This window comes from Panthera leo, chromosome D1 (assembly GCF_018350215.1).
Source record: "Panthera leo isolate Ple1 chromosome D1, P.leo_Ple1_pat1.1, whole genome shotgun sequence".
Classification (NCBI taxonomy): Eukaryota; Metazoa; Chordata; class Mammalia; order Carnivora; family Felidae; genus Panthera; species Panthera leo.
Genome location: NC_056688.1, coordinates 61595606 through 61649663, shown reverse-complemented (window position 1 = coordinate 61649663; position 54058 = coordinate 61595606). Strand labels below are relative to the sequence as shown.

General features: G+C 40.6%; 4 protein-coding genes across 4 annotated transcripts; 2 read left to right on the top strand and 2 right to left on the bottom strand.

Annotated features, from left to right (window-relative positions):
• Positions 1-6131: 6131 nt before the first annotated feature.
• On the top strand, positions 6132-29291 carry LOC122200086 (olfactory receptor 51I2-like). The gene is made up of 2 exons (XM_042905504.1): positions 6132-6254; positions 28316-29291. The coding sequence occupies exon 2, from the start codon at positions 28344-28346 to the stop codon at positions 29289-29291; it is 948 nt and encodes a 315-aa protein (XP_042761438.1). The 5' UTR covers positions 6132-6254; positions 28316-28343.
• LOC122200087 (olfactory receptor 51I1) lies at positions 17889-18927 on the top strand. Its single transcript, XM_042905506.1, has one exon. The coding sequence runs from the start codon at positions 17889-17891 to the stop codon at positions 18831-18833; it is 945 nt and encodes a 314-aa protein (XP_042761440.1). The 3' UTR covers positions 18834-18927.
• A 5099-nt stretch (positions 29292-34390) lies between the features above and the next one.
• On the bottom strand, positions 34391-35365 carry LOC122200752 (olfactory receptor 51Q1-like). Its single transcript, XM_042906475.1, has one exon. It carries the CDS (start codon positions 35363-35365, stop codon positions 34391-34393), a length of 975 nt encoding a protein of 324 aa, XP_042762409.1.
• A 5813-nt stretch (positions 35366-41178) lies between these two features.
• On the bottom strand, positions 41179-42138 carry LOC122200834 (olfactory receptor 51Q1). Its single transcript, XM_042906600.1, has one exon. The coding sequence runs from the start codon at positions 42124-42126 to the stop codon at positions 41179-41181; it is 948 nt and encodes a 315-aa protein (XP_042762534.1). The 5' UTR covers positions 42127-42138.
• Between the last annotated feature and the right edge of the window lie 11920 nt (positions 42139-54058).

Sequence of the window (54058 nt, the reverse complement as noted above, 5' to 3'; positions counted from 1 at the left end):
GTCCTTTTACTTTTTACTTTCTAGTCAAAGAGAGAATGCCTGTGAAGGTTTGCTACAGAGCTTCAAGAAGGCAAAGACAGGCTGAGAAGGAGTTGGGGGTGAACTGAGAGGCTCTGCTGATGACCAGCATTTGGAATCAAGGGCAGGAATAGAAAAAGATTAGACATGCTTGGCTATGCCAAACCGCTGTAAAATTTAGAACTAGCTGATTTGTCTACACTTTTAATCTCCCAGGTGACTTTTACAGACTTTGTCTCAGAATTCATATGACAAGTACAAACGTTGAACATCTGCACGCTCAGCAGTGGGTTTGATCCGTGTTGTAATTTGTGATCACCTTGCTTCCTGGATTTCTGAAATTTGCCTGTGCCCTGATCCTATTCTCCACCCTGAACTGCTATAATGTTAATGAATCGTAGGAACATGGATCCCAAGTTCACTGAATCTGCAACGTGAGCTCCCTGGAGAAACAGTGCATGACCCAGGGTTAACAAGTTAGTGGCAAAGCCGGAATGGGAACCCCATGTCCAGGGACTTTGCATCTGATCTGCTCACTCTAAGTTTTTTTTAATGTTTATTATGTATTCCTGACAGAGAGAGACAGAGAGAGAGAGAGAGAGAGAGAGAGAGAGTGAGAGAGCACAAGTGGGGGCAGAGAGACAGGGAGACAGAATCCGAATGAGGCCCCAGGCTCTGAGCTGTCAGTGCAGAGCCCAATTTGGGGCTTGAACTCGCAAACCGTGAGATCGTGACTTGAGCTGGAGTCAGGCACTTAACTGACTGAGCCACCCAGGGACCCCTGCTCTGCTCACTCTAATAAAAAGCTCCCTTCTGGTAGCTTCCTGCACTCTATTCTTCTTTATCTCCCCACCCCTTACCCAGTTTCACCCTTTCTTAGAAGAAACCTCAGAAGAGTCAGCTAGCTACCCACTACTGGGTTGCAGAACTCACCAGAAGCCAAACAGAGGAACATCACCAGGGGAACAACACACACACTCCTCTGTATCTGCTAGAGTGAATTCATGCCTGCTCTTTTTTATCTAATTCTAAGCCTCTGGAGAGAGCAAGTGAGGCTGGCTTTGTGTCTGAACATGCATCGGAAAGAATTTAGTCTCTGGAGAGCCTTAAAGACCAGTGAGAATAAAGCATGGGCTCCTGTATCTGAAAAAGAACTCAGCAATTATTCAGCCAGTCTAATTCTCTACCCAGGGCAAGACACTGTCTGGAAGGATGGGCAGGTGTGTTAGAGGGGAGTTCATTGTCTTCTAAGGGATCCCAGGATTTTGTAATGTTGACCAAGCCCAACAAGTAATGTATGAGCAGAACATAACCAATTTTGCTTCTCAGACCCCTTTAGTCGCATTGAATCAGGCTAGTTCTTTCTTCCATCGTGCATGAAAACTGAGTTTCCTAAGATTTCTGGTCCCCTGCAGCTGATAACACAGCCTCTGGTGAGCCCTGTGTGTACTGACAATGCCCACGGTCACATAATAGTCGAACTTTCCAGGGTTCAGAGTCACCCCATTTCTCTTCTCCCATCCCTCACTCGCTGACCATGGCTTTTGACTTGTTCTTCTGAAAGGAGAGAGAAGGGAAAGTGGATGGTTCATTATTTATGCGTGTTTCATTTAGCTGCTGTCATGTTTAGTAGGTGTGTGAAATGTTTAGACCTGACCCTTTCATTGTGTTTCATAGATTATCGTGGAACCTCTTTCCATAGTTTACTTCTCCTTCACTTGGTTTAAATTAATGTCTCTTTACTCTGTATGACTGCTTGTGTCTTCATCCAAATACTCATCACCCCTGTAGAGCCCTATGCTCTGGTGGACTGGAGCTAAGGCAACACCCTGACAGCTCTCTCTAGCACACAGCTCATCCAGAAAATGGTCAACCTGACCCTACTGCAACAAATCGTCTCCTCAGAACATCATTAGTCTGTCATGCAAACTGTAAGGATGTAAAAGAGTAGATGTAGAGGCAGGAGTCAGGAACCAGTCGGCCATGTTTTTCTTTCTCCAACTTTTGGGGGAACATATGCCTCCTGAGTAGAATCCTTGAGGTATCTCTGTATTGACCCAAGTTAAAATGGGATGTACTTCCCTATCCCTTTCCCTTGGGTGTGGTGTGGGGCTGAAGACTCATTAATTTCCAACAGATCTCTTCAGCAGTCATTATTCAAATAGTCTAATTCACAACTGTTTTTCGGCACTTTAATTAGGGCAGGATTTTTCATCTCACCCATATTACCATCTTGAGCTGGATGACCGTTTGTTTCAGTGTGATGTCCTCTGCATTGTGGGATATTTAGTGGCATCCCTGATCTTCACACAGCAGCTGCTTCACCCCTGAGTGTATGACACCTCACACTGAGGTATGATGCCCCTGAGGGAATAAATTACCCCAGTGGAGCACCACTGAATTCTGAGGAGTTTGAAATGTGGCTAACTGGTTCCCTGATAATTAATTCAAAATTTCCCCATGTGCTTTCATTTAGGATATAGAACCCACTGTGCTCATGTATTAGCCATTTTGGGATATGGAGAATTCATTTTAAATTTCTGCTCCATGTAAGTGTACAATCTCAAACTCCTGGCAGATTGGAGTTTCTTTCCTCAAAGGGCTATTTTCTGAGCTGTATTTGTGCAATTTGGGAGATGCTTATTTTCTTTATCACAACCCTCCCCTGAAAGGATTGCAGCTGAGTGTGGCCAACGCCTAGTTGTTCCTCTTTCCCACCATCTCTGCCTAATCCTAGACTTATGACATTCTTGAAAAAGACGTCTTAATGCAGCTGTTGCAGATTCTGAATCACTAACTACTCTCTTTCATGCTTTGTGCTTCTGTCATTGTGTTCACATCACTTCCTCTGCATGGAATTCTATCACCTAAACCCTTCCTGCTGAATCCCACAGCTCCAAGATTCCTTATAAGCTTTAGCTGCTCTGTGATTCTTTTCCTAATGTATTGACCTTTTTCATTAGAACCCTAGTTTCTTTTCATTTCTTCATTAGATTATCAGATACTGCTGAAATGTTTACAACCTAAACATATTTGCCCTCCCAGCCGTAATCATTGCTTTATCCCCAGTACGTAGACCAGTGTTTGGGTCTTGGTTGTCCTTTAGAATGAATGAATAACATTATTGTGAACTTCATAATCACAGAAAGCATGTCTTATAGGGTCTGGCATGGCTCTCTGTGTTATAGCAAGTTGGCAGCTGCTTTTGGGTTGGAGTGTGCCCACGGAGGAACTCTATTCATGGCATAGCTATAGATGTTTCCATAAATTAGCAGTTGTCCCATGTAGTCTCAGTTGGTATCATATCCATTTATCATCATTTACTCATTTTCAAAGTTTCTTTAAAACTCAGAAATTGAGCAGTATTTTCTGAGTTGAAATATAATATAGGCAGTGAAACCAGCTGTTTTCAGAATAGTACACAGGATTTGGAATATTTCACCCAAAGATTTCAAACCTTGCTCTGGCTAAGTGGATTTTTGCCAATTACTTCCTTTTCCTTTATTATACCTGGAATGTTTCTGGCATTGTCAATGAGGGGATTTACTCACAATTTTGTTAGGCTGTCACCACAAAACTCTCTTTAGGGTCTATGAAGAAGGAAGGAGTCTGGTTGTCATTTCCCTCTACTATATCTTGGGGGATCAATAATATTTGTTCAATAAAATGTGAAACAATAAATCAATTAGCCGAAGATCACTGTTATGTGTTTAGTCTATACCTGTACTTGAATACATCTTTCACAGTCTGGAATAGGAATTCTGCATCCATATCAGGTTCAATTGATATATAAAAAATTACCAAAATACCCTCAGCGTATTAAAATAACAAACAATCCTTATGTCATTAAGTTATGAACTCAATGTGGCAATGAAACACATCACAGATGTTCAACATCACTAATCATTAGGTTATTGCAAATCAAAACCACAGGAAAATATCACTTTACACCTACCAGATGCCTAGAATTAAAACGTCAAGAAATAGAAAGTATTGGTAATGATGTGGAGGAAAGGAAGCCTTGTGCACTGTAGGTGGAAATATAAATCAGTACAGCCACTGTGGAAAACAGCATGAAGTTCTTCCAAAAATCTAAAATAGAAATACCATATGATCCAGTAATTCCACTACTGTTTACGAAAAACAAAACAAAACAAACCCAAACATTTTTAAAGCTACATGCATTCCTATGTTATCTGCATTATTTAAAATAGCCTGTGGGGCACCTGTGGGGCTCAGTCAGTTGAGTGGCTGACTGTGTTTCAGTTTAGGTCATAATCTCACGGGTAATGAGATTGAGCCCCACATCAGGCTCCATGCTGACAGAACGGAGCCTGCTTGGGATTGTCTCTCTCCCTCTGTCTATCCCTCACCTGTGCGCATGCACATACTCTCTCTCTCACTTTGCATGCTCTGAAATTATCTTATTACTCTTTGTTGTCTGTCATCACCACTAAAAGAGAAACACCAGCATTATGATCCTTAACTAGCTTGTTCACAGTTGTGCCTACATTATTAATTAATTAATTAATTTACTTTTTTACATTATTTGAAATATTGTAGCATACCAGTAGGTACACAATAAGCATTTGCTGAATGAATGAACTCATGATCCCTGCTCTATTTCATGAAGATATTGTGAATGTGTTTCTTGTTTAAGCATCTGTGAAATTTTAGTGTCTGTTCTGTTCAGTTGTTTCTGATTATTTGTATAATATGTGCTTCAGTACTCCCACACTATGCCTTACTTTCTTATAAGGGTCCTTTCACATTGATGGCAAGGGATTCACTTGTATTTCCAAATATAACACAAGTCCTCCCAGAGAAGGATCCCAGTGTCCCAGAGGAGCACAGCGTCTCCACATCCTGGCCTGGGCTCAGAATGCAGTATTCAGTACTGAAATGTATGTATTAGTCATAATCTAACCCAGGAGACAAAACCAGCGTCCACGGACAGTACAGCCAGAATATAACCACATCACATAAAAATTTGTTAATCAAACATTAGAGAACCTATACACAAAAAAAGAATGTGAGGTGTCAATTCCAGAAGTCTTTTTTAACCCTAGTACTGGGGAATAAAAAGAGAGAATGAGAGTATGAATTCTGACCAGACTGGAGGAGGAGGGACACCCCCCCTCCCTTCCCCCAAGCTGAAACAGATTTTGAACATTGGGTGCTGTTTAGATATTGCTGGGGTCTCAAGAGTTCAGAGAAGAGGCCTGTGTGCCTGGGACTTACTCTTCTGAGATGATGCAGTGGGCCAGGGCAGGGGGTCTCTCTGGCTTGTTCTGAGGTAAGACTGGTTCTGAAAGTGTGGAAAACTACAAAATGGAACAAATAATCTCTTGGAATTAACCTGCAGTGTTTAACAGACAGGGTTAACCTACAATTAACACACGGGGGTGTGGCTGGGCTGCCGCCAGCAAGGACAGAATGCAAATCTTCCTACCCCAGCTTCCAGCTTCCAGCTTCCAGCTACCTTCCCCATGCCCTCTTTTGCAGATTTGGGAGCTGGCTGGCAAAGTGACGCAGCTCTTGACTGAATGGCCGCCAAGGATTTTTGTCCCTGACTTTTTATTGGGACCTTATCAGAAAGTTTGTGAGGGTCCATTCATGGTACCTAGCCTGGGCGGGTCTGGAATACCTTTCTCCTCCACCCCTGCCCCCCAACCCTGCTGCTTTTTCAGCCTCCCACTTGCAGCTGCAATCTGCCCCTCCAGCCCCCACCTGCCCTAGGCTCCCTTATCTCTCCCTAATATTAACCATTTCCCTTTTCAAAAGGCGAAATGTCATTTGCAGAGGTCCAGACACAGTATTACAAAGAATAATATAAAAGGTGGGCTTGAAACACAAAAACATTAACATAATAACCAGTACAATATAACAATGAGCAGAACCCTGGGAATTGTTTACACACATTTCAAAAGAGCTGAGAAACTGACCAGCAGAAGAATACAACCTAGAGATTTGCAACAGCAGGAGCCACAGCAATCCCCAGGCTGGGGAGTCAGAGGTGGTGGTTCTGGAGTTGCAGCCAAGGTGACCTTGCCCGGTAGAAGCTGGAGCAGACATGCAGACCCAGCTGGGCGACTCTGCTTCAAGGCGGGAGAGTGGAGTGAGTGACGTGCCCCCTGTCTGCCGGTACTCCCTACACCTGAGCCTATCTCCCTCCGAAGTCTGGGATATTCAGGTTATGACTGGTCCCCTGTGATGGGGGGAAGAGCTGCAGAAGGGTGAGTGGTGGATCTGAGGGTAAACATGCGTATCCTCAGTACCATAGAAGCATAGTTGATTCATTCACTGCGGTGTGATGGTACCACTAACACCGTAAGATCCGTGATCTCTCATGGACTTCCGGCGTCATAGCCAGCAACACTTTGTCATGCCTGGAAGAGGAAGGTAGTTGAATTTGTAGCGTTCTGAGGAGTGGAAATTCTGTACATTAAGATCTTTTCTCTCAAAGCCAGATAGCCAGATTTCTCTGGTAACTACTGCAAGATTGGCACACAATGAAACCAGCCAAACTTCTGAAAACCTTCCCTGTTCAAGTAGAATTCACGACTCTCTCTTTACTGCATTATTTATTTCGACCATGAAAGCAGCGATCCCACTGTGTTACAGCTGGCTCTGCCTGGTTCTGCAGCCTCCACTGCAGAGAACAGTCTGGGGAAGGAACCGGATGCCTCTAGGATGGGGCACAGAGATGGAGGATGGCTGGAGTGTGCCTTTATTAAACATAAGTGGCTGACCTTGGGACAAAACAAGCCGTGGCTGAAAAATTTGATTCGTGTCTTTAGCCATACGAAAGACGGCAGTTATCCAAATAGATAAATTTATCCCGTAACACATATGAGTACCGAGTTTATACAAAAGATGACCAGGGTTGGTTTCAGTGAGGACTTGAAATCATTTTGCAGTAAGTTGCATTTTCTTTTCTTTTTTTTTTTTAATTATGAAATTTATTGTCAAATTGGTTTCCATAGAAAGTTGCATCTTCATTGCAGTTTTAAACCTGGTGTGTGCTTTCAGGAGAATGGTCTATGTCTGGCTCCACTTGTTTTTTAATTTTATTATTTATATTATCACCATCAGGTAAACACCCTTTGCCTCAGTTTCCCCCATTCCCACCTTCCTCTCCTCTCTCCATCCAGGGGGGCAGGGACAGAGTCAAAGCTAGTGGGTGGGACTGGGGAGGGAGAGCTGTGTTGAGCCATCAGTTCCTTGAAGAGGCCTCATTTTATCACACCCTCCGCTTTGGGCACCTTTGTTCTCCAGTGCAGGATGCCTGGCTTCCAACTGCTTTCTCGGCCCCAGCTGGGTGGGGGGCAATGGTCAGGTGGGCCAGAGGTGGGCTAGGTTGACTCTTGGCTCTGATTGAACTTTCAGTCCCTCCCAGTGATCAGGAATTGGGTGGGTGTGTCAGGCCTGGTGCTGAGGTGTGGGGCTACCCCGGTGCCCCCTGCTGTATGATTTCTAAGGAGGGTGGGTGTGCTGGAGATCTCAAGTTGGAGTGGGCTCCTGCCCAAGTACTTAACAAAAATCCCCATCATTTTATCATGTAAAATTTCAAACACGGACAACTTGAAATAATTTTACAGTGAACATCAGTCTACCTGTCACAGATCATTGATATTTTATTCTGCTTGCTTTATCATATATCTACGGGCGTATCCATCCCACTATCATCCATCAGTCCATTTGTCTTACTGATGCATCTCACTTCACCCTAAATATTTCAGAGTTCAGATCATTAATTGAAGTTTAATATTTTATGTAGTTCTTTGATTTTGTTCAAGCACATAACGCACAGATCCTACGTTAGATACATTTTTGACAAATGCATTGATCTTCTTGTGAAATCTGTTTATGACATATTTCTAGGGAGTGCCTGAGGCATATTTGTCTGCGCTATTGAATGGATCACTTTTCCAGTATTTATCTTCTTTGCAAGAATAGGCACTGTTGCTCTGCATAACATCAGTTTTGAGATAATACCTGGAGGAGAATAATGCTCAAAAATGTGGTTTTTAATTTTTATGTTGGTTTTAGTTGAATTGAATGAAATTCATAATTTTTAGGCTCCATACGGTGTTGGAGTAAAGGAATGCTTACACAAGTATGTTTGTAAGTGCTGACATGCATTTGTACAAAAAATATGCAGTGCATTTAAACTCCATATGTGAATCTGTGAATAGATGTGGTGATAGTCTGAAGTCAGTGGATATTTTGCTGATCTCTCTCTCTCTGTTTTTCTTTTTCTTTTCCTTTTTCTTTTTCTTTCTTTTTTTTTTTTTTTGCTGATCTCTTAATGAGAATGTGGATATGTTTGAAGTGTATACTTTTGGATATGTGATCATGGGAATATATTTGCTTGTTTTGTCAAGCATTTATATGAGCCTTCAGCGATTTCTAAGATTTTGTCTATAATCTACATGAGCCTGTACAATCAGTGTAAGAAAACAGAGGTTGCGTGTGTGTTTGATGTGTCAAGATATGTGACTGGTGATTAAAGCATTGGGCAGTTGAGTGTATTTGTGTTTTTCTGTTTGTGTATGGATCAGAAATAGGCAGTACGAATGTTGGTAAAGAAATGGCTAAATGTGTCTAGGGTTGTGTCTGTGGGAGTCTCAGAGTGTCTATGACTATGTATGTTTTGCATACATATGTTTGCATCCCCTGATCAAGGAAAGGTTAATTAATATAGTAATGGATATGGATGATGACATCAGGGATGATGAGTCCAAGAATGGGATTCTCCTGGGAGCAATTCTCATATGGCCCGGCTCACTACTCATGGATACCACCTTCTCCATTGTTTCTGCTTTCTCCTCCTCCTACCACAAACAAACGAGCTTTGGGATTCTAGGGTAGTCGTAAATTTATGAGTCACAGGAGAGTGAGTTGATGCTGCTTTGCCAGCTGGACTCATAGGCCAGCACATCCAGCTACAGGGAAAAGAATCATCTGCCACCCAGTGAGTGTCCTTCCTTTAGATTGCCTATGTGGGCTCCTTATCTGGAAGTTGTCCCAAGCTTTAACACTCTTACTGCAACCTCAGACAGACTCCGATCCTCATATTTCCCCTGCAGACCTGAGCCAAATTTGTTGGCCTGCAAAGTCAAGGATCACAGCTTCTGATGCCAGGTCCCATCTGAACCAAAACCCTGATACCAAACCATATACCTTTAAGGCTAAGGAGCTCTAGATGCATGAGATCTAGATTTTGTCCATACTTTCATTGGCCTGAAATTTGAATTATTGTCTCATATACCTACCTTTTTGGTGTGCAGCTGGAGAAAAAAATCCCAGAACCAAATGAATTGAAGTCATTCAACCATGTAGTATTCAGGCTTAGCTGGGATTTTAGTATTGACTATGTCATGGGAATGTAATTGGTAGAGATATTACTGTGGGTCTGTTATTACTGATGTACTGATGTGAGTCTGTTATTACTGACGTACTGATGTTATTTGTGGCACGTGTGTGTATGTGCATGTGCGTGCATGCTTGCAAGTCTGTGTTCTGAGGGGGTATAAATATGAGAGAATATTTCACGCATATTGTATAATGTCAGTGAGCAGCTCTGCATCTACCTAAAGTCTGTGGTTGTGATTGTGTTATGTATGACTAAAAGAGTGCATTATAGTTTCTGTCTGTGTGATGCCTGAGACAGTCCTTATGAATATCTGAGTGCCTTAGTGTGTGTAGGAGTGTAAGCATGTATATTTAATGGTACTTTTGTGTGACCATGTGTGTGTTCATGCTCATCCACATCCTGTGCAAGAGTACCACCTTGTGTCTGTCTCTATCTTCCTGGCTTTTCTTTCTAGATTAGTCACATTTAGGAATCTTTACCTGACACCTTTATGGCCCAAACAATGACAAATGTTCGTTATGTGGTGGCAGAGCATGTTTTCTTTGGGGTACACATTTTAAGAGTTGCTTTCTAGACTGAGGAAAGTCTGGAGCATGGATGAAATATGCCCTTTTGGTTTACCTAAATTTGCATACCTGGATTCAAGGACAGTGGGCTATATCTCTCTTGTGAGAGACACCTTAGTATCTGCTGGTGCTCTGAAGAGTCTTTCCATTTCTTCAGTATGTGGAAGTAATCTTGAAGTGAAGATGCTAAAGAAAAAATCTGGATAGGCTGGATTTATGAAGACTTCTTAGAGACGTGGCCTTTAAACCTGGGTAAGGAAAAGAGAGAGGTCTGCAGGGGGAGTAGGGAAAAGAAATCCTACCAGTGAAAGGGTTCCTTTGGATTCTGATTTGGAGGAAAGAAAACAAAGGAGTAGACAAATTCCTTCTCATGGCCCCCATACTTTCAGGATTTTTGCTAATACCTGGGTGTTGTCCAGTTTCTAGGCACCATGTAATTTCACTATATTTACTAAGAGGACTAGAAAAAAAAGATGGAAACTCTAGAATTTCAAAAGAAAAAGGAGTTGTTAGAAGCAAATGAGGGAGTCATTAGCTTAAATTCAAAAGTGGAACTTTGTTTTATTTTTAAATTGTTAATATAGATTTTTCCAGGTTTTTAAAACTTTTTTTATATTAAGTATAATTTATTGTCAGATTGTTTTCCCATACAACACCCAGTGCTCATCCCAACAGGTGCCCTCCTGATTGCCCATCACCCACTTTCCCCTCTCCCACCCCCCATCAACCCTCAGTTTGTTCTCAGTATTTAAGTCTCTTATGGTTTGCCTCCCTCCCTCTCTGTAACTTTTTCCCCCCATCCCTTCCCCCATGGTTCTCTGTTAAGTTTCTCAGGATCCACATATGAGTGAAAGCATATGGCATCTGTCTTTCTCTGCCTGACTTATTTCCCTTAGCATAATACCCTCCAGTTCCATCCACGTTGCTACAAATGGCCAGATTTCATTCTTTCTCAATGCCAAGTAGTATTCCATTGTATATATAAACCACATCTTCTTTATCCATTCGTCAGTTGATGGACGTTTAGGCTCTCTCCATAATTTGGCTATTGTTGAAAGTGCTGCTATAAACATTGGGGTACAAGTACCCCTATGCATCAGCACTCCTGTATCCCTTGGGTAATTCCTAGAAGTGCTATTGCTGGGCCATAGGGTAGTTATATTTTTAATTTTTTGAGGAACCTCCACACTGTTTTCCAGAGCAGCTAGACCAGTGTGCATTCCCACAAACAGTGCAAGAGGGTTCCTGTTTCTCCACATCTTCTCCAGAATCTATAGTCTCCTAATTTGTTCATTTTAGCCACTCTGACTGGTGTGAGATGGTATCTCATTGTGGTTGTGATTTGTATTTCCCTGATGAGGAGTGACATTGAGTGTCTTTTCATGTGTCTTTTGGTCATCCTTAGAAAAGTGTCTATTCATGTCTTCTGCCCATTTCTTCACTGGATTATTTGTTTTTTGGGTGTGGAGTTTGGTGAGTTCTATATAGATTTTGGATACTAGCCCTTTATCTGATATGTCACTTGCAAATATCTTTCCCCATTCCATCGGTTGCCTTTTAGTTTTGTTGATTGTTTCCTTTGCTGTGCAGAAAATTTCTTATCTTGATGAAGTCCCAATAGTTCATTTTTGCTTTTAATTCCCTTGCCTTTGCAGATGTGTCGAGTAAGAAATTGCTACAGCTGAGGTCAAAGAGGTTTTTTTCCTGCTTTCTCCTCTAGGGTTTTGATGGTTCCCTGTCTCATATTCAGGTCCTTCATCCGTTTTGAGTTTATTTTTGTGAATGGTGTAAGAAAGTGGTCTAGTTTCATTCTTCTGCATGTTGCTGTCCAGTTCTCCCAGCACCATTTGTGAAAGAGATTGTCTTTTTTCCATTGGATATTCTTTCCTGCTTTGTCAAAGATTAGTTGGCCATACATTTGTGGGTACAGTTCTGGGTTCTCTATTCTATTCCATTGGTCTGTGTGTCTGTTTTTGTGCCAATACCATGCTGTCTTGATGATTACAGCTTCATAGTAGAGGCTAAACTCTGGCATTGTGATGCCTCCCGCTTTGGCCTTCTTCTTCAATTTACTTTGGTTATTCAGGGTCTTTAGTGGTTCCATAAAAATCTTAGGATTGCTTGTTCTAGCTTCAAGAAGAATGGTGGTGCAATTTTGATTGGGATTGCATTGAATGTGTAGATTGCTTTGGGTGGTATCGACATTTTAACAATATTTATTCTTCCAATCCATGAGCATGGAATGTTTTTCCATTTCTTTGTATCTTCTTCAATTTCCTTCATAAGCTTTGTATAGTTTTCAACATACAGATCTTTTACATCTTTGGTTAGGTTGATTCCTAGGTATTTTATGCTTCTTGGTGCAATTGTGAGTGGGATCAGTTTCTTTATGTGTCTTTCTGTTGCTTCATTATTAGTGTATAAGAATGCAACTGATTTCTGTACATTATTTTTGCATCCTGTGACTTTGCTGAATTCATGTATCAGTTCTAGCAGACTTTTGGTGGAGTCTACCGGATTTTCCATGTATAGTATCATGTCATCTGCAAAAGTGAAAGCTTGACTTCATCTTTGCCAATTTTGATGCTTTTCATTTCCTTTTGTTGTCTGCTGATGCTAGAACTTCCAACACTATGTTAAACAACAGTAGTGAGAGTGGACATCCCTGTTGTGTTCCTTATCTCAGGGGGAAGGCTCTCAGTTTTTCCCCATTGAGGATGATATTAGCTGTGGGCTTTTCATAAATGGCTTCTGTGATGTTTAAGTATGTTCCTTATTTCCCGACTTTCTCGAGGGTTTTTTATTAAGAAAGGAGGTTGAATTTTGTCAAATGCTTTTTCTGCATCAATTGACAGGATCAGATGGTTCTTATCTTTCATTAATGTGATGTATCACATTGATTGATCTGTGAATGTTGAACCAGCCCTGCAGTCCAGGAATGAATCCCACTTGATCATGGTGAGTATTTCTTTCTATATGCTGTTGAATTCTATTTGCTAGTACCTTGTTGAGAATTTTTGCATCCATATTCATCAGGGATATTGGCCTGTAGTTCTCTTTTTTTGCTGGGTCTCTGTCTTGTTTGGGAATCAAAGTAATGCTGGCTTCATAGAATGAGTCTGGAAGTTTTCCTTCCCTTTCTATTTTTTGGAACAGCTTGAAAAGGATAGGTATTATCTCTGTTTTAAATGTCTGGTAGAATTCCCCAGGGAAGCCTTCTGGACCAGGACTCTTATTTGTTGGGAGAGTTTTGATAACTGATTTAATGTTTGCACTGATTATGGGTCTGTTCAAGTTTTCTGTTTCTTCCTGTTTGAGTTTTGGAAGTGTGTGAGTGCTTAGGAATTTGTCCCATTTCTTCCAGGTTGTCCAGTTTGTTGGCATATAATGTTTCATGGTATTCGCTGATAATTGCTTGTATTTGTGAGGGATTGGTTGTAATAATTCCATTTTCATTCATGATTTTCTCTATTTGAGAAGACTGGCTAGAAGTTTATCAATTTTGTGTACTTTTTCAAAAAACCAACTCTTGGTTTCATTGATCTGCTCTACAGTTTTTTTGGATTTCATATTGTTTATTTCTGCTCTGATTTTATTATTTCTCTTCTTCTTCTGGGTTTGGGGTGTCTTTGCTATTCTGCTTCTAGTTTCTTTAAGTGTGCTGTTAGATTTTGCATTTGGGATTTTTCTTGTTTCTTGATATAGGCTTGGATTGCAATGTATTTTCTTCTCAGGACTGCCTTTGCTGCATTGCAAAGCATTTGGATTGTTGTATTTTCATTTTCATTTGTTTCCATATATTTTTAAATTACTTCTCTAATTGTCTGGTTGACCCATTCATTCTTTAGTAGGGTGTTCTTTAACCTCCATGCTTTTGGAGGTTTTCCAGACTTTTTCCTGTTGTTGATTTCAAGTTTCACAGCATTGTGATCTAAAAGTGTGCATGGTATAATCTCAACTTTTTTATATTTATTAAGGGCTGTTTTGTGACCCAGTATGTGATCTATCTGGAAAATGTTTCATGTGCACTCGAGAAGAAAGTATATTCTGCTGCTTTAGGATATAGAGTTCTAAATATATATGTCTAGTCCATCTGGTCCAGTGTATCATTCAGGGCCCTTGTTTCTTTATTGATCCTGTGTCTAGATGATCTATGCATTGTTAGTGGGGTATTAATGTCCCCTGAAATTACCACATTCTTATCAATAAGGTTGCTTATGTTTGTGGTTAATTGTTTTATATATTTGCAGGCTTCTGATATAGGTGCATAGACTTTTATAACTGTTAGCTCTTCCTGATGGATAGACCCTGTAATTATTATATAATGCCTTTCTTCATCTCTTGTTACAGCCTTTAATTTAAAGTCTAATTTGTCTGATCTGAGTATGGCTACTCCAGCTTTCTTTTGACTTCCAGTAGCTTGATAGTTAGTTCTCCATCCCCTCACTTTCAATCTGAAGGTGTCCTCAGGTCTAAAATGAGTCTCTTGTAGATAGCAAATAGATGGGTCTTGTTTTTTTATCCATTCTGATATCCTGTGTCTTTTGATTGGAGCATTTAGTCCATTTACATTCAATGTTATTGAAAGATATGGGTTTAGAGTCATTGTGTTATCTGTACGTTTCATGTTTGCAGTGCTGTTTCTGGTACTTTGTGGTCCTTGCAACACTTCACTCACAGAATCCCCCTTAAGGGCTGGCTTAGTGGTGATGAATTCCTTCAGTTTTTGTTTGTTTGGGAAAACCTTTATCTCTCCTTTTCTGCATGACAGACTTGCTGGATAAAGGATTCTTGGTTGCATATTTTTCCTGCTCATCACATTGAAGATTTCCTGCCATTCCTCTCTCGCCTGCCAAGTTTCAGTAGATAGGTCTGCTACTACCCTTATGTGTCTACCTTTGTATGTTAAGGCCCATTTATCCCTAGGGGCTTTCAGAATTTTCTCTTTATCCTTATATTTTGCCAGTTTCACTGATATGTCATGCAGAAGATCGATTCAAGTTTTGTCTGAAGGGAGTTCCCTGTGCCTCTTGGATTTCAGTGCCTGTTTCCTTCCCCAGATCGGGAAGTTCTCAGTTATGATTTGTTCAAGTACACCTTCAGCCCTTTTCTCTCTCTTCTTCTTTTGGAATTCCTATGATACAGATATTGTTCTGTTTGATTGCATCACTTAGTTCCTTAATTCTCCCCTCGTACTCCTGGATTTTTTAAATCTCTTTTTGTCTAAGCTTCCTTTTTTCCATAATTTTATCTTCTAATTCACCTAATCTCCCCTCTGCCTCTCCAATCTTCCTTGTGGCCACCTCCATTTTATTTTGCACCTCATTTATAGCATTTTTTAGCTCCTCATGACTATTATTTAGTCCTTTGATGTCTGTAGCAATAGATTCTCTGCTGTCCTCTATGCTTTTTTTCAAGCCCAGCCATTAATTTTATAACAATTATTCTAAATTCTTGTTCAGTTGTATTGCTTAAGTCGATTTTGATCAATGTGTTAGCTGTCACTACTTCCTGGAATATCTTTTGAGGAGAATTCTTCTGTTTTATCATTTTGGCTAGTTTTCCATCCCTTATGCGTTTTAAAATTTCTTGTGTTCTCTGCACCTGTGAACACTGCTATATTAAAGGGGGGGGGTCATACACTGTCCAGGGCCTGGCCCTTCAGGAGGTGTTTTTTTGGAGATTGTTACTTGTTCTCTGTTGTTGTCACTTTGGTTATTTTATTACCCTAGTCATAGTGATATTTTGGACCCTCTACCAGGTGTGCTTTGATTTGTTCCTTGGAGTAGCCTTATCTTTTCTCCAGTTTTCCCATTTTCTTCCTGGTAGATTCAGTCTCTTTTCCTCCCAGACTCTGGGGTTCAAAGTCCTTTGGCTTCAGCCTAGATTTTTCCAGTTTTATTGTGATATTGACATATAACATGTGTCAGTTTAGGACCTATGAGGCGATGATTTGCTACACATCTATATTGCAAAATGATCACCACAATAAGATTTGTTCACACCTCTGTTCTCTTGTGTAATTTCTATTTTGTTTGTGTGTGAGTTGATAACATTTAAGACACACTCTTTTGACAAGTTTCAAGTCTATATTAAAGCAGTATGAGTTAGAGTCACCAAGCTGCAATTAGATCCACAGAATATATTCATCTTAGAGCTGGAAGCTTATACCTATTGACTAACATCACCCCATTTCCCTCACCACCCCACCCCTCAGCCCCTGGCAACCACTATCCTATTCTCTACAGAATGGAGCTTTAATTTTAAGATATCAAGTACCGTGGAAATACAGTTACAGAGATATTTTAGATAAAGGCGGAGAAGAAGCCCTTTATGGTATGGTTTCTCAATCTGCACCATTCTGACTAATGTTTACTCTTCCTAGAGTTGTAATGGCTTGAAGAGAAAGACAAAGAAAGAGGAGCCAGTAAAGATGCTACAGAAAAAGATGCCGAGGTAGGAGGAAAACTGAGTTGCCAACAATGTTAACTTTGGTAGAGAGCTCAAATAGATGAAGCAACAAAGAGTTCGCTGGTGAGCAGAGAGAAATTCACTTTATTTGGGAGAGGGAAGGGTGGAAGCCACATACAGTGAATTGAACGGTGATAGAAGGTATGGTTAATAAGGTTGAAACCCTGATTCTCAGGATCTCAGAACGGAACTGGAAAAGCAGACACGAACAAGCCCCCTTTCCGTGGCATCCAGAGAGACAGTGTTCCAGGAAGTTTGACTAAGAGTTAATGAGGGTAATAGAATGACAGCTAGAGAGTAAAGGTTATGGCTTCATGATGGGCTGGTCTTGCACATGCTTATTGCCTGAAAGGAAAGAGACAGAAATGGAGAGGCTGAAGATACAGTTCAATACACTATTGGAAGTGGTCTCTGAAAGAGATAGCAAGGCATGGAATCCTGAAAGTGGAGGGCCTTATCCTCAGAGAAGGCGAGACATCTCTTTCTTGGAATACCAAGAGGGTAAGAATAAATAAAGATGTTGAGCTTAAAATTTAGGTAGTGGTAAAATCAGTTTGTCTGTCTGTCTTTTTTCCAATCAAACACTTGCTTCTTTGGTTTTATCCAGCTGTACACCCGGAAGTTTGGTTATAGAATTTATCAAAGGTTAGGGTTTCCTCTGTGAACATGAAAGACAAGCATAGAGAAGATGAAGATACCACTCCTAGTGTGAGTAGGTCAGAGAAAAAGTGAGGAGAGGCTCATAGACGAATAGAACAGAATCATATGGAAGACTTATTGAGACTCTGAGAGCAAGTACATGGGCATGAGAAGGTAGGTGAGGTGGAAGCTGGAAGTCTATGGTAATAATGAAAAAAATGGAATTTAAGATTTCAGAGGTGGAACCGTTTCTGGTGATGACACATTCAGGGTGTGCCATGGGATTGTGAGCACGAGGAGAAGTCCGAGGACAGCTTATTGTAGCTATACGTGTACAACAGTAGAGGCTTCATCTGCACCATTGACCACAGGGCTCCCAAAGACATGGTGGTGTTTCTTTTCCCCCGTTTGTCTTAATTTCTGTTTGTCCCAAATTTCCAGAATATGGCTTCTGGGGTGAGACCGGGGATGCGAAGGCATGATGCACTTTAAGGGGAAGATTAGGGAGCATCATTCCAGTTGTCTCCTACCCTGTTGCTTTGCCACGTCATGGGCCCTCACCTGATCATCACACCTTCATGGAGTTCCTACTATGGCTCAGACAGGGTGCTGGGCCCTGATGATACAGAAATTATTAGAACCCAGTTACTGTCTTCAAAGAGCTCATAGTCTGATGGGAGAAGCAGGAACATAGATAAACTCTTTCAATCTCTAACCTTTTGTGTTGGAGACAGAATGCCTGAAAGAAAGTGAAGAACCCCCCCAATACATCCTCAGGGGCTTATACCCCATCTGCATTCTCCCACCTGCCTGCCATGTTGGGTGTCAATGGTACCCCCTTCCAGCCAGCCACACTCCAGCTCACAGGCATTCCTGGGATGCAGAGAGGCCACGCCTGGGTTGCCCTGGTTTTCTGCATCCTCTACCTGATTTCCATCATAGGCAGCCTCAGCATCCTCACTCTGGTGGCTCAGGAGCCTGCTCTGCACCAGCCCATGTACTGCTTCCTCTCTATGCTCTCTCTCAACGATCTGGGAGTGTCCTTGTCTACACTTCCCACTGTGCTTGCTACCTTCTGCTTCAACCACCGCCATGTTGGCTTCGATGCCTGCTTGGTCCAGATGTTCTTCATCCACACTTTCTCTTTCATGGAATCAGGCATACTGCTGGCCATGAACTTTGATCGTTTTGTGGCTATTTGTGACCCACTGCGCTATGCCACTGTGCTCACCAACAGCCGCATCCTGGCTATGGGCCTGGGCATCCTCACCAAGAGTTTCATCACTCTTTTCCCTTTCCCCTTTTTGGTAAAACGGCTGCCCTTCTGCAAGGGCAAAGTTCTGCATCACTCATACTGCCTCCATCCAGATCTCATGAGAGTGGCGTGTGGAGACACCCATGTTAACAACATCTATGGGCTTTTTGTGGTCATTTTCACCTATGGTGTAGACTCAGCGTTCATCCTGCTTTCTTATGCATTGATCCTCAGAGCTGTGCTGGCCATCGCATCTCAGGAGCAGCGGCTCAAGGCATTCAACACCTGCATGTCACACATCTGTGCAGTGCTGGCTTTCTATGTGCCCATAATTACTGTCTCCATGATCCACCGCTTCTGGAAGAGTGCCCCACCTGTTGTTCATGTCATGATGTCCAATGTCTACCTGTTTGTACCCCCCATGCTCAACCCCATCATCTACAGTGTGAAGACAAAGGAGATACGCAGAGGGATCCTCAAAGTCCTCTATAAATCCCAGAGCTGAGGAAGGCTACTGAGAGAAAGGACTTGGACTTGTTTGCCAGCTTGAGGAATGCTGAGACACAGGAGGGGAACCAGGACCTTGATAGTTGTGAATACAGAACGAATAAAAGAACAGCTGACTCAATAAAATGACCTAAATATGTACTGATCATTCACCATGTGAAAAAGCTAGTGCCAGTCACTAAGAATGTTATGATGGTGAACGAGGTGAACTGTTAAGTAAGAGATAGACATATCAAGGAAAAAGCATATAAAAGAGTAACAGATGCCCTGAAAAATGTTTGACATATGGAAACAATGGAAGTTTTACAGAGGAAATAGGCTGAACACAAATAATTCTACTACCACCTAGAGTGGGGGAAATAATAAACATTGGAGACAAAATTCTGTAAAGGCTTGGTGCTTCATGTGAGAAAGAGGACCTGTTTGGTTTGTGGAGGTCAAGTTAAGTGTGTGTGTGTGTGTGTGTGTGTGTGTGTGTGTGTGTCAAGTAGTTTGTGAAAGATGAGAGGTAAGGTTAAGGTACTTGGTACAGGGTGGCAGGAAAAAAGAAGATAATGATCTTAGCAAAAATAGCATGAATAACTGCTTGAGAAGAAATATTGAAGCAAAAGAAGGCTAGAACCTTACTGTTCCAAGTGTGGCCCAATGGACAACAACCACACTGGTGTACCTGGTAGCTTGTTAGGAGAAACAGACTCTTCTCCTCACACAAGACCTACTGGATTCAAATTGTATTTAATAAGACTAAATACAGTCTGTTCGGTGACTAAAGCTTGAGAAGCACAGCACTACTCTTTCAGACATCTTTCAGGTAATGCCTATCTGATATGTAACAAAAATGGTGAGACCCACAAAGTATAAGAGTCTGGACAAGTGTTTCTCAAAGTGTGATTCCCACACCAGCATCATCAGCCATGATTGGGAACTTGTTAAGTGTACAAATTCTCAGGACTTTCCTCAGATCTCCTGAACCAGAAACTCTGGGGGGTGAGGTCTAGCAATCTGTGTTGTTGTTTTTTTTTTAAATTTTTTATTCTTAATGTTTATTTATTATTGAGAGACAGAGAGAGACAAAGCATGAACATGGGAGGGGCAGAGAGAGGAGACACAGAATTTGAAGCAGGCTGCAGGCTCTGAGCTGTCAGCACAGAGCCTGATGCGGGGCTTGAACCCACAAACCATGAGATCATGACCTGAGCCAAAATTGGACGCTCAACCGACTGAGCCGCCCAGGCCCCCCTAGCAATCTGTGTTTTTAATAAGCCCTCTGGGTAATTCTGATATATGTCAAAGGTTGAGAGAAGCTTTAACCTAGAATATTGGTCTAGAATATTTAGGAGAATTCCAAACAGCTTTGTTTAGATGAAGGGGAAGTTTCACACTGAGAAGCTTGGGAAACATGATCTTGAGAGACCGCCTAGTCAGATCATGCTGGGGCAGGGTGCCTGGATGTCTCAGTCCATTGAGTTTCTGACTCTTAATTTTGGCTCGGGCCATGATCTCACAGTTCGTGGGATCAAGCCTTGCATTGGGCTGTGCACTGACAGCATGGAGTCAGCTTGGGATTCTCTGTCTCCTGCTCTTTCTGCCCCTACCCCGCCCATGCTCTATCTCTCTCTGTCAAAATAAATAAATAAACATTTACAAAAATAAATAAAGCTTGGGGAGACTGAGTGCAGGACAACTAGGCATATGGTGCAGGTGGTGACGGGAAATGCCGACTTAGAGACTTTTATCTCCACGAAGTGGGAACACTGAAATAGCTTCACAGAAGGATTTGATGAACAATCACCAGCCATTCCACAGTCACTCTGAGGCCACTGTTCCATCGTGCGATTCCCTTCTTATCCCCCATGCCATCACAACCTACCTGGAATCCAAAATTCAGGCAAGCTCCAATTTTAAGGTTGCCCATTAGGCAGTTAGAACCTGGGAGGCAAAAATCAGCTGGTTGTCACAGTGGGATGTGGGACCTTGCAACAGTTCTGTGTCATTGGGATTTCAATGCATATAAGTCCCCTGACCAGCACATCTTCTGAGGTTTCTCTCTCTTTTCTAAAAAGTCTATGAACTTTTTTTCTGAAGCAAGTATTTCCTTTTTTAGAAGACATCTGCTTAACGTGGTTATATTCTTCTACACCAAACACCTACCTGCATTGTGCCTATCTTTGCTTCAATCTGCTCTGGAAAATCTCACTTCTATTTTACAGGGCAAATTGATTCTTCTCTTTAAGCTTTGTGGGGGAAAATGTTTCATAATTTCCCCAGAGATGACTTTTAACACTTCTAATTTATAAGTCCCTTTTGTTGGGATTTGTACAGGTGTTATGTTTAGTATTACCACTCTGAACAAGTACATAGGGTTTCTCTTTACTTTTCTTGTCATTAAATGGAGGCAGAAACTGATTCTTAAAAGGGCTTCTGAAAAGTCAAAAAAGAGAGATAATGGCAGTCAAACCTAAAATCCTACACCTAGCAGTGTTTGGTACACCCAATACATGGTAAATAAATGAACAACCAAGTGACTAATTAAATAAATGAATGAATTGGATCTGATCTGATGCCTGTTCCGCATCATGTTGTCCCTAATGACATAGCTACAGTTACTTTGCTCTATGACTTTTGAAATCCTGGCCCCTTCTCACCAGAGACTAATGCCTATTCTGAGGCATTTTTAGGTCTCTTTTTCCCCCATAATTCTGTGACCTTATTCACAAAATTGTCATCTGTGTTCTTCTGAATTCCATCTCCAGGTTCCCAAGTCATTAACCTAATGCAAACAATTCTACAGCAATGGGAAAGCAGAGATTGCTCTTAAACTGCCTCTATGAGATAGTTCAAAGTTCCATATGGGGAAGGGGAAATTTACTCTATATCCATGTTCTCTTTGCTTTCCCCATGCATCCCACCCTTTGATTAAGAAAGGGGAGAGAGCTCTTCTGCTATTTCTCCCCAAAATACACTTACACCCTACCTGAAACTGAAATAAGGAAGAGGTCAACTGAAATACTTAATGGGAAGTCTAGGTATCTGGGGGAAAGAATTTATTAGAGGGATCTGAAATTGGGGAGTCCACTAGAATTTATAATAAGGATAATTATCATGTGTGGTACAATCACATTAAAAAATGTCACTTTCTTCTTTTCATTTGAATGTCTACCCCTATATATGGTTACTATCCTCCTTATGAATTAGGTTCTAAGTTGAAGAAATGCTAGTTTCTTGAGATATAAAGTCTGGTAGATGGTAGACCTTTGACTCAAACCTACATCTCTGTGACTTTGTACCCCATGGTCTTTCAGTATCTTGGGACGTCTCTCCTGGAAGAGACCTTCATCTTTTGGAGCTTGGTGAGAGGTTGAGTAGTAGGGATAGGAGTGAAAATTGAGTAGGGAACAGTCGTCATAAGTGGATGAAGGAAGCTTGGTTATATCCCCTATTGGTGAAACTCTGGGCTCCAAGCTCTCTTCTCTTGATCTCTGAGTCCTAGAGTTTGCCCACTGGGGTCTAAACTTTAGGTTATGCCTCAGATATAGGTTTTAAGCCCAGAATATGAGGAGGTAGATGCTGGATTAAGGGTGCAGAGTTCCAGTTTTGAAATTGGACACTTGAGGGCAGAGGGGATGTTGCCATGGAGCTTGTAGAAATTTATCTCCATCCTCTTCAACATAGGGAAGGAGTTGGGATTTTATTTTCTGTGTGGAGACAGGGCAGCATCTCTAGAGGATGTGTTTTTTCTTTTCCTTCTGTCCCCAAGGCGAGATCTCATCTCCCTCCTTTCCCCATAACCAGTTCAGCATCACCCTCGGGCACAACGTGGACCCCAAGGCCCTGGGCTCTGGGGACTCTCAGGGACATAGAGTCCACCTACTCTCTTGGCCAGTGCCTGCCTGAGGCTCATTCCGGTGCCATTGTGAGCTCTGGCCTACCCTCAATCAATCCAAAAGCTACTTCACAAAGCTCTCTCAGGTGAATCTGAGTCTATTTGCATCTCCTAGGTATGTGCGCAAGAATGTTCTGTCTGCAATTCCATTTGTGCCCCTGAGGTTCTCTTGGTCTCTCTCATGTCTCTGTATCTTTGAGTGAGTCTCTGTTAAGGCACATGCGTGCTGTGTATTCACTACAGTTTGTTTGGCCAGTGAAGGAGAGGTTTACTAGGAAAAAAAGTCCCCAGATCTTATTTTCAGGTAGGTTTCCCAAACATAGAGTAATATTTATTCAAATGCCCCCGTGTCCTCCCACACACTTTCAGATAAGGCTGCTGGAGACTGGTTTAGAGAAAGACACGCGATCACCTGGCAGGGGGCGCCATGATCTCTGATCTCTGTTGGGTCCCACAGAGATCTGCAGCCATGATATTCTCAGTGTCATGGAATAAGAGAGACCTTGGCAGTCTGGACATAAGTGTGAGGGCGGAAAGGCAGGTGAAAGAGCCTTTAATCCTAATTCAGCAGATGCTGGAATTGCCCCTCTAATATTCCCATCAAGGATTATTCAGTCTTTGCGTGAACGTCTCCACTGACCAGAAGTTTATTATCCCTATTGTGCAGCTTTGACTCTTAGAAAAATCCTCCTTACCTGGGCCCCAGACTGACTGCCTGTGATCTCTGTTTATTGCTCATCACCCCTTACACCCACCCCCACACATCCCTACCTCCTCTCTATCTCCTCTTCTCAAAGCACCACTGACTCCTTCCATGCTGTTTCAATGACTTGATCCCCTTGCCTTTGAGTGTGTCCCAGTTGGTTTACCTCCCATCTGCAGTGTGGAGCCCAGAGCTGAATGTACTTCCGTTATGGTCCCAAGCAGTATGGTCATGCTTTTATTTGTTATAAATTCATGATTTCTTAAGCATGTCTTTGTGTTAGAATTCTGTAAAGTGTTAGGAAGACAAGATTGAACTAAGCACAGGTCTGACTGTAAAAGAGCTCAGGACAGGGAGGACAGAGGCATGAATGTAATTCTAGCAAAATGGGAAAAGTCTGTACAGTTATTTTAAAGTCACAGGTGATAAAATTATTATTTCTGCTTAAAAAGTGTTAGGAAAAGCTTCAGATAAAATTGAAGTTTTCAGTCTGACTACTAGTGGGACTTAAGAACATTATCAAAGAAAATAAGGACGATGTAAGCAGTGGGGATAAAGTATAGAATTGTATGTGTGCATGTTAGGACGTATTATCTTTGAATAAAATACTTGTTTTAGCAAAGACTAAAACCCATGAAGTTTTTATAAGCTACATATTGCACCGTTGATTCATATTAGACTGATGATCTGTGAGTCACCCGGACAGGGTGATATATGGTGAAGAAATGAAAAATCAGCTACTTTGAACAGCAAAAATAATTTAAGATAATCTGAACAAGGGAAGGTTACAGAATATTATGTTTGGCATATTCAGATACAATGTATCTATTCAATTATTTATTTATCTATCCGGTTACAGTATTTATTAATCATCTGTTATGTGCTTGACCCTGTGCTAGTATTAGGGGTCTAATTACACAACATGAAAAAAGTCAATACTCCTCTTTATTTTGGTGGAGTTCACAGTCTAACTATGTTTGCAAGTTGAGATGTAGTTTTCAAGAAATTAGCAGATACCATGAAGAACAATATTCAGGTGAAATCTGAAAAAGACTGTTGTGTCTCTGTGTCTGCAGCAATTATATATGATGTGGAGGAAGAACCTTTAAGCCCAAAGTAAGACTTTGTAAGTCAGTGCATCTAACCAGGATAGTGGCTTTAGGTACAGTGAGCTTGCCATCACTGGGAATGTTCAAGCTGAGTGTGGGTGATAGTTTGATAAAGATGCCATGGAGGGGACTCTCTGAGTGGGTGCAAGGTTGGACTCTGGTTTCAGGTTCTAGAGAGACTGTAAGTTGGCAATGGAATCAGTGGACTTCTGAGAGGCAATGGAATCAGTTGGCAATGGAATCAGTGGACCTTTAGAAGGTCACTTAACTCCTGTTCAATTTCTCTTGGCCCCCAGTCTGTGTAGGAGTCAGGAAAGAGTGTGTGTCTGCCATCGTGTCCTTTGCACTGCCCGTGGAAATGAAGAAGACCGAGTTCTCCAGCATCTCCCCATTCTTCTCACTTATGTGGCTTCAGTTTCAGAAGCTGCTGCTGGACTTCATAGGAAAGACCGCAGGACTTACAGTTGGAAGAACCAGATTAACCTCTTACTGGTTTAATTAACATGATTGTTACGGGACTAACATGGGGCAGCTTGGAATGGGAAAGTGGCCTCTCTGCTTATCATCTCTTTATTCCCACCCTGGTTATCATTTCTATGATCCAATTTATCACATGAGTCAATTTCCTGGAACTGTGCTCTCCTGGGTACTGCCCTTCCCATTCTCCAGCTTGCGTGTTCCCGCTCCACACCATGGATCGTGGCTCGTGCTTCCATGGCTTCACTGTTACTTCCTGCCAAAGATGAGGTTTTATCAGGGGCAGGGGAGACCCACAGGTGAGATGATTAGACACAGGCATCAAATGCTCTGTCTTTAGGTGCACCTTCATGGGAGTGATATGCAACACTAGCCCCAACCTGGGTTACATCTGTGGGCATCACCTTGGAGATCCCCACAGAGCATTATGAGCACACCCAGGTTTATTTAGAGGAGCTCCAGGATGTTGAAAAATCTAGCAGACAATGAGGCACAAGGAATTGTTTAAGTTACAGGTCAGGAGTGGGGTAGGAAGGCGGTCTTAAATAAAAAAGCTAACTTGGGGAGTCCTTGAAAGTTACAATTTTGTCTAATAAACTGTCACTGTAGGAGTATCAGAAAACGGGTCTGGAGTGGTTCTCAATGTTGGGTTCGTTTTGGAAGCTTTAAAACATATTGATAACTGGATACTGCATCCAAAGATTCTAATTTAATTGGTTTGGGGTGTTATGTGAGCACTGGGATTTTTTACGTTTCCTAGGTGATTCTAATGTGTAGCCAAGATTGAGAACCACTGATCTACAAGGTAGGGCCAAGGGATGCAAATGGATAAAAACACAAGTCAGTGTATCACCTGTCACAGAAGTTGTTACTCTTGAGGGAAGCTTGGGAAATAGAGTGCTTGGGATTTCAGCAGGGCTGGTGCATAAAGAGAGGGCTCCAGAGTGAAGAGAGTATGAGGAGGCAGCTCTGGGGCCCTTCTCACTGTCACCTTGTGTCTCTCCATGGTCATAGCTTCTTGCATTCTCTTAGCTGCATATTGTCCTGACTGTGTGTCCATTCCAGTGGAGCATTTCCATTAAACTCATTAGATAAATATGGACCATGTCACATCCAGGAGGTAACCACAGGGTAAAGAATTGGTCAAGAATCTGTGAATCACACCTCCGTGTCGCTTGTGTGAATAAGTGAACTGATCACTGGGGAGAATTCAGTTTGTATCCCAGTTGTGATTGCACCTTCCTACTTCATCTTTTAAAATTTGTTTTACAGGGGCGCCTGGGTGTCTCAGTGGGTTAAGTGTTTGACTTCAGCTCAGGTCATGATCTCACGGTTCAGGAGTTCGAGTCCCACCTCGGGCTCTGTGTTAACAGCTTGGAGCCTGGATTCTGTGTTCAGAATTCTTCTGTTCAGATTCTGTGTCTCCCTCTCTCTCTGCTGCCTCCCTGCTTGAACTGTCTGTCTCTCTCTCTCTCCCTCTCTCAAAAATAAACATTTAAAGAAAATTAAAAAAAAATTGTTTTACAAATTTAAGTTATGTTATCTCAGTTGTTATTTTAATTGTGGTGCACCTGGTACCTTATATCATATCACATATTATTTTTACCTTTTTTCTAAAACTTTTTTTTAGTGGGAGTGTGAGAGGGGGAAGGGCAGAGGGGGGAGAGAGAGAGAGAATGAATATTTTTTTTTTGATTGTTTTAAATGTTTATTTTATTGTGGAGAGAGAGACAGAACATGAGCAGTGGAGGGGCAGAGAGAGAGAAAGAGACAGAGACAGAAACAGAGACACAATCAGAAGCTAGCTCCAGGCTCTGTGCTGACACAGAGCCTGATGCAGGGCTTGAACTCACAAACTGTGAGATCATGACCTGAGCTGAAGTCTGACACTTAACTGACTGAGCCACCTAGGTGCCCCGGGAATGAATCTTAAGCAGGATCCACACCTAGCATGGAGCCTGACTCAGGGCTCTATCGTACGACTAGTCGTGAGATTGTGACCTGAGTTGACATCAAGAGTTGGACACTTAACTGACTGAGCCACCCAGGCACCTTATTTTCACCTTCTGATTGGGGTTTAACTAATTCTTTCTGATCTCTTGCAACTAATGGAGTCCTTTATCTCTGTGTCTTTGATCTCTCCATGGATTCCAGATCAGGTCTGCTATTTTGAAGCCAATACATCTTCTCACTCTGAACTCTTGTTTTTAAATTTAGAAGTCATTTGTGTATTCATAGAATTCTCAGTTGGGATGTCCATATCATTTTCCACTTTTATTCGTATTTCTCCCTTTATCAGTTTTGTAAAACCCCTGTCTCATTTTCATTCAAAACATTTTTTTCCCTGAGCAGAGTGGGGACACATGGAGGTTAGCACTGTCCTCCGTTATCCTTGGTGTCCTTGTTTTCTCAGATCTACACTGGCAGAGCTGAAATGCAATTCTTTCTAATGACTCCATCCTAGATCCTGAGGTTTACTCTCTCTCATCTCCATAGGGAAATGGAAACATCACTACCAGGAGACCCTGCATATCTAAGCCATAACTTACGTTCTGTGGATACTGATTCAGGCTTTTGGTATACGACTTAATCTTCCTCTCTGGGTCTTATTGTCTCCCTAAGAGTAAAAGAGTTTATATTTATTCAGCGTTTTATATGCCATACAATATTGTGTTCACCAACAACCACATGAGGCAAATATATTTTTATCCCTAATTTACAAATGGACACACTGAAACTTGGGAAGGTTAAGTTATCTGTTCAAGGTCACACTGAGAGTAAACTGAGCTTTAACTGGGCTTCCAACTGAGGTGTGATAGAATCCACATATAGAGCTCTAAAACACTGAACATATGATCTTAATTTTCCCATTTATTTCTTATACACAAATAAAAGTATTATTAATATTTCCACTTGACAAGTAAAAAACAAAAACCAAACAAGTAAAAAAAAAAACCCTTCGGATCAGAATATAGATAAGCTGTCCATATCACACATCTAGTAACTGTCTGAGTATGGATTTTGACAGGCTTGATTTATTCTAGTATTTTGCTCTTAATTTTTAAGCTATTCTGTCTCTCATAAGATCAGCCAGCCTCAAATATCTCTTTTACATGTAAAATTTAAGGATTCTAGAGGTCAGGGGAATAGGAGGTGAGAGGAATGTCTGTTATGTTTTTACCCGGAATGATGTAGATGTTTTCAATTTCCCCCACTTCCTTCCATATCCTTCCTTCAGCCTTTGCAGTAGACTGTGAAGGCAGAAGACCTTCAGGAGGAAGTTAATTTCATTTTTTTTTCAAATGTAGGTGAAGGCTTATCTCTGCTGTTGGTGACATGGGAGCTGAAAGCAATGGAAGTCTTGACCTATCCGTCTTCCTGACTGGCATCCCAGGATTGGAGGCCCAACATGGCTGGCTTTCCATTCCTTTCTTCACTGTGTATATTGTGGCCATTGTGGGTAACAACCTAATCATGGCAGCAGTGCAGGCAGACCCTGCCCTTCACGAGCCCATGTACTTGTTTCTCTCCATGTTGGCTGTGACAGAGGTGGGTGTTTCTGTGTCTACACTGCCCACTGTCATGGGTATTCTTTGGTTTGATGCCCGCCAGATTGACCTGGATGGCTGCCTGGCTCAGATGTTCTTCATCCACACTTTCTCCTGCATGGAATCAGGGGTCCTGTTGGCCATGAGTTATGACCGCTTTATAGCCATCTACAATCCACTGCGATATACAGCCATCCTAACCCTGCCACGTATCATTTGCATGGGTCTGGGCATCACACTGAAGAGTGTGACGCTCATGGCCCCACTTCCAGTCCTTTTGAAACAACTGCCCTATTGCCACACCAATGTACTCTCCCATTCCTACTGCCTCCACTCAGACCTGATCCAGCTGCCTTGTGCTAATACGAAGCTCAGTAGCATCCTGGGTTTGGCCATTGTCCTGGCCACTTTTGGGCTGGACTCACTGCTTATCATTGTCTCTTATGTGCTGATTCTTTACACGGTGCTGGGCATTGCTTCTGGGGAGGGACGGCGGAAGGCCCTCAACACGTGTGTGTCACATATCTGCGCAGTGCTCATGTACTACGTGCCCATGATTGGTGTGTCTGTGATGCATCGTGCTGCCAAGCATGCCTCACCCCTGGTCCACACACTCATGTCTAGCCTCTACCTCTTTGTGCCTCCTGTGCTCAACCCCATCATCTACAGTGTCAAGACCAAGCCAATCCGACAGGGGATTTTCACCTTGTTCTCCTGCAAGAGGAAATTGCTCTGAATCCCTCCAATAGGGCAGAGACTTTGGGTCCATCTATAAACTGATGGTGTTTCTGCTGTGGGCCAGGCTGTACAGCAGACATTTAGTGGAGGAATAGGAATGAGGGATTCTAAGCATTGTCACAGGCTTGACCTTGGATCACAGGTGTTCTCCCTAGTCCTTTTTATTTCACAACTTGTCAACATGTGTGGGTCTCTGCATGTGTGTACATGCACGTCAGATGTAATCAGTGTGAAGGCAGAGATAGTGAATTTCATTTTTCCATTTCCCCTCAAAAGTCCCAGCAAAAAGCCTGATAACTAGCAAGATAACAGTAAAGACTTGAGACCTAATCATGTTTGGATTGAGGTGAAACAAATTACTGCTTTTGATAAGTTAGGCAAGGATTAAGAATACACCCCAAGCAAGAGAGATCATCCTAGGAACATGCTTTTGAGTAAGGTGAGCATATTTTCTGGTTTGCCCCAGATAATCATGGTTTACACTTACTTTCCTCAGCATCATTATCAGTAGCACTCCCTTTCCCTCCCCCAAAATGTCATTGTTTAAACAATAAATTGTATGGGAGCTTATAAAGTAGCTTCCTTCCTGTCATGGAAGGAATCAGACTCTCTGTACCACCATCTAATGGCCTTCCACCCTAAAAATTTATGTACTAAGAGACTCTGAGATTGAGGAACAGTTGATTAAATTCCCTCATTTTAGGCATAAAGTAAAATAGGGACAATCTCATAATGCCCAGGTTTTAGATCCTAAGACTCCTAGCAAAAGACCCAAATTCTCTCTAGTAGAATCTCAGACCCTATTTTTAGGGTTTAGTAGGTCTGGGGTACTGTACCTGGTTATTCCTGTTTTTCTTTTCTCCCTTCCCCTTAGCCTTCAGTAACCTCAGCATGCCATGTGATGGGAATATATATAAATGTTTGTTTATTTTGAGAGAGAGAGAATGTGTGTCCATGTGAGTGGGGGAGGGGCAGAGAGAGAGGGAGAGATAGGGAGAATCCCAAGTGGGCTCTATGCATCAGTGCAGAGCCTGATGTCGGGCTCACTTTCACGAACCCTGAGATCATGACCTGTGCTGAAGTCAAGAGTCTGACCGACTGAGCCCAGGCACCCCATGATGGGTCTATTCCTTGACCTTCCACCTCTTTCAGCCCTGTCAGCATGGGGCTCATTGTTCCCCTTTATCTGCCTATGGCTCTCTAGGGTTTCCCAGAAACCTTTAGTCAAACGAGAAGGACCATTCTCACACTTCCTAAGGGACACAGGTCTTTGTGTAGAGTGGATTGACAGGGCTGGGTTAGTTGATCAGTAAGTGGTCTCATGTTTTCAGTTTCTCTTACTTCCAGGCCTCCAATTACAATGCAAACGTTTTCCTCATCATAAACTATTCTTCTGGACTTCATCCGGCTCATCCCATTGTGGTGACCTTTTTGCCATGAATTACTAGATTACATGTCCACTAATGACAGCTTCTGTAAAGTCAAGGTGACTGGTTATTTCTTACAACTGCATACACATCTACAATTATCTTGAAATAAAAAGTTTTATTTTTAAAAGTATATGCAAAATGCAAGCCCAAATTTTGTATTAGGTTTAACAGGCATGCAATTCATCTGAACTTTGGAAACTCTGCTCTTCAAAACACGTTATTAAGAAAATGAAAAAGCAAACCAATGACAGGGGGATGATATTTACAGTACGTATATCTCATAAAGGACTTGTATACAGGGTATAGGAAGACATTTTACAATATGATAAAATACAATGCAGTTAAAACCACAGTGAGATAGTACTTAACAACCTAGCATGACTAACATTTAAGTGACTGACAGTGTTAAGTGTTAGCAAAGATGTCACGTATTGCTGGCGGAAATATAAAATAGCGTGAGTGCTTTGGCAAACGACATGGCAGGCACAGCTAGATATTTACACAGGAGAAGTAAAAGCATGTATTCACATAAAAAGTACACAGCATTGCTTTTTCGGAATAGCCCTAATATGAAACAAGCCAAATGCCCACCAGCAGGTGAATGGATATGCAAAATTGTGGATATCCATATGATGAAATATCACTCAGCAATAAAAGGGAACAAACTATCCTACACAGAGAGACATGAATGAACCTCAAAAACATGGGGAGCAAAAGCAGCCAGGCACAAAAGACTACTCTGGATAATTTCATTTATATGAAATTTATATACAAAAAGGGTCAAGAATACCATCTTCTGAATTTTATGAAATACACACTTCTGTATCCCAATGGGACTCGTATAGTTGTTTAGATCCTAGGCAGTGAGTAACTTATGCAGAAACATTTAACATTAGCCAAAAAAATTTTTCAGAAAGCAAATCTATTTTGAATTCTTAAACATATCATGTGATTTCTTAAGTCATGAAGACCATACACATACATATATGCACACACACAAATAACAGTTTTGTCTAGGGACAGGAAACAGAAAGCCTGAACAAAGAATAGGAGCAGAATTCTTCATTTAATCTTTTTTTGGTTCCAGTTAAATATTGGCTGTTGTCTGAGGTTCTGGACATAGGCGGCCATAAAATTCAGTTGATAGAGAGCTCTCATTAAGAGATTACTTAAAAGGCAGAGATAATTCTCAACAGCCACTGCAAAGACATCATGCAGAGACACAAGCAACATAAACCTGGCTGGGAGTCAATGCATGCCTTGTCTTCCATTACTTAGCCTACATTTTATAACCCAGACAGTCAGCCAGACCATTCACTGGTCATGGAAACACTTATTTTGCCCAAGAATTTCTCTTTGTGTTTCCAAATGCATGTCTCTTTATAACCGAAATATCTCTACTATCTTCTACAGTTGACCTTAATTTTATAGTTCTAGAAATACAGGCCACAGGTAGGAATAGTTGATTAGGGCAACTGTAACAAAGTGCCACAGACTTGGTGGCTGAAACAACAGAAACTTACTTTCTCACGACTCTGGAGGCCTTGCACAATTTCTCACCATACTGGTTTCCTTTGAGGCCTGTCTCCCCTGGCTTGTAGATGGCAATCTTCTCCCTCTGTCATCCCATCGCCTTCCCACCATGCTTGTGCTGATGTGTGTCTTACTTGCCTCTTCTTTTCAGGACACCAGCCATATTGCACTAAAACCCATCCTAATCTCATTTTAATTTAATTTCCTCTTTGAAGACCCTATCTTTACAGTCACATGCTAAGATACGGGGACTTAGGATTTCTAAATATGAATTTTCAGGGGACACAATTCAGCAATTCAGCCCATGACACTGACAGATCTCACTGTCCTGAATTGAATTTTGTTCTGTCGCCTCCACCTCAAAAACCCACCCTCCCACCTGGGAAAGTCTTGAGAGGGAAATGGTAGCATCTGTGCATGTGGACAATTATCATTTAACCCCCCTGATTCTTATTCTCATGGAGTTGAGAACACAGATGCTTCCATAGATGTTCCCATTCACAATCCAGAGTGTAACTTTTTGGAAGGGAGATGGAGAAAACAATTCCTATAAACCTAGCACCTTGGTGATACAAGCCCATGTCTTCTACATACCACGTTTCATTGGAAATTCTCAGCCTTTTGAGCTGGATATTATTAGCCCAGTTTTAGAAATCCAAAAAATGGATTCAGAGAGTTTCATAAGATGGTCAAAATGTCACACAATTATTAATGAAAAAAAGAGATATTATTAAAGGTGTCATGTGATCCTCTTCAAAACCAGGCATAATCCCAAGACTCTTTCTCCCCTCATGATGTTTTGGGAAATTCTCAAGCCTGTAACTGTCCACTGAAAGAAAAGTCTTCTTTGATCGATATTCCTACCAATTTCTTTGACTTTTTTTTTTTTAACATTTGGATTTCCTGGTCCTAATTTCCCCTGTTCTGAGATTGCACATGGCACCCATTTTACAATTTATTTCCCTACGCCAGCTGATCTTTGGTCCTCTGGAGAAACATGCTAACTTCTAGGTTCTGGTAAAGAAAGTGGGAAAATAAGGCGGGGGAGGGGGGAAGGATATCGGTGGAGAAAGACATCCTTCCCCCACTTGCTCTCTGCCTTTTGCTTCCTAATCCTACCCTCCCCACTACACTCCTATTGAAGCCCTGCCTATGTTGATTCAAATCTAAGACAGTCCTCATACTGGCCACCTGCACTATGGGTTCAGTAATCAGAAGCTGTGACCACAGTTATAGCTGCCTTTCTGTGACTACAGTGATAGCTGATATTTCTGAGAGAGCCAACCTGGTTTCCACAAAATAATGATCAAGTAGGCCATATTCTTTCTCTTGGAACCTTTTCCAGTACAGGATTCGCCAAAGGGAACTTTCCCCTGACAGTTTGAGCCACGTTAAGGACATTAAATTTTTAAAAACACAGTCTTCTCTGGTCAGAAAAATGAGTTCCTACTCCCCCAAATACTATCTGTAGACTTACTTGAAGTTTTAATTCTAAATACTAAAGGACCTGTCATAAGGTGAGAGCGTTATTCTAACTGTGGGAGACCTAACCATTCCACCCCAATCTTCTGCATGTGTTCATTTGACCTGCTGAAATCATGTTGATTAAATAAATCTGAATAGCTGAGCATCTTGATTTGCATCCATCCTCTCGGGAAGATTTACCACTTTTTTATTTTTTACTTTTTCGGGAGAAAGTTGGGGCGTGTCTATGAAGTAGGGTGAACCAGGGCAGTGGAGCTAGAGTCTACCTGGATGCCTGAGTGGAGCTGCCTTAGCAATGGGTGGCGGAGGCAACAGCGAAGGGATTCCTTCAAATGTAAGTAACCAAGCCCATGGGAGAGAAGTATATCCAGAAAGGAGGATGAAATTTACATCTTAACTCAATTAATGAAGCCCACTCCACTGGCAAGTAAATGTGCTAGAATCTTATCAATTCAGATCTACATCTCTTTTAGGTAGGATATGTGCTGCTAGGTTCTCCAAAACAAAAATTTGCAAAAAGACAAGACAATGTCATACGGCCTTAACACAGGATGGCATATTGCTGTAAAGTCATCATTTCTCATTCTGACCATACCCTCCCCATAAGCCTGTGACTCTAATTCCTGAGTAATTTAACAAATTCGTTCTTTCATCTTAAGCACATATCTCTTTGGGAAAGGAGGCAGATAATTCCCTGACGGATCTGCTTAGTCTTGACACTGTAAATGATGGGGTTCATCACAGGCGGTGCCAACAGGTAGATATTGGCCATGATAACGTGGACCAGTGGAGAGGCATGCTTGGCAAATCGATGAGTCATGGATACTCCAACCATGGGAACATAAAGGACCAGAACAGCCAGCACGTGGGATAGACAGTTATTGAGGGCTCGGAACCGCTCAGTCCAGGAGGCTGTGCCCAAGATACTCTTCAGGATGAGTGTGTAGGAGAGCACAATGAGCAAAGGGTCCATCACAATAATGAGCAAAACAAGAGCAAATCCATACCAGCTATTGACCCGGATGTCAGCACAGACGAGGCGGATCATATCCTGGTGGAGGCAATAGGAGTGAGAGAGAAGGTGGGAGCGGCAGAAGGGCAGGCGCTTGAGTAGGAAAAGGCAGGGGAGAACAGCCAGGACACAGCGGCAAATGATGGCTAAGCCGATCTTGCCAATGACTTCACTGGTGAGGATGGAGGCATAATGCAGAGGGCGGCAGATGGCCACATAGCGATCAAAGGACATGGCCAACAACACAGAAGATTCCATAAAGGAGAATGTATGAATGAAAAATAACTGTGCAAAACACGCTTCAAAGCCGATCTCATCAGCATTGAACCAGAGGAGCTGCATGACTGTGGGCAGGGTGGTGAGGGTGAGGCCCAGGTCGGTCAGGGCCAGCATGGAGAGAAATAGGTACATGGGCTGGTGGAGGGATGGCTCCTTGCGGATGACCGTGAGAATGGTGGTGTTACCCATGATGGAGATGGTGTAGAGGCAGCAGAAGGGGATGGAGATCCAGATGTGAGAGGCCTCAAATCCAGGGATGCCGGTGAGGATGAAGTAGAAGGGTGCTTGGGTGCTATTAGTCACCTTGGACATGACCGATGAAGGTAGCTTCATGTTGCTTTGCTCAAAGAGAATCAGAAATAGGAGAAATAATCTTTGTCTTTACCTCATTTGATCTAAACTCTATTCAAACAAAGGTTCACAGTTGTTGAGTGTTAGGTAAGGACAGATTCAAGAGCTCCACTGTTACTGTTCCTCAGCCTGTCTCTGGATAGTTTGCTTCCACACCACTCAGATTCCCTCAATAACGCAACACAAATGAAATCATGGGCCACCTCCTCGTTTATTTTTTACCGATTCTGTTTTCCCCACTCCCTTTGAGTTCTCAGTGCCCTAGAATCTGCCTGTCATCCAGTCATATCATCAGCACTGTTCTCACAGCGACTGAAAATGAACTCGTACACACAAATGTCATGGCTAAAATCAGGTCCTTCTCTTTATTATCCGGTGTTTCCTTTCGAATTTGCCTTTGACTATTCTAACAGTATCCTCACCTGTTTCACCTGTTCTAAAGGAATCACCAAGTCTTTCTCTGTCATTTACTTTATCATATACTAAGATCATTATTCTTCTTGATCAGCCTTCATTTCTCACCTGCCTTCTTTTTCTCATTACTTGATGTCATCTGTAACTAGGCTTTTCTTGATGCAGTATCCAAATATACCTGGAAGCCAAGGGCAGCGTGCACAGGAGAGGAGAGAGGGGAGAGCCCAGATGAGGACAGCCACAGTCTATGGCAGGCACTCCTCTAAGGCAATTACCTACAATAGTTCTTTTCCACCCTTAGCAATAGCCATCACCCCTCCTTTTTTGCCTGAGCACCGAGACAGTGTTACTTGTGATTTCTCCTGTGTGGTGGTGCCCACATCACTATCTGCAGCTTCTGCTTTCTCTGTTTGTCTCACAGAGTAGCTCTGTTATAAGGTCCTGCAAATCTCTGGGCTGGAATGTAAGGATGTGTGGCAGGTCCCCTCAGGAGTACACGAAGACGCATCTTGAGACCTGGGGTTCCACTGGGATGCCAAGAAGTCAGCTTTGTCCACAAGGGTCTCTGTGCCCATGGTCCCCTCATAGAGCCCCAGGTGAAGACACCACGCTGAAGTATTGTTCTTGTGGCTTGTTGAATTAGATTGGAAACTACATGCATGAGAAGCTTCCTTCTATCAGCATTAGAGGCTGGGGCAGAGATTTTGGCAGGGGCCAGAGAGCTGCCGGTCAAAGGAATTTTGTCCACCACTTTCAAGGAGCATTCACCTGGCAGTGAATGTCTGGAAAAACAGATAAGTTTTTCTATTATGTTTATAAAATAAGTGAATGGTGAAAGCCATTTCAAACTGAAATAGGAAAGAAGATTAGTCCCTTATTGGTCATTTGGTGACTCACTTCACTATCACATGAAACTAAATTTCAAATAGATTAAGTTATAAAAGTCAATCAGTAACAAGAAAAATAGAGAAAACCATGTAAGCATTTACGTAGCTCATTGCAGAGGACTCTATCCTCAGCAGAAGTGGTCAAAAATGACAAAGGAAAAGATGAGTGGATGTGAGCGCAAAAAATTAAGTCTTTGTAACAGAAAATAATGAAATTTAAAAACTTCTAAAAACATGTTTAAAAACCCTACCATAGAAGGAATTGATATTAAATACAGAAAAATGAAAAGTATTAATATTTATCAACACTAATACCACAATAGGTTACCAGGAAAGACAATGACAAAGTTCACAACAAAAGGAGAAACACGGCTACCAACAAGCATATTACAATATGCTTTACAAGACAGGATGTAAACATGAGATCATAGAATCAGTGTTTTTAACCTTTCAAAATAGTCAGAGCTCTTTTTATGATAACGTGCTGTGCAGATAAGGGCATAACCATGCAGAAATCTTCGTGCTTTCCTGATGGAAGTGGAACATGTTCAGGTTCTGGAACACAATATGACTACCATCGCCACTTCAGGGGTGACTGTTCAGGGGCAACTGGGTGGCTCAGTCGGTTGAGCCTCTGAGTCTTGATCTTGGCTCATGTCACAGGATCTTGTGTTTGGCGGTTCCACAGATCCATCCTGGCATGGGGCTCTGCACTGACAGTATGGAGCCTGCTTGGATTCTCTCTCTCTCTCCCTATTTCTCTGCCCCCATATGGCTCATGCATGCTGTGCACACATGCTGTAAATAAAATAAATAAATAAATAAATAAATAAATAAATAAATAAATAAGTAAATAAATAAATAAATATCATGCTTTAAGTCATATAATTCACTTCTGGACAGAATGGTAAGGAAATCTGGACAGAATAATAAGGAAAGCATTTTAAATGAGAATAACAATTTGGGATGCCTGGGTAGCTCAATCCGTTAGGCATCCAACTCTAGATTTCTACTCAGGTCATGATCTCATGGTTCCCAGAAATGAACCCGACATCAGGGTTCTGCACAGACAGCATGGAGCCTGCAAGGGATTTTGTCTCCCCTTCTCTCTTTGTCCCTCCCCTATTTGTGCTCTCTCCGTCTGTCTCTGTCTGTCTCTCTCTCTCAAAATGAAAAATAAATGTAAAAAAATGAAACTACAATCTTATGCTAAAAATATGTTATTATGCCTTATAGGTAAGGATAAAAAAACAAAAAGGACCAAATGTGTGTGTGTGTGTGTGTGTGTGTGTGTGTGTGTATAAGTAGGCATATAAGTCCTCTACGTATCATGATCAATAAAATAATAAATATTCTGTGACCACATTTGTTTTCCAAAGATGATACTTTAAAATTTGAGTTATAATGTGATTTAAATAGCAATTTGCTTACTTGTGTGGTTCAGTGCTAAGAGCCTGTAGGAAGTTGGCACAGAGTTATGGAATGCTGCCTGAATGCAAATGTGTGCAGTGTGTGTGTGTGTGTGTGTCCAGGGTGGTGGCGATGTACCCTCACTAGTACAGAGAGTGGTAGGTAATTAGTATAGTTTTAGACATACTGAGTTTGAGGTGATGCTAAGCCATATTGATAGAGATGACAGTTCGGTCATCTCTAAAGATCCTGGAGAACAAGAGAATTTTAACTGGTGGATATAGATTTGAAGTTTTGTGTACATTAGAGGTAATTGATGCCATGAGAGTCACTAAAATGGCTGGAGAAAAATAAGAGAAAAGGGAGGAAACAAGGGGTTCAGAGAGATTCCTGAATATTGTGCCCCTTGACAAGTGTGTGACGACGGGCATTTCACTTACTACTTTGAGCCTAAAAAACCTAACTTTTACATTTATATAATGTATCTTTCTCCTGGGGCTGGTGTCATGATTTAATTCCATGACTTGAATGATCCAGTTATCCATGGTTGCTTTCCGACTCCATTAATAACAATAATGATGATAATAGCACCAAGAGCAATGCTGAAGTAATGAGGGTTAGGCAGATTTTGTGCTGAGTGTTTTGTTGTTGTTGTTGTTTGTCTAAGCCTGTTATGATTATCTCCCTTTGGATAAAGGAAAGTTAGAGCCACGGGAAATGTGTCATGTATGTTTTGAATGCTCTTCTGCAGGTACCGAAGCAGGTTGTCCTCAGCAGCAGATGATTGTTGTTATTCTAGTGTATTTGTTCTTTGATTCCCAAATAAAAGTAAATGACATTTTAAGGCAAAGACATCTTTTCTAATAAGCTAGTCTTAAAGGTAAGTCAGGGGGAGTTATTGAATGTGATCCCCCAACTTGAGCAAAGATGAGAGTGTAGCCCTTTGACAACTGATGTGGGGCACATCAGAAGTGAGTTGTACTCTAAAACCAGATTCAACTCACTGGTATCTTGCTTAAATATGGTGCGAAAACTGGGCCCCAGGCTACTGATGACAATCCACCGAACGTAAGAACAGTAGTTGAGGCATACCTAATAGTTAGTAAGATACATATTTAAGAATTTATTACAGAGTCTTTAAGAGGTTAAGGTTTTCCTAAAAGATTATAAATCTATATGCAGTTTTGAGACTGAATTCTCTCTATTCTTCAATTGTTTCTGGTACTGAGGACAATGTGTCACAATTGTGTTGACTGTCTGAGAGGTGAGAGGAGGGATTTAAAGCACAGGACATACCTTAGATCTACCAGGAGAGGTAGTGACGTGGCCACACCCCTTCTGTGTATACACACATGTGGTTAATAGTTGAAAATAGCATAGAATAACGTACGTTAAGAACAATCAGCACACAAAATGTAGTGTTTCTTTATTTACATTGAGATGTCCTTATCACAGCCCTGGTTCCTTACCCTTTACTGATACTGTTTACAGTTTTACTGAGAAAACTCCTTCATGTTCCTTTATCAAAGGTATTCCTGCAAACCTCAGGCAGTTTACAGGTGTTTTCTATTTAATATTCCTTAAAATGAGTTTATGGAGGTATAATTATGCACACTTTACAAATGAAGAACCTGCGATTCCAAAGAGTTAAACTTTCTCAGCTCATTTATTAGCAAGTCATGATGATAAATCAAAGGTACCCAACCCAGTAGGAGCAAGATTTGAGCCAGCTAAGATGAAAACATCTAGTTATGAACAAATCTCTGTTGTTGCTATGCATTCACACTCTTAACATTCAAACTCTTGTTATGCTTATCTGCAGAGATTTGTTGTTTGTCCTGCCTGCATCTATTATCTTCTTGGAGCAGTAGTTTCTGTCTCTCTGAATCGTGATTCCACCATTGAGTTTGAGTGCACTCTGCATCAAAAGTCAGTTCAACAGTTTCTTAAACCCCTGAACTGACTTTCAGTGCAGAGTGCACTGAAACTCAACAGAAGACCATGGGGGAGGGGAAGGAAAAAAAAAAGTTAGAGAGGGAGGGAGCCAAACATAAAAGACTCTTAAAAACTGAGAACAATCAGAGGGTTGATGGGGGGTGGGAGGGAGGGGAGGGTGGGTGATGGGTATTGAGGAGGGCACCTGTTGGGATGAGCACTGGGTGTTGTATCGAAACCAATTTGACATTAAATTTCATATTGAAAATATCTAAATATAAAAAAAATTTCTAAGTGATTAGAAAAAAAATATTTAAGTTGAAAAAACAAAACAAAGCAAAGCAAAAAACCAAGGTTCCTTCTCCAGTTTGGCTTTTGATATTTGCCACTGATCTTCGCAATGGCTTTTCTTTTTAAATTTAATCTGAGAAACTTAACAGAAACCCATGGGGGAGGGGAAGGAAAAAAAAAAAAGAGGTTAGAGTGGGAGAGAGCCAAAGCATAAGAGACTCTTAAAAACTGAGAACAAACTGAGGGTTGATGGGGGGTGGGAGGGAGGGGAGGGTGGGTGATGGGTATTGAGGAGGGCACCTTTTGGGATGAGCACTGGGTGTTGTATGGAAACCAATTTGACAATAAATTTCATATATTGAAAAAATAAATAAATAAATAAATTTTACTTTATTTTGTATTTTTTTGAGAGAGAGAGAGAGGGAAAGAAAGGGAACTAGCAGGAGAGAGGGCAGATCAAGAGGAGACACAGAATCTGAAGCAGGCTCTAGGCTCTGAGCTGTCAGCCCAGACATAGTGCTCGAACTTGTGAACCACGAGATCATGACCTGAGCTGATGTCTGACACTTGTTTGACTGAGCCACCCAGGCACTCTTTAAATTATATTTTTAAATATTCTTTTTCTCAAAGTCATATGGTTAGTGAAGTGTAATGTAGGGTAAAAGACTTTAGGAAAAAAACCGTAGGTTTTTTAACTTCCAGTCAAGGAAGTATGATTTCTATTTATTTACAGCAGAAGCTTATACAATACTTATTCTTTTACCCATCTGTGGTACTTACACTTTTGATGGCAGTAGTACCTGCTCTTGACTCCTTATTATTAAATAAAATTCCTCCAGTAAACCTAAATTCCACTCATTAGTACACTTTCCTCTGGAAGAGTAGATTGAAGATTCCCTGGCGGATCTGCTTAGTCTTGACACTGTAAATGATGGGGTTCATCACAGGCGGTGCCAACAGGTAGATATTGGCCATGATAACGTGGACCAGTGGAGAGGCATGCTTGGCAAATCGATGAGTCATGGATACTCCAACCATGGGAACATAAAGGACCAGAACAGCCAGCACGTGGGATAGACAGTTATTGAGGGCTCGGAACCGCTCAGTCCAGGAGGCTGTGCCCAAGATACTCTTCAGGATGAGTGTGTAGGAGAGCACAATGAGCAAAGGGTCCATCACAATAATGAGCAAAACAAGAGCAAATCCATACCAGCTATTGACCCGGATATCAGCACAGACGAGGCGGATCATATCCTGGTGGAGGCAATAGGAGTGAGAGAGAAGGTGGGAGCGGCAGAAGGGCAGGCGCTTGAGTAGGAAAAGGGAGGGGAGAACAGCCAGGACACAGCGGCAAATGATGGCTAAGCCGATCTTGCCAATGACTTCACCGGTGAGGATGGAGGCATAATGCAGAGGGCAGCAGATGGCCACATAGCGATCAAAGGACATGGCCAACAACACAGAAGATTCCATGAAGGAGAATCCATGGAGGAAGAAGAACTGGGCAAAACACGCTTCAAAGCTGATCTCATGAACGTTGAACCAGAGGAGCTGCATGACTGTGGGCAGGGTGGTGAGGGTGAGGCCCAGGTCGGTCAGGGCCAGCATGGAGAGAAATAGGTACATGGGCTGGTGGAGGGATGGCTCCTTGCGGATGACCGTGAGAATGGTGGTGTTACCCATGATGGAGATGGTGTAGAGGCAGCAGAAGGGGATGGAGATCCAGATGTGGGAGGCCTCAAATCCAGGGATGCCAGTGAGGATGAAATAGAAGGAGCCTTGTGTGGTATTAGTCACTTCAGGCATGCTTCTTGAATGCAAAACCCAAATCTGTGTGTTCCACAATAAGAATTTAATCAGTGTGCTACTACCATAGAATGAATATTTTTAAATCTTACATCTAAAGATGTGTCTGGAATTCCTGTTTTTAAAATTTATTTATTTAAATTCAAGTTAGCTGATATACAGTGTAGTATCAGTTTCAGGAGTAGAACCCATTGATTCATCTCTTATGTATAACACCCAGTGCTCATCCCAACAAGTGCCCTCCTTAATGCTCATCACCCATTTAGCCCATCCTCCCGTATTCCTCCCCCCCAGAAACCCTCAGTTTGTTCTCAATACTGTAGAATCTTTTATGGTTTGCCCCCACTCTGTTTTTATCTCCTTTTCCTTCCATTCCCTTATGTTCATCTGTTTTATTTCTTAAATTCTACATATGAGTGAAGTCATATGGTATTTGTCTTTCTCTGACTGACTTATACACTCCAGTTTCATCCACCTTGTTGCAGATGGCAAGATTTCATTCTTTTTGATCACTGAATAGTATTCCATTGTGCATATATATATATATATATATATATATATATGGCATCTTCTTCTTCTACACAACACTTTACAGTTCACATTTCACTAGCCAGAGCACTAGCAAACAGAACTATGGATTCTTCTTCCATAAATTTCTATTTAAAATAACCTTATATTCCCTACATTTAGCCAACACTATGCCCTAAAATTTAGCGTTATGCTTTTTGTTGTTCTTGTAATACACTTATCAGCAACACTTGTATATATGTACAGGTACCTAGAAACTTACAGATACTCATTTACCACTGAATCTTCTGTCAGCAATATTTCCAAAAACCTTCTGGTAATCAAATCAAGAGATTTATTTTAGTTCATCTTATACTTGACACACAAAAAATAAGATTCTGGTGATGACCTCCTTCTCTTCAGTTGAATGGGAACACTGTGAAGGGATGGAAGTTTGGCCACATCCAGAGGTCTTGTTTGAGAAACTATATGGATAACAGGGACAATTTTATTTGGGGTAGTAGAGTAGGAGGCACCTCTAAGGTAATGATTACAGGTTTGGTTTGTGCATGTTGAGTTTGAGGTTTATGGGAGCTACCCAAGAGACATGACAATTGGACAGATAGATATGAGGCCCAGGAGGACAGAGGAGAAATCCACTAGGAGTCTTGGGAGTCTCTGGCATATTAATGGTAGGTGAGAACCTAAAAGTTGATGTGACAATCTAGGCAAGAATTTAGGGTGCGAGAGGAAAAGGCAGAGGACAAATCAATAGAAGGAAATGTAAAATTTAGCAAATTGTGTACGTATGAAATAAAAAGCAAAGAAAACAGGAAGTACTGCTCAGGAAGGTATTGGAACACAAAGGAAGTGGGAGTCACAGAGGCCAAGAAGGTAAAGTGTATGGTCACCACAGTTTAGTGCTGTTCAGATACTCAGAGAGCACCTATTCAATTTAGGGATGTCAATGTCCCTAGTCATGTTTTGGAAAGACATTTTGATAAGGTATGGGAGAAGTAGCCAAATTAAAGTGGCCTGAAGGGTGAATTACTATGAACGATGGGACAGTTTCTGAAGACCTGTGTTCTAAAGGGAAGCTATACTGCCCTCTAGGGGGTGAATGCAGAATTGTATTCTTTGAATAAAAGAATTTGTATAACATGAGTAAATGAATAGTTACTAGTTTTGGGAATGTTCTGAGGACAGCTGTGAACTTTCTTTTGCGGAAACACACATAGCACTTAATGGGTACCTAGTATTCATGGAGTATAACTATATTCCCCGTAAAGTGTCTATAAATCTAAGAATCCCTGGAAAATCAAACCCCAAGACTTTAGAAAATAATGCAAAATAAAATTAGGGAAAATGAGAAAAAGAAGGTGAATATAAAAATGGGATTTTTTTGATTTAGAAAAATTGAAAAGGTCAAAAAAATTCAAAAATTATTTCTTTGAAAGGATCACCATAATTTGAAACCCTTTGGGAAATGTGACCAAGAAAAACCAATATATATATAGGCAAATATTAAGAAATGAAATGTAATGATAGAGCCAACTGTAGGAAAATTGTAGAGGCCAATGAGAAGTCATCTTCTTACCGACCACCCCCTGAACAGTCCAAACTCCTCTTTGTGCTTTCTTGTTTCTTCAGTGGTCTCTGGGGCTTCTGTTCTCTGCCCGGTGGCTGAGTGTGCTTATATGCTCATGAAGATCCCAGGCTGAAATGCAGGAGGTGGGTGAGGAAGCATCTAGAGGGATCTTACAGGAATGTGAACATTGTACCCAGAGACCTGAGGCCCTCAGGGATAGAACCAGAAAAAATAACAGTAATAATTATAATAGCACCTAACATTTACCAGGTGCTCAACCTGTACCAACAATTGAGCTAGCTGACTCACAGAAAGTTTTTGTTAGGTGACATGGGAAAGACACAGCCCATATCCTGGCAGATCTTTTCTCAGTGATTATTCTGCATACTACCACAGCCTACCTCGTTTTGAGAGGGAGGTTATGTTGGAAGAGTTGCTATTTGATGTTGTCACCTTGAGTATGACAAAACTCAGATTTGATATAGCTGGAAGATGTGAGGGGGGAGGTATCCCATATCTCTATTCAAAAGTCATAGAGGCAAAGCAGGATTTCTTCTTCCAGTGTCTTACAGATGTTAGCTTCAACATTGTACTTCACTTGTTCCCCAGGAGGGCTGGCTTTCGATTCAGGAAAAAAAGGGCTGTGGTGAGTGTTACCTTGAGATAACTGACCTCAGGTTTAATGTGTGACTTTATTTACCTTCTACTTCTCTCTAGACCTTGGAAATCAGCAGCTGTTTAGATATGCACTGTGAATGCCTCCTTTGTTTTCTATCACTGAAGACAGTGTTTCAGCAAATGTGCCTTGGCTTTGATGCCTCCTATATCTGGCCTACTTGGATTTTAGGATCTATTCTGGCTCCACTCCAAGGAATATCAACCTCTACAACATTTCCACTGCCTCAAAAGGAGATCATGAATATAGAGCAGAATATACAGTTACAAACCTGAAAATGTAGAAATTAAATAACACAGTTTGGCTGGGAAGGTAGTGTTACATTTAGGATGCAGAATTAAGTACATGATTACTCCATCTTTAGTAGTTAAGGCTTAAAAGACATAATTTAAAATTGAAAAGTAAAGTGTTAAATTAACACTAATCAGTATGAAGGTAAAATGTCAAAATTGATAAAATATGGATAATACTGATAATTTTTTTAAAGAAGTTTTCTTTTTTCTTTTTTTTAAGTTTATTTATCTTTAGAGAGAGAGCACAGGAGAGAGATAGAGAGAAGGAGAGAGAATCTCATGCAAGCTGTGTGCTGTTAGCACGGACCCCGATGCGGGGCTTGAACCCATGAACCGTAAGATCATGACCTTAGCCAAAACCAAGAGTTGGACACTTAACCGACTGAGCCACACAGGTGCCCCAATATTGATAATCCTTGAAGTTGAGGTTCAATGAAGAATACATGGGAGTTCTTTATAATGTTCTCTTTTTTTTATTTTTTAAATATTTTTCAATGTTTTTTTTAATGTAGTATATTTGAACATTTCCCTAATAAAATGCTTTAAAATAAGAGAGTAGGTAGAAGATGGTGGTGGACTGGGAAGTTCATCAACTTCATTATTACTTATAGTAAGAGATTAATAGACATTGTCAAAAAACAGAATATTAAATGTGTATGTTTTTGTAGGGCACACAAGATAAGAATTGTTTTTACATTTTTAAATGACTGAAACAAAACAAAAGATGATGGTATTTTGTGGCATGTGAAAATTATACTAAATTCAGAATTTAGTATGCATATATAAAGTTTTATTGGAATACACTCTTGCTCATTTATTTATGTGTTGTCTGTGGCTGCCTTCATACTGCAGTGGCAGAGTTGAGTAGTTTTGAAAGAAGGCATATGACCCACAAAGCCTAAAATATTTACTATCTGGATTTTGTAGAAAAATGTTGCCAACCTCAGACCTAGTAAGAGATGGACATAAGAAATAAACAAATTTCAAAGAAATGGAGATATAAATTTTCCCAATCATATGAAAAGATGTTCACTCTCACTTATAATAGAAAGTAATTGAAATCAAATTGAGATTTTTTTTTATTCATCATATTAGCAAACCCAAATGGTTAGAATACAGTGGTTGAGAAAGGTCTGATGAAAGAAACATTTTCATAATTGTTGATGGGACAGTTAATAGGTATGACTTATATGGAGATAAATGACAATACCGTATCTACCAAAATTGTAAATACACAAAATCTTTTACTAACAATTTAATTCCATTTCTAAAAATAAGTCAGTCAGAGAAAGAAAAATACCATTTTGATTTCACTATGGATTCACCATATGTGGAATTTAAGAAACAAAGCAAACGATCATAAGGAAAAAAAAAAGAGAGAGGGAGGCAAACCAAGAAACAGACAAAAAAGATGCTTAACAATAGAAAACAAACTGATGGGCACCAGAGGGCAGATGGGTGGGAGGATGGGTGAAATGGGGGATAGGGATTAAGGAGTGTTCACTTGCCATGTTGAGTACTGGCTGTTGTATGAAGTGTTGAATCACTATACTCTATACCAGAAATTAATAGTGCACTGTATGTTAACTAACTGAAATTTAAATTAAAACTTTAAAAAATTTAGCTTACAAATGTATTCACATGTATGCAAACTGACATATATACAAGACTATTCACTACATTATAAATAAGAAAACAAAAAATGGAAGCAAGCTAGATATTCATCAACTGGGAACTAGTAAATAAATTCCCATAGCATGTAATGTATCAGAATCAACACAGTGAAATATTATGTGTATGTAAAAGCAAATGGTTGTGCCTGGTTATGAATGATCTCAAAGATGTAAACTTATATAAAAATCGGCTAGAGGGTAGTGCACAATGTTCACTGGGAAGAAGTATAAACACACATAATTTCTAGTTTATACATAAATGCCTTTCTAAAGAAAAATGTAATACACTGAAAATATTTGTTGACTTTGGGGAGGGAAACCAGAAAAACTTAAATAGAGACTTGTAGTGAGTGTATATATATATATATATATATACACGTGTATGTATATTTATACACATATGTATACACACACATACATACACGTATGTATTCAATAGGAAAACTCAACTTTGTGAATCTCTGACATTGCCAATAATATTTCAACTGTGTGGAGGTCTAACATTGTCAATAATATTTACACTAAAATGCGGTGACAAATAACATCAGAAGGGATTGAATGGTAATTTAAAGAATGCTAAATTCTTTGTTTATTTGAAGATGAAAGACATTTTGAATAACTTTTGACTTTGTAAACTATGTATGTTGACATTTTAGTCATAGAATAAAAGTGCAGTTTATAACTCCAATACAAATAGGGGAAATAATATTTAAAATATTTTAAATCTGATAGAAGACAGGAAAGGAAAAAAAAATATATGTAAATAAACTCTAGAAACCAGATAGGTTGAACAAACAGAATTGTTTCAAGTATTAATAATAACACAAGTACGGACTCACAGTGACAGAAACAATGGCCGGGAAGACAATAACAGGTGAGAAAGTTTTCAAAAATGGAATCTAGAAAGCATGGAGATGGCCAGTAACATTTCATAGAGCAAGGAAATACAAAACCTAATTGACTACAGAGGAACAAGTGACCAAGAAACTTAGCAATTCAAACTCAGAAAGGTACCTGAACTTGAGGCATTTGGAATTCAGGAAAGCAAGGGCATAAGACTCAAAACTGGAGATTTTGTGTGAGAGGACTCAAAATTGTGGATTTTGTGAAAATCACTGTAGGGTTAAATTAGAAGATTCAGTCCTTCTCACCACACAAGCACATGCTTATCACCCTCTCAGAGTGTCAGACTGCATTTTTTATGCACATTTTTGTTAGGATATGACATTCATAGATAAAAGTACTCATGTTTTACATGTATAGTTTAATAATGATCACAAAATGAATAGATCCTGTATCCTTAATCCAGATCAAGAAATAAGACACTGCTGTGCCCCAGTGGTCAATTTGAGTAGGCTGTTCCATACGCACTTGAAAGGGATGTGTAGTATGTAGTAGTTGTTGGTTTCTTTTTCTTTAGTTGTTAATTAGATTAAGGTTTTAAGTAATGTTTTCCAGTTCTTTTTTTTTAATTAAAAAAAAAATAATGTTTATTTATTTTTGAGAGAGAGAGACAGAGTGTGAACAGGGGAGGGGTAGAGAGGGAGAGAGACACAGAATCTGAAGCAGGCTCCAGGCTCCGAGCTGTCAGCACAGAGCCTGATGCGGGGCTCAAACCCACAAATTGTGAGATCATGACCTGAGCCAAAATCGAACACTTAACCGACTGAGCCACCCAGGCGCCCCTTTTAAAAAAATTTTTATTTAAATTTCAGTTAGTTTTTGAGGAACCTCCACACTGCTTTCCAGAGTGGCTGTACCAGTTTGCATTCCCACCAACCCTATGACCCAGCAATAGCACTGCTAGGAATTTACCCAAGGGATACAGGAGTGCTGATGCATAGGGGCACTTGGACCCCAATGTTTATAGCAGCACTCTCAACAATAGCTAAATTGTGGAAAAAGCCTAAATGTCCATCAACTGATAAATATATAAAGAAATTGTGGTTTAAGGGTGCCTGGGTGGCTCAGTCGGTTAAGCCTCTGCCTTTGCCTCAGGTCATGATCTCGCATGAGTTCGAGCCCCGCGTGGGGCTCTGTGCTGACAGCTCAGAGCCTGGAGCCTGTTTCAGATTCTGTGTCTCCCTCTCTCTGACCCTCCCCCGTTCATGCTCTGTCTCTCTCTGTCTCAAAAATAAATAAACGTTAAAAAAAAAAAAAGAAATTGTGGTTTATATACACAATGGAATACTACTTGGCAATGAGAAAGAATGAAATATGGTCTTTTGTAGCAATGTGGATGGGACTGGAGAGTGTTATGCTAAGTGAAATAAGTCATACAGAGAAAGACAGATACCATATGTTTTCACTCTTATGGGGATCCTGAGAAACTTAACAGAAGACCATGGGGGAGGGGAAGGAAAAAAAAAAGTTAGGGAGGGAGAGAGCCAAATCATAAGACTCTTAAAAACAGAGAATAAACTGAGGGTTGATGGAGGTGGGAGGACAGGAAGGGTGGGTGATGGGCATTGAGGAGGGCACCTGTTGGGATGAGCGTTGGGTGTTGTATGGAAACCAATTTGACAATAAACTTCATACATTGAAAAAAACAAAAACAAAAACAACAACAACAACAAAAAAAAATCTAGAAACTTTTTACCCATCTTGCGTGTTACTTACATTATGAAATGCCCCTCTTATTGCTGATAATGCTTTTGCCTTGAAGCTTACTCTATCTGATATTAAGTAAGGCTGTCACAAGGTTTTTTTTAGTTGGCGATTACAAGGAATATCTTTCTAAATATCTTTACTTGAAATGTTTCTGTATCCTTATATTTTAGAGAGCTCTTAAAAGAAGACCATATAGTTTTAGTTCTGTATGACAATATTTGGCTTTTAATTGGAGTATTATCCATTTATTTTCAATAAATTAAATGATTTGAATGCATTTAAATTTGCCATCTTACCATGTATTCAAACTTACCATATTCTTTTCTCATATCTTCCTTTATATTGGATTACTTACTGTTTTATTATTATATTTTCATTTATATAAGATTTTGGTTGAATGGTTTTCAGAGAGATTAAAAGAGAGATATTTTGCTTATCAAGTGTTATGGATTGAATATTTGTGTCCCCAAACCTCAATATGATGGTATTAGGAAGTGGGTCTTTGAGAGGTAGTTAGGTTTAGATGGGGTCATGAGAGCAAGGCTCCCATTATGGTATTAGTGTCCTTATGAAAAGAGGAAGAGAGATCAGAGATCTCTCTCTACCCACCATGTGAGGACACAGCAAGAAGGTGGCTATCTGAAAGTCAGGAAAAAAGTCTACCAGGAACGAAATCTGCTGGCACCTTTACCTTGACCTTCTCAGCTTCCAAAACTGTGAGAAATAACTTTCTGTTGTGTAAGGTAAGTCTGTGGTATTTATGGCAACTCGAGCTGATTAATACATTGTCTAATTTATATTAGATTTTTACTACTTAATAGACCATGCAGGAACTGAAGACTAATTTAGTTCCACTTACCTCTCCCCATCTTCTGTCCTTCTGCTGATATGTATGGAATTTTTACTAATTTAAAAATACAAAATATTACATTTTTTCATACCATCAGTCTTTATTTACATTTACTCTGGTATTGTTCTGTATTGCTTCTTGCAGCTCCATACTGTTATCAAATGATTGCCCTTTAAGTGAGTGTTAGTGGGGCACCTGGGAGGCTCAGTAGGTTAAGGGTCCTACTCTTGATTTCAGCTCAGGTCATGATCCCAGGGTCGTGGGACTGAGGCCTGTGTTGAACTCCATGCTCATCGTGGAACCTGCTTAAGATTCTCTTTCTCCTTCTGCCCCTCTCCCCCACTTGGGTTCTCGCTCTCTCTGACAAAGGGGGAAAAAAAGAGATTTCATAAAAAGAGGGATTGACATTTAAAAATAAATAAATAAAAATAATGAAAAATTAAAAAAATTAGCATTAGTGATGGATTCTCTGAATTTTTGGGCTTCTGGTTTTGAATGACATTATATTTCTCTATATAGAATACATATTGGCATCTTTTTTATTTCAGGTATCACTCCATTGTCTTTTTTCTTCTGTTGTTTTTTTGTTAGAAGATCAGAAAAAGATGTTACTGGTTATTATTTTATTTTATTTTTAGTATTTATTTATCTATTTATCTTTTTATTTTTCTATAATTTATTCTTAAGTTAGCTAACATACATGTGTATATGGTGTGCTCTTGGCTTCGGGAGTAGATTCCTGTGATTTATCACTTACATAAAACACCCAGTGCAAATCCCAACAAGTGCCCTCCTCAATGCCCATCACCCACTCCTCCCCCCTCCCCCATGACTCCCTTCCACCCTTAGTTTGTTCTCTGTATTTAAAAGTCTCTTATGGTTTGCCTCCCTCTCTGTTTGTAACTATACACACACACACACACACACACACACACACACACACACACACACACACACACATATTTTTTTTTTCTTTCCTTTCCCCCATGGTCTTCTGTTAAGTTTCTCAAGTTTCACATATGAGTGAAAACATACGACATCTGTCTTTCTCTGATGGACTTATTTCACTTAGCATAATACCCTCCAGGTCCATCCACATTGTTGCAAATGGCAAGGTTTCATTATTTTTCATTGCCAAGGAGTATTCCATTGTATATATAAATTACCTCTTCTTTATCCATTCATCCATCGATGGACATTTGGGCTCTTTCCATACTTTGGCTTTTGTTGATAGCACTGCTATAAACATTGGGGTACATGTGCCCCTATGAATCATCACTCCTGTATCCTTTGGGTAAATTCCTGGTAGTGCTATTGCTGGGTTGTAGGGTAATTCAATCTTTAATTTTTTGAGGCACCTCCACACTGTTTTCCAAGTGACTGTACCAGTTTGTATTCCCACCAACAATGCAAGAGTGTTCCTTTTTCTCCACACCCTCGCCAACATCTGTTGTTGCCTGAGTTGTTAATTTTAGCCACTCTGACTGGTGTGAACTGGTAGCTTAATGTTGTTTTGATTTATATTTTTCTGATGATGAGTGATGTTGAGCATCTTTTCATGTGGCTGTTAGCCATCTGGATGTCTTCTTTGGATAAATGTCTATTCATGTCATCTGCCCACTTTGTCACTGGATTATTTGTTTATTGGGTGTTGAGTTTGGTAAGTTCTTTATAGATTTTTGATACTAACCCTTTATCCTATATGTAATTTGCAAATATCTTTCCCATTCTGTTGGTTGCCTTTTGGTTTTGTTGATTGTTTCCTTTGCTGTGCAGAAACTTTTTATCTTGATGAGGTCCCAATAGTTCATTTTCACTTTTATTTCCCTTGCCTTCGAAGACGTGTCAAGTAAGAAATTGCTGTGGCTGAAGTCAAAGAGGTTGTTGCCTGCTTTCTCTTCTAGGATTTGATGGTTTTCTGTCTCAGATTTAGGTCTCTCATCCATTTTGAATGTATTTTTGTGTATGGTGTAAGAAACTGGTCCAGTTTCATTCTTCTGCATGTTGCTGTCCAGTTTTCCCAGCACCATTTGTTAAAGAGACTGTCTTTTTTCTATTGGATACTCTTTCCTGCTTTGTCGAAGATTAGTTTGCCGTACATTTGTGGGTACAATTCTGGGTTCTCTATTCTATTCCATTGGTCTAGGTGTCTGTTTTTGTGCCAATACCATGCTGTCTTGATGATGACAGCTTTGTAGTAAAGACTAAAGTCAGGGTTTGTGATGCCTTCAGTTTTGGTTTTCTTTTTCAAGATTACTTTGGCTATTTGGGGTCTTTGGTGATTCCATACAAATTGTAGGATTGTTTGTTCTAGCTCTGAGAAGAATGCTGGTACTGTTTTGATTGGAATTGCGTTGAATGTGCAGATTGCTTTGGGTAGTATTGTCATTTTAACAATATTTGTTCTTCCACTCCATGAGCATGGAACATTTTTCCATTTTTTGGTATCTTCTTCAATTTCCTTCATATGTTTTCTATAGTTTTCAGCATACAGATTTTTTACTTCTTTGGTTAGGTTTATTCCTAAGTATTTTATGGTTCTTGGCGCATTTGCAAATGGGATTGATTCCTTGATATCTTTTTCTGTTGCTTCATTATCAGTGTGTAGAAATGCAACTGATTTCTGTACATTGATTTTATATCCTGCACCTTTGCTGAATTCATGTATCAGTTCTAGCAGACTTTTGGTGGAGTCTTTTGTGTTTTCTATGTAGAGTATCATGTTATCTGCAAAAAGTGAAAGTTTGATGTCTTGTTTGCCAATTTGGATACATTTTATTTCATTTTGTTGTCCAATTGCTGAGGCTAGGACTTCCAACACTATGTTAAACAACAGTGGTGAGAGTGGACATCCTTGTTGTGTTCCTGATCTCAGGGGGAAAGCTTTCAGTTTTTCCCCATTGAGGATGATATTAGTTGTGGGATTTTCATATATGGCTTTTATGATGTTGAGGTACGTTCCTTCTATCCTGACTTTATTGAGAGTTTGTATTAAGAAAGGATGCTGCATTTTGTCAAATGCTTCTTCTGCATCTATTGACAGGATCATATGGTTATTCTCCTTTCTTCTATTAATGTGGTGTATCACACTGATTGATTTGTGAATATTGAACCAAACCTGCAGCCCAGGAATGAATCCCATGTGATCATGGTGAATAATCCTTTTAGAAATTGTTGAATTAGATTTGCTAGTATCTTTTTGAAAAATTTTACCTCCATTTTCATCAGTTATATTGGCCTGTAATTTTCCTTTTCAGTGGGTTCTTTGTCTCATTTGGTTATCAAGGTAATGCTGGCTTCATAGAATGAGTCCAGAAGCTTTCCTTCCATTTCTATTTTTTTGGAATAGCTTGAGAAGAATAAGTACTAGCACTGATTTAAATGCCTGGTAGAATTCCCTTGGGAAGCCATCTGGCCCAGAGCTCTTATCTGTTGGGAGACTTTTGATAACCGATTCAATTTCTTCACTGGTTATGGGTCTGTTCAAGTTTTCTATTTCTCCCCATTTGAGTTTTGATAGTGTGTGGTGTCCAGGAATTTGTCCATTTCTTCCAGCTAATCCAGTTTGTTGACATATAATTTTTCATACTATCTGCTAATAATTGTTTATATTTCTGTGGTGTTGGTTGCGATCTCTCCTCTTTCATTTGTGATTTTCTCTGTTTGGGTCCTCTCTCTTTTCTTTTTGAGAAGTTTGGCTAGGAGCTTATCAATTTTGTTCACTCTTTCAAAAAA

Coding starts and splice junctions, on each gene's coding strand:
- LOC122200087 (XM_042905506.1), top strand. CDS start 17,889: ATGTTGGGTGTCAATGGTACCCCCTTCCAGCCAGCCACACTCCAGCTC.
- LOC122200086 (XM_042905504.1), top strand. CDS start 28,344: ATGGGAGCTGAAAGCAATGGAAGTCTTGACCTATCCGTCTTCCTGACT.
- LOC122200752 (XM_042906475.1), bottom strand. CDS start 35,365: ATGAAGCTACCTTCATCGGTCATGTCCAAGGTGACTAATAGCACCCAA.
- LOC122200834 (XM_042906600.1), bottom strand. CDS start 42,126: ATGCCTGAAGTGACTAATACCACACAAGGCTCCTTCTATTTCATCCTC.